At 39.9% G+C, this 60,948-nt stretch overlaps 3 protein-coding genes and 1 non-coding gene across 6 annotated transcripts; 2 read left to right on the top strand and 2 right to left on the bottom strand.

The window, feature by feature from the left end:
* The first annotated feature begins 577 nt into the window (after positions 1 to 577).
* GCLM (glutamate-cysteine ligase modifier subunit) lies at positions 578 to 22,807 on the top strand. 2 transcript variants are annotated; one of them, XM_030936554.1, is made up of 8 exons: positions 584 to 1,130; positions 5,519 to 5,584; positions 8,088 to 8,172; positions 11,848 to 11,907; positions 12,602 to 12,685; positions 12,878 to 13,080; positions 14,961 to 15,075; positions 21,002 to 22,807. In XM_030936554.1, the coding sequence occupies exons 1-8, from the start codon at positions 1,005 to 1,007 to the stop codon at positions 21,169 to 21,171; spliced, it is 909 nt and encodes a 302-aa protein (XP_030792414.1). In that variant the 5' UTR covers positions 584 to 1,004; the 3' UTR covers positions 21,172 to 22,807. The 2 variants fall into 2 exon arrangements, with proteins under 2 accessions (XP_010383428.1, XP_030792414.1); XM_010385126.2 differs by lacking the exon at positions 12,602 to 12,685 and having other exon boundaries at positions 578 to 1,130.
* An 8,222-nt stretch (positions 22,808 to 31,029) lies between these two features.
* DNTTIP2 (deoxynucleotidyltransferase terminal interacting protein 2) lies at positions 31,030 to 43,620 on the top strand. Of its 2 annotated transcripts, none has more exons than XM_030936447.1 (7): positions 31,030 to 32,389; positions 33,318 to 34,915; positions 37,648 to 37,786; positions 40,184 to 40,279; positions 41,169 to 41,333; positions 42,618 to 42,727; positions 43,454 to 43,620. In XM_030936447.1, exons 1-7 carry the CDS (start codon positions 32,348 to 32,350, stop codon positions 43,545 to 43,547), a joined length of 2,244 nt encoding a protein of 747 aa, XP_030792307.1. In that variant the 5' UTR covers positions 31,030 to 32,347; the 3' UTR covers positions 43,548 to 43,620. The 2 variants fall into 2 exon arrangements, with proteins under 2 accessions (XP_030792307.1, XP_010383427.2); XM_010385125.2 differs by having other exon boundaries at positions 31,730 to 31,866.
* A 13,417-nt stretch (positions 43,621 to 57,037) lies between these two features.
* LOC115899233 lies at positions 57,038 to 59,147 on the bottom strand. The gene has a single exon (XM_030936765.1). It carries the CDS (start codon positions 59,063 to 59,065, stop codon positions 58,691 to 58,693), a length of 375 nt encoding a protein of 124 aa, XP_030792625.1. The 5' UTR covers positions 59,066 to 59,147; the 3' UTR covers positions 57,038 to 58,690.
* TRNAR-UCU lies at positions 58,315 to 58,399 on the bottom strand. The gene is given in 2 exon segments: positions 58,315 to 58,350; positions 58,363 to 58,399. It is a non-coding gene; the product is annotated as a tRNA-Arg (tRNA).
* Positions 59,148 to 60,948: the final 1,801 nt, after the last annotated feature.

Below are 60,948 nucleotides of genomic sequence, written 5' to 3'. Positions count from 1 at the left end.
TCTAAAGGGGTGGGTGATAAAAGCTTTCTGTGATCTCACCGGCTCAAGTGTCCTCTTTAATCTGAACTCATCTGGAGAATAACTGCCCTATGATGTTCTTATAAAATTACTTGTTTTCTGTGCTTAGAACTTGTCTCTGGGTAGAGTGTACGCGTCTCAAGGGCAAAGACTCAGTCTTGTTCGTTGACTTCACACACTACCAGCAAATAGCGTGAATCAATAGACCTTTAATTAATGGATGAAGAAATATATTAGCAGTTTGGGAGAAGGTCCTTGAAGGTAGCGAAGCGAAAAGAAGGGGGCGCTTGCGCACAAACAGCTGCTTCTGAGAACGAAAACTACGTAGTATTGCCGAGCCTCGGTGGCCGCTCAGGCTGCCCTTTAAAGAGACGTGTAGGAAGCGGGGCGGCAGCGGGGCGGCAGCTGGCGGAGCCACGACCCGAACGCCCCGAGACTGCACCAGGTGGAGGCGGTGTCTGCCGCGCGCTGTCCTCTGACCACCAGGGGGAGCCCTGCGGCGCACTGCGCTCCGGGCCGCGCCGCCACGCTCTCTCGGTCCGCGCGCCCGCCGCGTACCACCCGTCGCCACGCCCGCCGCAGGCTGAGGGCCAGTCACTCGCGGGCCGGCGTCCCGCAACCGATTCGCGCCCCGCCCCTGCCCCGCCGCAGGACGAGTAACGGTTACGAAGCACTTTCTCGGTCGCGATTTCTGCTTAGTCATTGTCTACCAGGAAGCAGCTCCCTCAGTTTGGAGTCAGCTCTCCCGCTGCGGCCGCAGTAGCCGGGGCGGTAGCCGCAGCCACCGGTGCCTTCCTCTCCCACCGCCGCCCAGCCGCCGGCCTCCCTGGGGCCCGAGCGGAGGCCAGGCTCCAGCCGCGCGGCGCCGGCAGCCTCGCGCTCCCTCTTGGGCCTCTTTCGGGCCTCGGGCACCGCGTCCTGTGGGGTGGCCGCCTGCCTGCCCACCCGCAGCCCCTTCGCCGCTCGGCCCCTGGGCGGCCGCTGCCATGGGTACCGACAGCCGCGCGGCCAAGGCGCTCTTGGCGCGGGCCCGCACCCTGCACCTGCAGACGGGGAACCTGCTGAACTGGGGCCGCCTGCGGAAGAAGTGCCCGTCCACGCACAGCGAGGAGGTGAGCGCGGCGACCGTCGCCGCGGGGCTCCCGGGGCAGGCCTTGGGCCTGGCCAGGCGGTTCCGGGAAGGAAGAAGCACCCGCGGGCGAGGGAGGGTGGCAGGGCCTTGCTCTCACCTGGGCTCCGCCCGCGGGAAGATGCTGGGGCCAGTGTCGGCGCGACCTCGGGTCCAAACCCGCTACTGAGGGCAACGCGTCTAAAAAACTTAGCGGGTGCAGCTGCGCACTGAGTGACGCCTCTCTTGGTGCTGTAAGGCTGGTGGCAAAACTCTCAAACATCCTGGGTCCCTCTTCGGAGGTCACAGAGGGCCAGGACGTCGCTCCGTCCCTCTTCACATCTCTCGCTTCCTTCCCCCACCCTGTCCAGGTAAAGGAATATTTTCGGAGATTGTCCTTTGGTGCATTCGGATGAAGTAGTATTCATAGTACACCTAACTTTTAGAATGTTGACATTAGACTCTCTATTGCCGTGAGGCAAATGAGTAAGCACTCAGTTTTGGCTTTAGAATACCCTAAATACCCTGACTTTAGTCATTACACATTTTATGCATGTATCTGTGCATCTATGTATGCTTTATCATTACACATTCTATGCATGTAACAAAATATCACATATGCCCCATAAATATGTACAAATATAATCTATCAATTAAAAAATAAAAGTTTTGTAAAAACTGGAAAATAAAAAGACTAGTTACTAGTTAGAGGTGACAGAGATTAATCTGGAATTACAAACTTGTTACCTATTTGTTGGTCATTTCTGAGCGAATAGTCATCCACTGCACATTGTGCATATTGGTGGTATGGGACAATTCTAGTATTTAAAAAATAACAAAACCTTTAGATTTAGGAGCTATATGACTTTAGGAAAGTTAAAGTTGGGTAATAAAACCTTCCTCATCAGGTTGTTGTGAGAATTAAGAGGTAATATATGAAAACGCACACCGTACAGGCATCTGTCTCCCTATCATCTGGTTTCATCAGAAAGATAAATCTTAATTAAAGGAAAAACCTTCCTAAACTATGTCGTATTATGGTATCAGCTGTGTTCCTAGGCGGTTTCTGCTCTCTTCTATGAGATGTTGGTAACAGACCATGCAGCAGCACACGCATCCCTCTGAGTTAAGTGCTGGACCTCTGCTCAGGCCTGCTGTTGGGGTCAGTGCCCATCAGGAGATGAGAACTCTTGCTTGTAACTTAAGTAGGAATCTGAGTCTGTACCATATTCTGTGTTTATGTTGCAGCTCAGTGTGTATGTTTTGTTTTATTTAAATCACCTATTTTGGCTGTTTCTCCCAAAGATAAATATTTCTGTATTCGGTACATAGAGTCTTAATTTCTTCCAGTACTGTTGGTGGTACATCAATACAGAATTTTGCACATACATTGATATTATTGGGTGAAATTTTACCTATCTCACAATAGCATACTCTAAAGTAGTGACTCAAAAGAGTTTCTGACTGCAAACACAGTAAGAGGTACATTTTACCTTGCAATCCAGGTAATAGTTGTATAATCAGTATATCTGAAACATTTTTCACAGAAAGATATTAGCCCTTATTTTATACTCTGTATTCTGATTTTTTCTGTCTTATTTTAATTTTTAAAATGTTGATTTCTTGATGCTCGGAGTCACACACCACAGTTTGTAAAACATTGTTCAAAGGACTAATTCTGCTTTCTAGTGTTTTATTTAGGGCGCTTCATAAGAGTAGGATAAAACTAAAGAAACTAGGAAACATTTGAGGAAAACTTGAAGGAATGGCATCATACTGTAGGGAAACTATGACTGCTTGGTAAGAGCAAAAGGGGAGGCACATTTTGTTTCTATGTAAAAAGAACTTTGTAACATCCAGAGCTCCAATTGGGATATACTACTTGGAACAGTTCAGCCTCACTGAAGAGATTAAAGAAACTGAACAAATCACTTATTTTTGAGAAAATGTACATGTTGGGTCGAGAGTTCATTTAAATTTCTTACAAAGTCTTTTCTAGTTCTGATTTTTTAAAAACTGTTATGACCTCTGTCCAGATTTTTTGTTTCACTGGAATTTTATGAAATCAAATAGCTTTTAAGTGGACCATTATAGGACTGTTTTTCCCACTTCTTTGTTGTAAGGCTGTTTGACTGGTTGAATCATGGTATTGAAAAAATTCTTATACAACTCCAGATCTAATGGTAGGCTAAGTTGTGGTGATGCTTATCCTCAGTGATATTGCGTGTGTATTATAAGAATGAAGAGAGCAGAGAACAAACGTAAACATTAATGTTAATGACAAACATTAACCCAAGTACAAGGTTAATGTTTAGTCAAAATAGCGAACATGTAATTTACAAGATTAAAAATCATTAGGCTTGTGATAAAGTCAATGAATTTCCTATGCAATTATAACATTAGACTGTTTTATGATGTGTCCTGACATTTTGCAGAATCCAAGATTAATTAAAGAAATTCTTTCAAGAAGAGGGTGAATACTATGAAAATATACGTACTTTCCTGAATTGAGAAATTCATTGGGAAAGCCTCAAGTGTGCAAATGAGCCATCCTTCCAGAGGGAAATTTCTTAGAATTCTCCCATGTTTTGAGCCAAAGCACTTGCGATAGAATTTTTAACCTCTAGTTGGTTCTGCTCCTTCAATGTTTACTAATTTTTAAGAGAATGTTATGACTTGTAATTCTATCTGGAATGATTATCAACTCATTTTCATCCACTGACTTAAATTTGATTATAAATATGCTTTACATAAAGATCTAGACCTTGTAATTTGAATTCAAGTGAATTGTTGTGAATAGCACTTAAATTATTATTATGGATTTTGAATCTTAACATAGGTAGTTCTGTGCCCTTAAATTGATAAACCAGTTATGTTTTGTAATCATGTATACTAAGATATACGTAGTAAAGTGGTTGTATCAATTTTTATCATAAGCAATCATAGTTCAGATAGTTCAGAAGTTTAGTATCTGCTGTTTCTATTAGGAAAGTGCTTTTGCAATTCAGGGGCTTGCCTCTAGTTACTCATTTGTGTTTTCATTGATTGCCCACAGAAGAATGCAAAACATTATGTCCTTGGTTATCTAATAAGGCAGTGATTTCAGACTCCCAGGTTTGGCCCATTAGTGGTCATAAATCAGTTCAGTGAGTCATGGACCAGTATATTTTTTCTAACTAATATGTTAGAAGCCATTAGAGTGCCTGGCATGTTGTGAAAATAAATATCGTTTTGTGAATGTTTTGTTCCATTATATGTATATAGGTCTTTGCTCACTATGTGAATGTATGTCTTACTTTGGACTACTATCAAATAAGTCTGAAATACACTTTAATAAAGTATGTTTGAATTAATTTACAACATACTAGAATATTTGTATAAAATTTTTTTTGTTTAAGAAAACATGGAAGACAGGTTAGAGGTGCACCTAAATGTTAGGAAATGACTTCTGGACTGTCATACAAGTTGAGTTCTGCAAGATATGTCTATCCTGGTGGTTCTCAGACTTTAGAGTACATAGATAAAGTACTCTCCTTGGGATGCTTGTTAAAACGAAAGTCCAAACTGCTCTTGGAGAGTGATTCAGTGAGTCTAGGATTAGGCTCAGGAGTCTGAACTTTTAATAAACAGCACAGGTGAATCTGAGGTAGGATTTTCCAGCCACACTTATTCTCTAATAATTTAATTTGTTTGTCTTTGAGAAATGTGGCATAATTGTGATATGAATTCCAGTCAGACAGCCTGGGCTTGACTCCAGGTTCCTCTGTTTATAAACCTTATTTTTGTTTCTTTATGAATGCCTTTTTTTTTTTTTTGGAAAGAGTCTTGCTCTGTTGCCCAGGCTGGAATGAAATGGCACCATCTCAGCTCACTGTAACCTCCACCTCCTGGGTTCAAGAAAAATTGTCCTTCCTCAGCCACCTGAGTAGCTATTACAGGCATGCACTACTATGCCCACATGATTTTTGTATTTTTAGTAGAGACAGAGTTTCATCATGTTGGCCAGGCTGGTCTTGAACTCCTCACCTCAAGTGATTTGCCTGCCTCAGCCTCCCAGAGTGCTGGGATTACAGGCATGAGCCACTGTACCTGGCCTGTGAATGCTTTTATGTCTCAACAGTTTGCTTAAATTTTCACTGGTACAAAAAAACACTTTAATTAGACAACTGCTTTAGTTCAAGAACATTTGAGAAACAAGAGTAGGGTGAAAACAGGCCTGAATTTATCTATGTTGAAGGAAACAAAAACCTTGTAGAATTAAAATTGGGGTTTGTATGGTATTTCCTGTTGCTATCTTTTTTTTCCTGCTTATCAAATTAATATATTCTTATTGTAGAAGTACAGAAAAGTACAGAGTTTGATTAACAGTTTCAAAATGCATTCCTTTTGCAGCTTCGTGATTGTATCCAAAAAACCTTGAATGAGTGGAGTTCCCAAATCAACCCAGATTTGGTGAGGGTAAGTGAAATGTGAATGCAAAAATCATGCAGGTCAAAAAGGAAGTAAAGTAAACAGGAAGTTAATTTATTCAGTTTTGTGAGGGAAGTCAAATAGGCAATTAGCCATAAAACTCTCTGTGGTCGATTTGCTGAGACGGCACTCTGATCCAGTAGGCTTATGCATAAAATAGAAAATCTAGACTGTAGGCAACTCTTTAACCAGACAAGATACTAGGATTCTCATGCTTAATTCTCACCCCGGTTTCCTCACTGTGGTTTCCTCACTATTAGTGTTTTATTTCAGTTTATATTTGGTCTAGTAGAGGAATGATTATCAGTTGTGATTGATTGATTGCTTTGGTAGACTCAGTGTCACTAGAAGTAATTTTTCAAATGTCAGTTTCCGATGAAACAGTAAGGAACTGTGTTCCATTAAATGTCAGTATATGGCTACTGTCATAAATGTTAATGTTCAAAACCCTAAACCACTCTTTGAAATCCAACTCAGTCAAAGGCTCATAGCACATTACTTAGGCTACTTTAAAAGTATGGAAAAGGACATGTGCTGGGAATACTGGTTCCTCTGGGCATACCGCAACCATGTAACTCTATAGCTACTATATAGACATTGAGTAATGGTTTTTTTAAATCAATCTCTGTTTCTCTGAAATGACAATTCTATTTATGCTTGACTTGTAAACACTTACTGAACCCCTGATATGTGCTGTGAAAGTGCTCAAGAATCATGGGAAAGCCTTAGCTGTTTACTTTGTATGATATTGTAAATGTAAGTTAATACGTTTCTGATATATATGTACTAATATTTTCTCATTATCCTTGTGCATTATTCATTAAAATACGTTCAAATGGCCTTTGCTTTTTTCTGTTGCACTCAGGAAAACAAAAGTTTTGGTTTACAATGCTTGTGATTACAGGCCGGGCACAGTGGCTCACGCTTATAATCCCAGCACGTTGGGAGGCCGAAGCAGGTAGATCACCTGAGGTCAGGAGTTTGAGACCAGCCTGGCCAACATGGCGAAATCCCATCTCTACTAAAAATACAAAAAAAAAAAAAAAAAAAAAGCCAGGCGTGGTGGTACGTGCCTGTAATCCCAGCTTGGGAGGCTGAGGCAAGAGAATCACTTGAACCTGGGAGGCAGAGGTTGCAGTGAGCTGAGATCACGCCACTGCACTCTAGCCTGGGCAACAGAGTGAGACTGTCTCAAAAAAATAATAATAGTATATAAATAAATAAAAATAAAATGCTTGTGATTATAAAACTAATTGTCATACAATCCAGCAATTATGCTCCTTAGTATCTACCGAAAGGAGCTAATAACTTATTTCCACACACAGACCTGTGCACGGATATTTATAGCAGCTCCATTCATAATTGCTAAAATTGGAAGCAACCAAAATGTTCTTCAGTAGGCAAGTGTATATATAAATTATGAATGCATATATAAACTATCCAGACAATGTAATATTATTCAATGCTTAAAAGAAATGAGCTATCAAGCCATGAAAAGACATAGAGGAAACTTGAATGCATATTTCTAAGTAAAAGAAGCCAATCTGAAAAAGCTACATACTGTATGATATCAACTATTTGATACTCTGGAAAAAACAAAACTATGTAGACTATAGTTTTGCTAGTCTAGTAAAACAAACTAGTAAAAAGATCAGTGGTTGCCAGGGGTTAGCAGGGACGGAGGGATGAATAGGCAGAGCACAGGATATTGTAATGGTGGATATGTGTTATTATACGTTTTTCTAAACCCATAAACTATGCAACACCAAGAGTAAACCCTAAGATAAACTGGACTTGGGTGATTATGACATGTCAGTGTAGGTTCATCAAGTGTAACAAATGTATACCACTGTGGTGGGTATGTTGATAATGGGGGAGGCTGTGTGGATGTGAATGTAGGGAGTGAATGAGAAATCTGTTCAATCTACCTTCTACTTGATATTGTTGTGAACCTAAAACTGCTCTTAAAAAAAGTCTATTTAGAAAAAAACAAAAACTAAATCCGTCTTACAGGTTAAAGTTCAATAACATTAAAACCCAAATAAATTAAAAAGTAAAAGAAAAACCTTGTAATTAATGTAGAAAGTTTTTAATATGTCATCTAGAGTGGATATTATTTTTCATTGGTTCTTTTTAAAGTAAAATTATCGGCTGTGCTAGTGTTTCTAACTCCTCACATATGCCCCCACTGCTTGTTTGTTTTTAATTTTTTTGATCATGCTTCTTTCTAAATACCTGGTCAAAATGAGACAGATTTTCCCAGAAAACAGATACACACACACACACACACACACACACACACACCATTTTACCTTTATTTCAGAGCTTTACAACCCTTGTGAAGCCCACCCAGCCACCCAGACCTCAGGTAAATAGCTCTGTTGTCTTATAGGTTCTCTGCTTCTAAAAGGCATTATGGATAATAGAAAATTTTATAATTAATCAGAAGCATTAAATTTTATATTTATTTTAAATATTGTGTTTATTATAGGAATTTCCAGATGTCTTGGAATGCACTGTATCTCATGCAGTAGAAAAGATAAATCCTGATGAAAGAGAAGAAATGAAAGTTTCTGGTAAAGTCCAATCTTTTCAGTTTATTTTGTTACATAGTGGAAGCAATAGATTTTGTTAGGCATTAGAATAAGCCTTTCTTTGCTCAGACACTAAATGTGGGAAATACAAAAATTATTTTTTAACATAATTTTACTTAAACTCCAAGATGGAGTTCTAAGAGGTCAATGCTGGCTATTATATAAGAGTCAGAATAGAACTTCAACTTGCTGTTCTTCATGATGGTGTCATCATGTCATATAATTTATGTGTCAAACTTCAGAGCAGTAGAAAGATTAAGATGAAGGAGATGGAAAGGATAAAGGGAAGGCTTAGAAGCAGTGTCCACCCAAAGCAAGCATAAGCACCCCCTTCTGGTAAGATACTGGTAAGCAATGTCTGAGGTCACCTGCAAATATAAAAAGAAACCTGGACAAGTTACATGAAGAGAAAGAAAATACTGTAACACCCATTCAGGAAATGTAGTGAGTGACAATTTCCAGAAACTGCTATACTCAAGGAATACAAAAAATGAAAAGATGTGCCGTCTCTGCCCTCACCTTACAGTTAGCATAGCATAATCATTAAAAGCTTGAGCTTTGAAGTTTCTGGGTATGCAGATTACAGGCTAGTATAATGTTGGGCCAACAAAGACTTTAACCTCCCTGAGCCTCAGTTTTCTCATCTATAAAATGGGGATGTATCTGTTTCTCTCGCTTCTTTGTAAACTGGATGAAATAACAAAAGAAGCACTTAGCACAGTGCTTGCCTCAAAGTAAGTTCTAGGTAGCTATTGTTTGCTACCATGTTGTTGTTATTGTGGTTGTTGCTCTTTTATTATTATTGAGATGGTTAATAATAATAAATTGCATGTAAGATGAGATAGGGTATTGTCTTTTTAATCTAATTATAGTAACTACCATTTATTGAGTCTAGCTTTGTGCCAGGCACTGTACTTGGTACTTTATGGTTATATTTTCTCATTTAATTCTCAAAACAATCTTGCAAGGTAAGTCTGTTACCGCATTGCATTAGTGATATTAAATAACTTGAAGGTTATCATACAACCAGTAAGTGGTTGAACCAGGAATCCACTCGGGTATGCCTAACTCCAAAACCCATTTTTTCCTGTCAATTTTACATTGCTGTTTGTGTTGGAAAGGACGTAAACCAACAATTCTTTCTGAGGTTGACTGTAATTCATGATTTAGTTCCATCTTGGGTCTCTTAGAAGTTGTCTTCAGTTCCTACAGGGCTTGAGATTTCTTAATAGGTACCAAAATTCTCCCCATCTAAAGAGCTTTCCTCTTTCTACCTATCCAAAAAAGCCTCATCCTTCAGAGAGAGGAGGCCATTTCAGACGGCACAAATTCATGGACAGAGGAATAGTAGTGGGGAAGGTTTTCATAGAGTTACAGGGATTAAAGTTAGAGCAAAATAGTAAATACTGACTCTCATCTAGTAGAGAAGCTGGGATGGCTGTTCAATAAGGAGTAATCTCAGGGAAGCAGTGTTTTTAGAGAGATCACCTAGCAGTAGGAAGGAAGGGACTCATATAAGAAACATACAAGAAAATGTGTTGCATATATCAAATGTCAGGCACTTTATATAAGGGTATTTCATTAGCCCTATTTTTCTCCATTTCCTCTTTCGATTTTTTTCTTTTCTTGCTCTTCTGCTACTCTACCTGTTTGTCTATTGAGTAAATTTATTTTTTTGAACAGTGAGTTTACATAAAGTAAATATGTACATATAAAGTTGAATTTAAATGAAACCAAAACCTCAATCTTACAAATATAGAAAATGACTCAACTTTCCTAGTAACCAAAGAAATGACAATTAATGTGGTCCTGGGTACGTATGTATCATACCTACTAAGTTTTTAAAAAAAAATTTAGTAATAGCATCCTATGTTGATAGAAGAGCAATTCTTAATTGGTGGTGGTGTGGTAAACTGGCACACATCTTTTAAAATATAACAAGACTGACACAAAACATCACATGCTTTGACTCATAATCACATTTCTAACAATTCATCCCTGGGAAATGATACAGTATAATGCTGAACAACAAGTTACTAAGATGTTTGTTTTGGCATTATATATGTGAAAACAGAAAACTGGAACTACTACTGGAACATTTACTAACCTAAATGTTCAATAAGTAGAACTCATTTAATAAATGACACTCTTCAAAACTACAAAATAATATTCAACCATTAAAAAATGAGCATGTAAAATTGGCTGGGCTCAGTAGCTCACACCTGTAATCCCAGCACTTTGGGAGGCGAGTCGGGTGGATCATTTGAGGCCAGGAGTTCGAGACTAGCCTGGGCAACATGGCAAAACCCCATCTCTACTAAAAATACAAAAATTAGCCAGGCATGGTGGCGCAGGCCTATAAGCCCAGCTACTTGGGTGGCTGAGGCATGAGAATTGTTTGAACCAGGAGGAGGTTGCAGTGAACCAAGATGGCACCACAGTGCGACAGAGTAAGACTCCGTCTCAAAAAAAAAAAAGTATGTAAAATTATACACTAAAAACACAGAATATATTCAAGGCTACCCCTAAGTGGAAAAAAAGCCACAGAATACACAGAAATCTAAACAATAATTTGGGTGATGAGACTGGTAATTCTTTTTAGTCTTTCTACTTTTATAGGTCTTCCTCATTTCCATAGTAAGCACATGACTATTAGGATAAAAAAAAATTTTTCCTGATGTGGTGCTGTAATCCCAGCACCTTGGGAAGATTGCTTGAGGTCAGGAGTTCAAGAGTCCCTGGGCAACATATCGAGACCCTGTCTCTACAAAAAAATGAAAAAAATTAGCCAGGTGTAGGGGTACATGCCTGTAGTCCTAGCTACTTGGGAGGCTAAGGTGAGAGGAACACTTGAGCTCAGAATGTTGATACTGCAGTGAACTGTGATCGCACCACTGCACTCCAGCCTGGATGAGAGTGAGACCCTGTCTCAAAAAAAAATTGTGGTGATTCACACCTGTAATCACAGCACTTTGGGTGGCTGAAGTGGGAGGATCCCTTGAGGTCAAGAGTTCAGGGCCAGCCTGGGCAATATAACGAGACCCTGTCTCTACAAAAAATTTTTTAAATTAAAGAAATTTTAAGATAACTAAATACTACATAGAAATATATTTAAAATATTTATTACATAAAGTTAAACCAAATAGAAGAGGAAATAATGGTATGCCCTACTTCATATGACCAAAAACTGGAAGATAACGTCTGAAAATGAAAATGATTGTATTGGGAAGGTAGAATTGTGGACTTTTTTTTTTTTTCAGTTTTCATCTCATTACATTTTTTATTTAGTCTTTGTATATAGATTTTGGTTTATTGGAGAAAGTATATAATGTGCTCTATTAATGTTTAAGTCATAAAAATATAAATTTCAATTAATTTAAGCTCCAATAGTTATCTAACCTGCTTCTAATAAATGGGAAATAAATATTTACTTTTTGTTTTGATAAACAGATATTTGTTGGCAACTAGCACATGATTTTAAAAGTACAGTGGAACTATACATTTATGTCTTAAAACTATAAAGTTATGTGACTGGGAAAGGAAAAGTAATTCATTCAGGATTATCTGTCATCTTAGTATTATAGTAGTGTTAATGCTAGCATATAGTGAAATGTGTATCCAAATGTAGTAATCAGTTTTGTTTTCTTTGTTACCCAGCAAAACTGTTCATTGTAGGATCAAACTCTTCATCATCAACTAGAAGTGCAGTTGACATGGGTAAGCAAAAACTGAATTTTTTATCTCAATAGTGGACTTTAAGTTAGTGTAGGTGTATTAGTTATAACTTGTGTTTAGGTCCAGGTAAAAAGAAAATGAGTTGATTCCAATTTTACCTTTTAAAGTTCTAGCCTAGTTTCTTATGGCTTCTGTAAAATCATACTGACTTATGTAGGTCATATTTTGATATGCAAGAGGAATGTAAAAGGTGCAATGTAGTTAAATGTTCACTATCTGTTTGGAGATAGAAGTTCTTAATCATATTCTTAGCCCTTTTAGTATTAGAGGCCAAAAAAAAAAATTCAAGTATTTTATATCTATTTTTAGCACTTAGGTTATTGTGATAATAAAAAATTCTTCCAGTATTTACATATATTGAAAACTCAAATAATTGGCTCTTTAATGTAACTTTAGAATGAATACATTTAAAATAAGCTCTTAAATTATTTTTATAGAAATTAAGAAGTTATCTACCTCTATAAATGTGGATTAAGACCAAACATTCAGTTTTTCAGTGTCTCAAGCTTATTCTTTGCTGTGACTACCAGTTACAGAATATTAAGTCATAATTCTTGTGATCATCCATATGCGATAGTAGTGAGCAAGTAGAGCTGGAGAAGAAAATTTTATGAAGATAAGGGAGCTACTAAAAACTTCTGGGACCTAGGAAACAAGAAGAAATATTTTTCCCCAGAAAGAGGAGCATGTAGTAGCTGCAAGCTGCCTAGGAAGAAGGCAGGTCAGAGAAACCCACTTGTCTGCCACACAGAGCAAGTAGGTAAATGGGCACTTACACATTTTTGAAAGATGGAAATGTTCTAAATGAAAAGTAAACTGTGAAATAATCTGTTATTTTGAAAACTAGTGAAGAATATGGACAGAATTCAGTGAGATACTTTGAAAACATTAGAAATATTTGTTTTTATGATGTAACAAGCATTTATTCTCTTTGTGTTTTCCTTCCTATCAGCCTGTTCAGTACTTGGAGTTGCACAGCTGGATTCTGTGATCATTGCTTCGCCTCCTATTGAAGATGGAGTTAATCTTTCCTTGGAGCATTTACAGCCTTACTGGGAGGAATTAGAAAACTTAGTTCAGAGCAAAAAGATTGTTGCCATAGGTACCTCTGATCTAGACAAAACACAGTTGGAACAGCTGTATCAGTGGGCACAGGTAAGGGATGGCAGGATCATGAGTACTCCGGGAAGAACTTGCCCTTTTCAGTCTTTGCTGCACACTGTTGAGAATGATGCACATAGTGACCATCCCTGCAGGGTGACTTTTCCACATGTGGGAGTTTTGTTTTGTTTCTGGAGGAGTTTTGAGGCAGGTTTTATCTAAATCATTTGGAGTTTTTGTTTCTTTTTATTTAACTATATCTCTGATTGAACTGAATGTTAATCCCAGTTAAAATGAGTGACAAAAATACTAGAAAATGTGTGTTAAAACATTTATAGCCAAATGAATTAAGGCCATTTCCTTCAGTTCTACTTATGTGCTGAAAACAATAATACCTAAAGAAAAACCTTACAGCCGGGTGCAGTGGCTCACGTCTGTAATCCCAGCACTTTGGGAGGCCGAAACAAGCAGATCATGAGGTCAGGAGTTCAAGACCAGCCTGACCAATATGGTGAAACCCTATCTCTACTAAAAATAAAAAAATTAACTGGGCGTGGTGGCACATGCCTGTAATCCCAGCTACTCAGGAGGCTGAGGCAGGAGAATCACTTGAACCCCAGAGGCGGAGGTTGCAGTGAGCCAAGATCGCGCCACTGTACTCCAACCTGGGTGACAGAGCAAGACTCTGTCTCAAAAAAAAAAAAAAAAAAAAACCTTCTTTTTCTTTAGGTACTATTAGACCATGACTCTAATTTCCTAAGTAAGGGAACATTATATATAACAAATATTTGCTGTTATTCCAAGATGTGTAAGACTGTCAGTTCATACAACTTGACATGGAGTGAGTGTCATAAATTAATTATTCCCCCTCTCTGGTCTAAGAACCTACATTATTAGGAAAGTCACTTGCTAGCATTTTACCTTTACTCTCAGTATTTTTCTTTATTCCTTTTCCTTCTTCTTCAGCCTTCTCCTTTTCAGAGCTTTCAGAGTTTCTCATGGACAGGAAGACCTAGAGAAAGTATTTCCCCTTCTCCTTGATGATAGCCAGAATGAGGTCAAGAAACTACCGGACAGACTTAGATGATTCAGAATGTAAATTAACCAGTGCAGCTGCTGGAAGCTGTTAGTTCTTCTCTTTCAAAATGTGTCTGATTCATAGCCATATTTTACACTAAATATATTTACTTGTATTTGATCCTCTACCTTTAAGACCTATTCCTTCTGTAGCTGAAACCATCACACTTAACAAACTAACAAAAAGCATGTTTGTTTTCTAGGCAGATGTATTAGATTGTTAAATGGTTCTAGCAGGAGACTTTTTAATAGTGTAGTACCAGGCCAGGCATCGTGGTCACACCTGTAAGCCCAGCACTTTGGGAGGCCGAGGTGGGTAGATCACCTGAGGTCAGGAGTTCAAGACCAGCCTGACCAACACGGTGAAACCCCGTCTCTGCTAAAAACACAAAAAATTAGCTGGGCGTGGTAGCGGGCGGCTGTAATCTCAGCTACTCAGGAGGCTGAGGCAGGAGAATTGCTTGAACCCAGGAGGTGGAGGTTGCAGTGGGCCAAAATCATGCCACTGCACTCCAGCCTGGGCAACAGAGCAAGACTCCATCTCAAAAAAAAAAAAAAAAAAAATGTGTAGTACTGTGTTGGATTTTTCCTCCCCCTAGTGGTACACTGCAAAATACATTTTGCAACATATTACATAGAGAAAAGGTAATAGGGAATTCCTATTCCCCATTACTACTAACCTGGGTTAGAAAAGCATATATTAATAATGATATTAATGTAAAAGTATTTTGTAAGCTTTAAGCACTGTGGATTGTGATTTTTCATATGTTCTAAAATTATGTTATTGCTTATTGCTTTCTATTTTTGGTATTATATTTAATTTAGTAGTGATATCATGATTTTATTTTTACTTCTAGGTAAAACCAAATAGTAACCAAGTTAATCTTGCCTCCTGCTGTGTGATGCCACCAGATTTGACTGCATTTGCTAAACAATTTGACATACAGCTGTTGACTCACAATGATCCAAAAGGTAAAACCGATATTTTCACTATAGAGATTGATCATAAGCTTTGTCTTACAGAAAAGCACTTGTTGATACATAATTTTAAGTGTGGACAGTGATAAAAATACAATGTTATCTGAACTATTCTTAATGGTTAGTTCAAAACGTATATGTCTTTATTTTCAGAAAACTTTATCTCTGTACCAATGGGGGAAAAAAGTGAAGGGATCATTTCCTGAACATCTGGTCTTTCGAGGTTCACAAATATTAAACTACACAGAAAAGATCTTTTGAGACATTCTAAATAGTAATATATATAATACTATCTAGCATAGCAAAGACGGGACCAAAAGGCCACTTGATTTTTTATTTGGTTTTGAGATGGAGTCTTGTTCTGTTGCCCAGGCTGGAGTGTAGTGGCATGATCTCAACTGACTGCAGTCTCCACCTCCCGGACTCAAGCTATCCTCCTGCCTCAGCCTTCCGAGTAGCTGGGACTACAGGCACATACCACCACACTTAGCTAATTTTTGTATTTTTTGTAGAGACAGGGTTTCACCATGTCACCCAGGCTGGGCTTGAATTTCTGAACTCAAGCAATTCCTCCACCTCAGCCTCCCAAGGTGCTGGGATTTTAGGTATAAGCCATTGTGCCTGGCCAAAAGGCTTATATTTTATTCAAGGAGATAAATATCTGGAAAAAGTGGCACATGTAATATAATTCAAAACTTAATAAGCAACTTAGGATACGTAAGTAGATATTTTATTAAGACATGTTTAGTGTTAATCAGAAATATTATTTGATTAATGAGAATGGCTTGTCTGTCTTTTATAGAATAATTTTTTGCAACATTTTATAAGATAACTAGAAAGACTTAGAAGATAATATTGAATATAACTTGCAAAGATAAATGTTTCAGAGAGCCTGTATATTACTAAGTATTTTTGGTATAAATGAGAAATGTTTGTTTATAAGTGAGAAATGTCTTGTGAAAGTTTTAATTCTCGATGACATTTTTATAGAAGTTCTGATTTAATAAATATTAGAGGAAATTATATTTCATACATAATTCCCACCAAAAAAATATTCAGCTTTTACTTCCACACCTAAAAAGATGACACAATATCGGTGGGTTGATTCAGTTTGCTCATTTTAAGAATGCTATGTAATCTATTAAAACTTTATGCTATTTATTAGCAGTCTGCTTCATTCTCATTTCTTTACTGTTTCATCAGAGGAGGGGGAGATCTCCGGAGGAGAAAGAGTTTTAATAGTTATTGTTCCTTGAATGCCAAGCATCATGCCAAATGCCTCAGAGAGGTTATCTATAATCCTCACAACAACTGAAATGATACATTTTTTTAGTCAGGAAATAGAGCCTCAGAGTGAAAGGAACTAGCCAAGGTCACCCAGCTGGCTGTGGGCAAAGTTTGAACTTGGCCTAAGTCTTGGATTATTTTGGAGCCTTTTCCACTATACAGTCTCTCTGATTTGAAACGTTAGTATTATAATATTACAGTCTGAAAACTTTATCCATTTTCATTTAAATCATACCAGAATAAAATACAGTGACTTTTGCCTTCCCAGTAGAGCTTTCACAATCAAGTAAATTGATTTTTTAAGCCATTTTAGTGAAAAATCTAACAAATTGTTATGCTGATTTATTCTGAACTGTAAGTCATTTAAATTTTAACTTTCCATATGTTGGCAGATGTCATGTGTCTGTTCACTTTTTGGAGGCTCTTCTAACAGTAATTGTTACCAACAGCTGATGATCCAGCCTGTACCCTCTTCTAGCTTCACTTGAAAAAAACTCAATCCTTTTTCTAGTAGGAAAGGAAATAGGAAGAGATTAAGGTGTCTAGTGTTTTATTTTCACATCTCTAAATGTTGACATTTAGAATGTGTGCTAATATGGCAAAATATATTGCATATGTATATGAGGAGAGAGATTTAATCCTTTTTATATTTTTTGTATTACTGACGTAATTTGATACTTGATTGTCTTTTTTAATTCTAAGACTTTTGGTGAAAATGTATAGGCTTATCCTGCATTTATCATTAATGAACCGTCAGACACTTTAATCTATAATGAAGTGACTGTTGATTTAATTTGTCATGTTTACTGACTAAAGAGTTCAACCATAGTTAAATTTTAAAAGTATGTAGTTAATGAATAGCATAGTCTCTGATTTTGTGTCATATATATATTTTTGTTTTTTGAGATGGGAGTCTTTCTCTGTCACCCAGGCTGGGGTGCAGTGGCCGGATCTCAGCTCACTGCAAGCTCCGCCTGCCGGGTTTACACCATTCTCCTGCCTCAGCCTCCCGAGTAGCTGGGACTACAGGTGCCCGCCACCCGCCACCTCACCCGGCTAGTTTGTTTTTTTTTTGTATTTTTTAGTAGAGACGGGGTTTCACCATGTTAGCCAGGATGGTCTCGATCTCCTGACCTCGTGATCTGCCTGTCTCGGCCTCCCAAAGTGCTGGGATTACAGGCTTGAGCCACTGCGCCCGGCCTTGTGTCATATTTTTAATTTTTTTAAGGAACCAAACTGTAAAACATTTAACTCTGCTTGTCATCTAAAATAGAATTTTGTTTATAAATTCCCTGAAGGTCTACCCCTGTTCTAAAAATTACCCTTACTCCCCATAATGGGTTTATTTTCCATTACCCTTTGTACTAGAAGTGTAATAACAATTTAACTAGAGAGTAAAATTGTAAAGTAGATGATCCTGAATTTAGAACTTTCCCTTTTTGTTTGTTCCCTGCCCCCCATTTCGATTAAATCCAATCTGTATTATATCTCTTTCCCTCAGGGTCCTCTTTGTTAGAAAATCTGATAAACAAATCCATATTAATGTTAATTTTCCAAGGAGACATTTGCATTCTATTTATGAAAACTATCATTTACTAGTGATGTGACTTTGGCCAAGTTACCCAACCTCTCTGCCTCAGTTTCCCCCCATAAAGGAGATAATAGTATCTATCTCATAGGGTTAGCATGTGGATTAACTGAGTTAATACATGTAAAGTACGCAGAAAAGTACCTGGCACATGAAAATAGCTAACACTGATTGAGCGTTTACTATTAATGCTATTCAGGTATCACAGCAGTTTATTTGGGAGTAGGTGGGTCCTTTAGCACTCTGAAATCAAACTGTGAAGATGCTCACTTAATCCCTATCTGTAGGTTGCTTCTGACCCCAGTGGAATCTTTCCATTTTGATTGATGCATATAATAGACGTTTGAGCACCATTTGCCAGCCATTGTTCTGGATACTAGAGATAAAGGACCAAGTCAGACAAAAATAAACCCTCATGGAATTTATATTCTAATGGGAGGAGACAGACAGTAAAATAAATGTTACATATGATAAGTGGTAGTATATGCTATGGAGATAATTTGGCTGAAGCAGAAAGAGTATCCAAGTTAATTGTTGTTTTATATGGTACAGTCAGAGAGGCCTCTCTACTAAGGCAATATTAATCAGAGACCTGCAGGAAGGGAGTGAGCCATGTGAATATCTGGAAAAAGTGTGTTCAAGGAAAAGGGAGAAGCTAATTCAGAGGCCCCAAGGTGTGAATGTGCTTGAAGTTTTCAGGATACAGCAAGGAGGCGAGGCCAGTGTGGCCAGAGAAGAGGCAGTGAGGAGAGGAGTGGTGGGATATATATGGCATCAGAGCAGTCATAGAGAGCTTGGATATAAACTTGGAATTTGCTGGGCATGGTGGCTCACACCTGTAATCCCAGCACTTTGGAAGGCCAAGGCAGGGGATCACTTGAGTCCAGGAGTTTGAGACCAGCCTAGGCAACATAGTAAGACCTCATATCTACAAAAATAATAATAATTAAATTAGCTGGCTGTGGTGACGCACACCTCTAGTCCTAGCTACTCAGGAGAATGCGGTGGAAGGATGCATTGAGCCCAGGAGTTTGAGGCTGCAGTGAGCTGTGATGATGCCACTGCACTCCAGCCTGGGCAACAGAGTAAGACATTGCCTCAAAAAAAAAAAAAAAAAAAAAGAAAGAAAGAAAGAAAGAAATGGCACTGCAGCATTCTCAAGTTATCAACTGCTGGTAGAAGTGTAAAGCATAGCCTTTCTGTAAAGCAGCTGGCAATATGGCGTGTATCTAGCTTTAAGAATGTACTTGTACTTTGGCCCTTCATTCCACAGCCAGGCATGCATTTTTAAATGTTCGTCATCTGTATTATTGTGACGGTTTGTTTCTTCCATATTTGGAGATAAATTTACGTGTAGACTTTTTTGGTAAGATATAGTTGATAACGAAAATTTATTTAAATGGTCTTGCAATGATTTGTATTCAAATGCTTAAAGAAAGCATTGCTGGTACAAATATTTCTATTTTTAGAAAGGGTTTTTATGGATCAATGCCCCAGGTGTCATCAGAGCCATTGGTGTTTTCATTGTTTAAAATGTCACCTGTAAAATGGGCATTATTTATGTGTATATGGCTTTTTTTGGCATTCCTGATAAATGTATTATATAAAGTCTATACATTGGATAACACTAATATATTTAAACTTACAGAGTTATTTGTAATGCAAACCACCATTTTAATATACTGTAATTAATATGGTTATAATACATATAGTCCTTCTGTCCTCCCATCCACACAACTTTGTGTATGTAATAAACCGATTTTTGTTTGAAAATATTTTTGTGACCGGGCACAGTGGCTCACACCTGCACTTTGGGAGGCCAAGTTGGGTGGATCACCTGAGGTCAGGAGTTCGAGACCAGCCTCACCAACATGGTGAAACCCCCATCTCTACTAAAATACAAAAATTGGTTGGGTGTGATGGCACCTGCCTGTAATCCCAGCTACTCGGGAGGCTGAGGCAAGAGAATCTCTTGAACCCGGGAGGCAGAGGTTACAGTGAGCCGAGATCACGCCACTGCACTCCAGCCTGGGTGACAGAGCGAGAAAAAAAAAAATCTCTTGTATCTCAATATTTTTAAACCATGGGCCTAAATAAAACTAATTTTGCTCAAGTTTTCTCAACCTAGGGAAAAAGAACTATGGTTCCATATTCAAAATAAATATAATAGACCCTTTTCCTAAGTAAGATTTTGTGGTTTACTGATCACACCATTGCACTCCAGCCTGGGCAACAGAGTGAGATGCCATCTCAAAAAAAAAAAAAAAAAAAAAAAAAAAAATATATATATATATATATATATATATATATATATTTTAAAGAATGTTTATCCTGGCATTATTTTTATTAGCAAAATATTAGGAAAAACAAATGTTTTGACCAATAATAAGGAAATATATGAATTATGATAGCTATATAATATAGTAGTGGGGAAATTATTAAAAATGATCTTTTCACAGACTATTACATGGGAAAATATTCACAATATAAGTGGAAAAAGATAAGTAAATAAGGCTGTAATTACAGTATGATTTATAGTTTTGTAAGATACAGGTATACCCACACAGATACAGATATAAGATATAGAGATATATACAGATTCAAGATATGGATGGAGATATATATATGAAGATATATACACATATACACCAAAAAAGTTGTAAGAAAGTACATGACAATGGTGTATCATCTCCAATTGATAGGATTATCAGTTACTTTTTTTTTCCTTTAGACTTTCCTGTATTTTCCTGACTATACATTAGAATCACCTGGAGATCTTTAATAAACTGCGGATGTCTAGGCTCCACTCACCAAAAGTTATGAATTAAATAGGCTGGGGTATAGTTGTAGTTACTTTTTTAAATAACTGCCTGGAGTTTCTAATACTCTGGTTCAGATTCATAGCACACACATGAATGATAAGCATATTATATATTAAATTTTGAGGGTTTCTTTTGTTATGTTAAATGCTTACCTACATAGTAAAGTGCTTTTTTGTTTTCCAATTTAACACACTGGAGTTTTGTTTGTTGTTGTTTCTTTTAGAACTGCTTTCTGAAGCAAGTTTCCAAGAAGCTCTTCAGGAAAGCATTCCTGACATTCAAGCGCACGAGTGGGTGCCACTGTGGCTACTGCGATACTCGGTCATTGTGAAAAGTAGAGGAATTATCAAATCAAAAGGCTACATTTTACAAGCTAAAAGAAGGGGTTCTTAACTGACTTAGGAGCATAACTTACCTGTAATTTCCTTCAACATGAGAGAAAATGGAGATGTGTAAAAATCTAGTTACTGCCTGTAAATGGTGTCATTGAGGCAGATATTCTTTCGTCATATTTGACAGTATGTTGTCTGTCAAGTTTTAAATACTTATCTTGCCTCCATATCAATCCATTCTCATGAACCACTTTATTGCTTTCCTTAAACTATTGTTTTCTAATTGAAATTGTCTATAAAGAAAATACTTGCAATATATTTTTCCTTTATTTTTATGACTAATATAAATCAAGGAAATTTGTTGTTAGATATATTTTGGCCTAGGTATCAGGGTAATGTATATACATATTTTTTATTTCCAAAACAAATTCATTAATTGCTTCTTAACTCTTATTATAACTAAGCAATTTAATTACAATTGTTAAAACTGAAATACTGGAAGAAGATATTTTTCCTGTTATTGATGAGATATAACAGAATAACTGGAGTAGCTGGGATTTACTAGTAGTGTAAATAAAATTCACTCTTCAATACATGAATGGAAACTTAAATTTTTTAACGTGTCCTTGCTTATAGTTTAGCTGTAATGATGTAACCATGTATTCTTGTACCGTATTATCTCTTTTTATTACTTATAAAGACAAACCAAAGTAAATCTGAAAAGGAGACTAGAAGCTTTGAAATTATTGTTTGGGGGGTTTATAAAAGCAACTACTATCACCTCCAGATTCTTTTAAATTATTGATCCATCCTTAGTATATATTGCTACTCATTCAAGAATCCTCAGTATTGAGTACTTACCATATGTTAGGATACTGTGGGCTCTGGAGAGAGGAGGGGGCATAGAGCCGGGAATTAAGAATGACTTGAGTAAAATGTGTGATATTTATTCCCCATTAATAACTGACTAGGAAGGACTAAAAGCCAGAAAGGGGATGAAAAAAAAATCCTTAATTCAGGGCCAACATTATCTACTTAAACAACTTTGAGATATAGTCTTAACTATTTTAAAGCAGAATAATATAATTGAAAGTTTATTGCTTAAAGAGACTATATAGGTCATTTAGTATAATTCTTCATTAGTTTCAGAACCACAAAATTACAAATAAATAAGCTGTGAATGTTGATGTACACAATAAATCTCTTTAATTCTATAAATTTGTGTCTGTAACCTGAATAGTTTGAAAACTTCTTTTAAAATCTCTTGTATCTCAGCTGGGCGCAGTGGCTCACACCTGTAATCCCAGCATTTTGGGAGGCCGAGGTGGGCGGATCACGAGGTCAGGAGTTTGAGACCAGCCTGACCAACATGGTGAAACCCCATCTCTACTAAAATACAAAAATTGGTTGGGTGTGATGGCACTTGCCTGTAATCCCAGCTACTCAGGAGGCTGAGGCAAGAGAATCTCTTGAACCCGAGAGTCGGAGGTTACAGTGAGCCGAGATTGTGCCACTGCGCTCCAGCCTGGGTGACAGAGCGAGACTCCATCTCAAAAAAAAAAAAAAAAAAAATCTTGTATCTCAATATTTTTAAACCATGGGCCTAAGTAAAACTAATTTTGCTCAAGTTTTCTCAACCTAGGGAAAAAGAACTATAGTTCCATATTCAAAATAAATATAACAGACCCTTTTCCTAAGTAAGATTTTGTGGTTTACTGATTGGCTAATTTGATCATTAAAATTATATAAAATCTGACCAGGCACAGCTCATGCCTGTAATCCCAGCACTCTGGGAGGCCGAGGTGGGTCGATCACCTGAGGTCGGGAGTTTGAGACCAGTCTGGCTAACATGGTGAAACCCTGTCTCTACTAAAAATACAAAAATTAGCCAGGCGTGGTGGCGGGCACCTGTAATCCCAGCTACTTTGGAGGCAAGGCACGAGAATCCCTTGAACCCGGGAGGGGGAGGTTACAGTGAGTCCTCTCCTGCCTGGGCAACAGAGCGAGACTGCATCTCAAAAATAAAGAAACAAACATCTCTTCTGTCTCAATATTTTTAAACCATGGGCCCAAATAAAACTAATTTCGCTCAAGTTTTCTCAACCTAGGGAAAAAGAACTATGGTTCCATATTCAAAATAAATATAATAGACCCTTTTCCTAAGATTTTGTGGTTTACTGATTGGGTAATTTCATCATTAAAATTATGTGAAATCTATCTGGACACAGCTCCTGCCTGTAATCCCAGCACTTTGGGAGGCCGAGGCTGGTGGATCACCTGAGGTCAGGAGTTTGAGCTCAGCCTGGCTAATATGGTGAAACCCTGTCTCTACTAAAAATACAAAAATTAGCCAGGTGTGGTGGCAGGCGCCTGTAATCCCAGCTACTTTGGAGGCAAGGCACGAAAATTGCTTGAACCCAGGAGGTAGAGGTTGCGGTGAGCTGAGATCACGTCATTGCACTCCAGCCTAGGCAACAGAGCGAGACTGTGTCTCAAAAGAAAAAGAAGAAATTATGTGAAATCATGTGATTTGCCTGGTAAAACTTGTTTAGTTATTGAGCTACTTAAGCCTTCTAGCCTTTATATTAATCGTAATGTTATTAAGTATATATATAGTTCATCTTTACCTTTGGAAATGCCCATTTTTTTCATATAAGTCCTGAAACAAGTGTTCATTTTATTTTAAATCTATACAGTGAACTGGCCAAGATATTTTAAGAGGGAACTTTAATATCCCATTTATTATTTTTATAACCCTGGACTTATAAAAATTGATTGTTTGAAGGGTTATTTTGAAAGTGGGGGGAAAAAACTTAGTTGCTAATGTGTCTGAACTTCAGCAGAGCTTTTTGGTGATCTCCTACACGCACCCTCAACTCTTCACAAAGAAGCAAGGTTATAGATTCATTTTCTGAAGGGGATCGTGTATGGAATTTTTTAATAAGTTTTTAATTTTACCTCTGTACTCTTGATTTTCTATTATTGAATAATCTTTTAAAACACTGATTTTTAAGGCTTTATATATAAGCTTTCTAAGCTGATGTTCACATCTTTTTTTCATGAACTATCAGAATATAGTGAACACTTTTCAAATATTTAAGGACTTAATGTTTAAAAAGCCATAAAATAGAGTGGTAATACTACCAAATAATTACTTAAAACTGAAAGCTAAGTCATCAATAGTTTATATAACAGATGTTTTCTGAGGAGATGTGAATCCAGTGTGACCAAGGTAGAAAAAGTTTATATAATTTTTTTTTCCAGTAAATATGAAAAAAAAAAAAAAAGCTGTAGCTTGTTTATTACATTTCCAAAATACACTGGAGCCTTACTTTAACACAATGTACTGTAATTTGGAATTTGTTCTATTATGAGTCTATCTTGAATTCCCATCCATGAAACTGTAGTCACCAAAAGCAGCAAGTATTTTCACATGATGTAAAAGACCATATTGTGCTAGTACGTTAATAGAATATCCATTTAGGGATGGCCATTGCTAGAACTTGAATCACAAATAATAGCTAATAATTATTCATTTTTCAAAAAAGATCATTTGGATAGCAGCTATGTATAAAATGGAAAATAAAAAATTATTCTGTTTTGCATGAATAGTTCAGACTTTCCCATACCAGAACCAAGTAGTAACTAAAATTAGGATCTTAATTTTCAATGATAAAAGGTTTAAGGCTTATTTAATTATGCTCCTTTAACATTGTCTTTCTAGATTTTTCAGCCAGTATTTTCAATATTTGGGAATGTAAACAATTGATATATTTATTGTATGTTGGCTAGCAGTTCATCCTTCTGCAAAATATGCATTCGAAGAAATGTGAAGCTTGTTTTAATGAGGATTTAAACCATTTGTGTCATTTATGTTTTCATATTCAAATATACCAACTTAAAATTCTGAACCTATTTTTTTCATCATTAACTTCCTATTATACCAGAATGTATACCTTTTTCCTGTAAAGTTGGCAATGGGATATGGCAGTTTTATTTTTGAAAAATATGTAACATGACTTTAATATTTTTATAGTTTTCAGAATTAGAAACATAGGAAGGGAAAATGTTTTAATTAGATAAGTCAACTTTTTATGTGTCAGTAGTGGTGTACTATAATGGCAAATTATAAAGCATTATTAAATATTTATAATAATTTTTAATATTACCTACATTATGAATTTAACCAAAATAAAGTATGAGTTGTATATTTTTAATTGGGTTTTTTCAATAACTGGAAGCATCCTGAAGCATTATATTGATTTTTGAACTATCTGAACTCTAAGTATGATTTGAAAATAAATTAATAATTTTAAAACATCCAAATCATAAAGCTATTTATGCATTCATTCATTCCACAAAGATTTATTGAATGCCTGCTATGTGTTAGGCACTGTGCTACAGATAGACACAGATGAAAAATAACTCCTATCTTCAAGGAACATACGGGATATTTGGGGGGAAAGGGAGGAATCTGTATATGAATAACAGCAATAAAAGGCGGCTTCTGTTGGCAGTGACTCACACCTATAATTCCGGCATTTTAGGAAGCTGAGGTGGGCAGATTACTTGACGCCAGAAGTTCAAGACCGGCCTGGCCAACATGGTGAACCCTGTCTCTACTAAAAATACAAAAATTATTCGGGCATGGTGGTACATGCCTGTAATCCCAGCTACTTGGGAGGCTGAAGGACAAGAATCACTTGAACCTAGGAGGTGGAGGTTGCAGTGAGCCAAGATCGCACCACTGCATTCCAGCCTGGGTGACAGAGCCAGACTCTGTCCCAAAAAGAAAAGAAAAGAAAAAAAAAAGGCCAGGCACGGTGGCTTACACCTGTAATCCCAGCACTTTGGGAGGCCGAGGCAGGTGGATCAAGAGGTCAGGGGATTGAGACCATCCTGACCAACATGGTGAAACCCCCTCTCTACTAAAAATACAAAAATTAGCTAGGCATAGTGGCGTGTGCCTGTAGTCCCAGCTACTCAGGAGGCTGAGGCAGGAGAATCACTTGAACCAGGGAGTCAGAGGTTGCAGTGAGCCAAGATCGCACCACTGCACTACAGCCTGGCGACAGAGCAAGACTCCGTCTCAAAAAAAAAAAAAAAAAAAAGCTGTATCTGTTGATAGAAGTAGTGAAAAGGATTGGGGCATGTGGAAGGAAGTGGGACTGAGTAGCAGGTTAAGGATAAGAAAGACTTTCCTGAAGAAATTAGCTTTAGAGTAGGGTCAGATGACAAGGTGTGGTGGGCATTCTGGGCAGAAACCCTTGTTTGCCTGGTTTGTAAATATGCCCTTATTGAATGATGGAGCAGTTAATATGTAAACTTTAGAAGTTCAAGGAAAACACCTTCAAAAGCTTATTCTTATAGAAAGGAATGGCTTCTGTTGAGACAAAAGTAGGTTAAGTTTGGAAAAGTCACATGTTACAAAAAGATGAAAACTTGCTATCTCCTCTGACTATATCAGGATATGGTCATATGCAGTTCCGCTACCAGAGAAGTCAACAAAAGCTTTAACATGTTTCCTCAGCAATGACTAAATGTGTAAAATGTCATGTAAGATTTTGATGTGTCTGCTGGTCCATTATTTTAAGGTTCATGTTTTACAATGAATATTACTTACTTTCATTCTTTTCCCTCTTTGCTCACTGTTGATTCTTGCATTCTATTCCTTTTAAGTTCACTTTTTTTTTTTGAGACAGGGATCTCACTCTGTTTCTTAGGCTGGTGTACTGTGGCATGATCATGGCTCACTGCAGCCTCAACCTCCCAGGCTTAAGCCATCCTCCCACCTCAGCCTCCCAAGTAGCTGGGACTACAGACATGCACCACCACACCTGGCTAATTTTTATTTTTGTAGAGACAGGATCTCGCTATGTTGCCCAGGCTGGTCTTGAACTCTTGGACTCAAGCGGTCCTCTCACCTCAGCCTCCCAAAGTGCTGGGATTACAGGCATGAGACACAGCACCTAGCCTCCTTAGTAATTCTTTACCAAAGATCTTTAGGGACAGTAAACTTTCTAGATCCTGTTTGTCTGAAATGTCTGTATTTGCATTCAATCTTTGTTCTTTTGTTTTTGTTTTTGTTTTTTATAGAGATCAGTTTTCATTATGTTACCCAGGTTGGAGTACAGCGGTTATTCACAGGTGGGATCATTGCATACTACAGCACAGAACTCCAGAACTAAACAATCCTTCTGCTCCAGCCTCCCAAGTTGCTGGGACTACAGGCACATGCCACCACACCCAGCTTAGTTTGCACTCACTCTTAAATGATCATTTGACATTACAGAATTCTAAAAGTCCCCAAACACAATATTGAAAACCAGATACAACCCAAATGTCTATCAACAGCTGAATGGATAAATCCATTGTTGTATAGTCATACAACGAAATACCACTCAGCAATAAAAAAGAATGAACTACTGGCGTACACAGTAACATGGATGAATTACAGAAACACTATGCTGAGTGAAAGAAGCTAGACATGAGTATATACTGTATTATTTCTTTTTTCAAGATGAGGTCTCACTCTGTCACCCAGGCTGGAGTGCAGTGGCATGATCATGGCTCACTGCAGCCTCAACCTCTTGGGCTCAAGTGATCCTCCCACCTCAGCCTCCCAAGTACCTGGGACTACTGGTGCATGCCACCATACCTGGCTAATTTATATATATTTTGTAGAGATGGGCTTTTGTTATGTTGCCCAGGCTGGTCTCAAACTCCTGGGCACAAGTGATCCTGCCTCCTCAACCTCCCAAAGTGCTGGGATTACAGGTATGAGCCTCTGTACCCGGCCTGTATTATTTATTTTACTTGAAATTTCAGGAGAGACGAAGTTAATCTATAACTACTGGTTATCTATTGATAACCAGTAGATAAGTCAGGACTGCAGTCTCACCTGAAGGCTGGATTGAGGGTCTGTTTCCAAGCTCACCGTGTAGTTGTTGGCAGGACTCAGTGCCTCACACATTGTCAGACTGAGTTCCTTAATTCTTCACTGGGTGTAGGCCAGAGGCCTCCTTCACTCAGTTCCTTGCCACAGTGTTCTCTCCAAAGGACAGTTTACAACATACAGCTAGCTTCCTACAGAGTGAATGATTGAGAGAGAGCAAGATAGAAGCCAGCCTTTTGTTAACCTAATCCTGAAAGTGACATCCATCATTTTTGTCATATTGGTTTCATTAGAAGTCACTAAGTCCAGCCCACCTTCAAAGGTTTGAAGACCAGAAAATGGGATCACTGGACCATCTTACAGGTCAAACTTAATTTAATAGTAATGTTTTACATGTAACAATGCAGAATGACCATGAATAGTATGTATTTTTAGAAGGCTCATGCACTAAAACTGTCATCTTTTGGTTAATGCCTAAAATTCCAGGGAGCTTTGACCTTTCAGTTTAAGGCTTTAATTAATAAAATATAGATTATTTAAGGTAAATTTCCTTTTGGGCCTGAGTAATAGTATTGGTTACCATTAAAAAATGTGGGAGTTGGGGCATTGACCCCCCTGCACAGTTGAAAATCCACAGATGGCCGGGCGCGGTGGCTCAAACCTGTAATCCCAGCACTTGGGGAGGCCGAGACGGGCGGATCACGAGGTCAGGAGATCGAGACCATCCTGGCTAACACGGTGAAACCCCGTCTCTACTAAAAATACAAAAAACTAGCTGGGCAAGGTGGCGGGCGCCTGTAGTCCCAGCTACTCGGGAGGCTGAGGCAGGAGAATGGCGTCAACCCGGGAGGCGGAGCTTGCAGTGAGCTGAGATCCGGCCACTGCACTCCAGCCCGAGCGACAGAGCGAGACTCTGTCTCAAAAAAAAAAAAAAAAGAAAATCCACAGATAACTTTTGACTCCCCCAAAACTTAACTACTAATAGCCTACTATTGACCAGAAGCCTTGCAGATAACTAGTTGATTAGTATATGTTTTATATGTTGTATATATTATATATTGCATTCTTACAATAAACTAGAGAAAAGAAAATTTTAAGAGAATCATAAGGAAAATATATTTACTATTCAGTGGAAGTGGATCATCATAAAGGTCTTCATCCTTGTCTTCATGGTAAGTGTGTTGAGGAGGAAGAGGAGGGGTTGGTCTTTCTGTCCAGTGGTGGTGGAGGCAGAAGAAAATCACTGCATAAGTGGAACCTCCCAGTTCAAACCCGTGTTGTTCAAGGGTCAACTGTACTGTATATACTATATTTACCTAAAATTAGATATACTGTATTGCCCTAAATCCACTTCAGATAAAGAAGATAGGCAAAGAATAGGGCAAACCTGGTAAGCCCACGTAAAAACACTTTTTTTTGCCTATGGTAGATTTGTTGATAGACCAGCTCAATCTTCTCATATTATGAATATGTACTGAAAATTTTCATATCTTATGTTTGTTTCTTGACCTTAGATTATATATGAGTTTGTTTTTTCCTTTTTCTTTTTCTTTACTTGAAAGGGCCATACTTGCAAGTGAATATTAGACATTGAATGATTTTCTAATATTCTCTCCAATTTTCTACACCTACTTCTGTCATCTTAATTTCTATTTCCATGCATTTGCTCACATTAAAGTTGTGGAGATTAAATGAGTGAATACATGTAAAGCATGTAACTAGTATCCAGCAGATATTAAGTGGCCAGTACTATTATGATTGATGCTGTTGTTCTTTGATGCTTTGATCTCCGCAGCCTACATCCAATTGGTTCACTTTCCTTCTACACAATTTGTCTCCTCTTCAAATCTAGCCTTTCTCTTCTGTTCATCTTCTTACATAATCTCACTGCTACTTGGCCCTACTAAAATTTATTTTTGCTCTTCACCACGTTTGCCACAAAAGTTGATCTAAACCATTTCCATTCTTCTGAGATGTATCATCTACTTCTTTTGGATAGATAATAACAGAGGCTATTATCTATCCAAAATCTTCTCTTCTTCACTGCACTTGAACATACTTGCATTCACATTCTCCTCTCTGTTTGAAATATCAACTCTTCCCTCCTGCCTCAAAGGAAGGTGCATTCTTTTCTGGCTACAGCCACATCTCTGTTTATTATCCAGTCCTTCAGTTAGCATTAGGCTGGGCTGCAAATAGAAAAATCTGTAAGTAACAGTGGCTTTTAACAAGGTGTTTTCCTCAGGTGAAAAATCTAGAAGGCTCTTGAGGGCTCATAGGGCAGCTCCACAAGTTGATTTTTCCATCTCACTGCTATGCCATCTCTAAAGCATGCCTTCATCCTTATGGCACAAACTTGCTGCCTGAAAACCAGTGAACCCAACTTTCCAGGAAGTAAAATGCACTTTAAAAGGTCACGAGGGCCTGGCGAGGTGGTTTACGCCTGTAATCCCAGCACTGTAATCCCAGCACTTTGAGAGGCCGAGGCGGGCGAATAACCTGAGGCCAGGAGTTCAAGACCAGGCTGCCCAACATGGTGAAACCCCGTCTCTACTAAAACTACCAAAAAAAATTAGCCGGGAATGGTGGCGGGCGCCTGTAATCTCAGCTACTCGGGAGGCTGAAGCAGGAGAATCGCTTGAACCCGGGAGGCGGAGGTTGCAGTGACCCAAGATTGCGCCACTGCACTCCAGCCTGGGCGACAGAGCAGGACTGTGTCTCCAAAAAAAAAAAAAAAAAAAAAGCCAGGGACGGCCTCCTCTCTTTTAGATGCCGTCCCTAAAGACATGCACACAATTTATACCTAATTGGCTAAAACGTAGTCACGTAGCCACATTTGGCTGCAAGGGAGACTATAAAATAAGCAATTTAAGCTGAGAAGGAGTGTGTCCACCAAAGTCTGTGTTCTGCGACTTTAAATAAAAAATTGATTTTCTGTTATAAATAAGTAGAGACTAGGTTTGGTGAGGCACTCATCCATCCTTTCTCACCTCCAACAATAATTTGCGTTTACTTATTTTTTCAATCCTCCATCCCCTCAAACGTAGTTCTCTACCTTTTATCCCAAAAGATAACCAAAAAAAAAACCTCTTGATTCTGGTCATTCTCTTCCTTTCACTGCAACAATAACAACAACAAAACCTTATTCCTCTCCTTTACAATTTCTTTAACGTTTTTTTCTTTTCTGCTATTCCCAATCCCTAAACATCATCTCACGTTTAGATTAGCTTTCTACTTTGTCTCCGAGTTCCTGCGGGCACCTTATATCCCTTTTACCCCAACCAAGTCCTTAAATTTTATTTTATTTATATTTAGCGTCACAAACAATACACGAGTAAATATTGCCTTTTTAAAAAAAAGTACAAATGCCTCAAACGTCTCCCTTGGACACGCCAAGGGCTACATTAAGCTCTTTAGAACATAGAAATGAAAGAACGCCTCCCGGGTTCAAACGATTCTACTGAACAAATGAACGGATGGCCTGTAGGTGCGTTTTTACAATTCATGTGAACCGTACGCTAAGGCCCTCTGTCACTGCGGGCTTCGCTGCCCCCCTGAAGGTCTTTGTCAGCAAAAATCTGGCTTGTCTTCTACAGCTCTGAAGCGCACACTTAAACCCACTCCCTCGGTCTCTGACCGCCCTAGCCTGAACTGGCTGGGGGAAGGCAGGTATGAGATTCTCGCGAGCTCTCGGATCTGCGCGGAAAACGCGCTCGAGGCAGTTCTCTGACGCATTTCCGGAGCGCCAGGGAAGAGGGAAGTAGTGGTGGTCGCGGGGGAGCCGGAAAGATGGTGGTTACCAGATCGGCACGGGCTAAGGCCAGCATCCAAGCCGCGTCGGCTGAAAGTTCCGGGCAGAAGGTAGGAAATCCAGTCTTTCCTACTTCTCCCCGCTTCGCAGAGCGGCGCTCAGGCAGGCGGGGCGGCGCAAGGGTCCGCTTAAGGGTGAGGACTGCCGACAGAGGACCCCAGCTTGCCGCGCGCTTGGGTTTCCCAGGCCCCGTGCTAAGACCGTCACGAAAACTAGCCCTCACCACTGTCTTTTAAGGCAGTTTTTAGTATGGAAGAGAGGTTAGATAACTTTCTTTGGGTCGTTCAACTCCTTAATGCAGAAGCATAGTTCAAGCTTTTTAAACCATACTGTTAACACGGTACCAAGGAGGGTTAATTTCGGCCACCATGCACAAGCCCCATTTAGGGGAACTGGAAAAAAAAGCTTCGTTTTCACGTGGGGAGGCTGGCAGCTGTCCAGCGTCACCTCCTTAAGGCGTGAGGAGGGTTGTGGTGTCGTCACCTGGTGACTCTTAGTGGCGTCAGTGGGCTGTCTCATTCTGACTCTGCGATGCAGGGAACGGAGCGGCGGCGATTTTTTCCTTACGTAAAGGTAAGGGCGGCTGATTCCATTAGTGTGTTCCTAAACACATCGTTGTTCAGAGTTTATTCCTTTTCTCCCCCTCTTATCCTATAGGTGGGTCAGAATGTTCCTCTACCCATTATATTTGACTTTAAACAGAAAAAGTTTAATTGTTTTGCTTCTGAAGTTACATCTAGGAAGGATGAGGCAAGTGAAATAAATGCAGGGTTGGATCCAGTGTTTAAATTTTGATTTTTTTTTTTTTTTTTTTTTTTTTTGAGACGGAGTCTCGCTCTGTCTCCCCGGCTGAGTGCAGTGGCCGGATCTCAGCTCACTGCAAGCTCCGCCTCCCGGGTTTACGCCATTCTCCTGCCTCAGCCTCCCGAGTAGCTGGGACTACAGGCGCCCGCCACCTCGCCCGGCTAGTTTTTTGTATTTTTTAGTAGAGACGGGGTTTCACCGGGTTAGCCAGGATGGTCTTGATCTCCTGACCTTTTTTTTTGATTCGGAGTCTTGCTCTGTTGCCCAGGCTAGAGTGCAGTGCCCAGGCTAGAGCCGCGACCTCATCTCACTGCAACTTCTGCCTCCCGGGTTCCAACAATTCTCCTGCTCCAGGCTCCCAAGTAGCTAGGATTACAGGTGCGCACCAACACACCCGGCTAATTTTTTTACTTTTAGTAGAGATGGGGTTTCACCATATTGGCCCAGCTGTCTCGAACTCCTGACTTCGTGATCCACCCGCCTCGGCCTCCCGAAGTGCTGGGATTACAGGCGTGAGGCACCGCGCCCTGCCAAATTTTGATTTTTCAAAAATCATGAGTTGGGCGGGGGTTTTGTTTGTTTTTTGTTTTAAAGGTAATTTTGTTTACTGGGTTTTAGCTTTTGGGGTCAGTACTTCATTTGCTTTGCCCTTGTTCCAGCCCTACCTAATTTACAGTGTGTTTTCTCTGGTTTGCAGAGTTCTGCTGCTAATGGGATTCAAGCGCATCCAGAAAGTAGTACTGGATCTGATGCCCGAACTACTGCTGAATCACAGACCACTGGGAAACAAAGTTCAATCCCTAGAACTCCTAAAGCTAGAAAGAGGAAGAGCAGAACTATAGGCTCACTACCAAAGGGTACTGAACCATCTACAGATGGAGAGACCTCTGAGGCAGAGTCAAATTATTCTTCTGGGTCTGAGCACCATGATACCATTGTAAGGGTAACTAGGAGAAGGCAGATCTTAATTGTATGCTCCCCAGTGTCTAGTGTTAGGAAAAAGCCGAAAGTAACTCCAACAAAGGAGTCTTACACTGAAGAAATAGTCTCTGAAGCAGAATCTCATGTTTCAGGTATTTCTAGAATTATGCTTCCCACAGAAAAAACGACAGGAACCAGAAGAAGTAAGGCTAAATCTCTGATAGATCCAAGCCAAGAATCTCATACAGAAGCTATATCTGTTGCTGAGACATCAAGCTCAGACATTTCATTCTCTGAAATTGCAACTAGAAAAACCAGGAGTATGCAGAGGAAATTAAAGGCACAAACAGAAAAGAAAGATAGTAAGATGGTACCAGGAAATGAGAAACAGATCGTGGGCACACCTGGGAATTCAGAGGATTCAGATACCAGACCAACTTCCCATTTACAAGCAAGATCTCTTTCTGAGATAAATAAGCCAAATTTCTATAATAATGACTTCGATGATGATTTCTCCCACAGAAGTTCAGAAAATATATTAACAGTGCAAGAACAGGCCAATGTTGAATCTCTTAAAGAAACAAAACAGAATTGTAAGGATTTGAATGAAGATGCCAATGGAATAACAGATGAGGGGAAAGAAATTAATGAGAAAAGTTCTCAGCTGAAGAATCTTTCTGAACTTCAGGACATTAGCCTTCAACAGTTACTTTCTCAGCGACATTCAACCCCCCAAAATAAAAATGCTGTATCAGTGCACTCTAATCTGAACTCTGAGGCTATAATGAAATCATTAACTCAAACATTTGCAACTGTGGAAGTAGGCAGATGGAATGACAAGAAAAAGAGCCCCATAAAAGCAAGTGACCTGACAGAGTTTGGTGATTGTGGTTGTAGTGATGATGAAGAAGAGTCCACAGTTATAAGTGTCAGTGAAGACATGAACAGTGAAGGGAATGTAGATTTTGAATGTGATACCAAACTATACACATCTGCGCCCAACACATCTCAGGGTAAAGATAATTCTGTCTTATTAGTTCTCAGCAGTGATGAAAGCCAACAGTCTGAAAACAGTGAGAATGAAGAGGATACTTTATGTTTTGTTGAAAATAGTGGCCAAAGGGAGTCATTAAGTGGAGATACAGAAAGTCTGTCATGTGACAATGCATTGTTTGTAATTGACACAACTCCTGGAATGAGTGCTGATAAAAATTTTTACTTGGAAGAGGAAGACAAGGCAAGTGAGGTTGCCACTGAGGAAGAAAAAGAAGAGGAAGAGGGTGAAAAAAGTGAAGAAGATTCATCAGACCATGACGAAAATGAAGATGAGTTTAGTGATGAAGAAGACCTACTAAATAGCACAAAGGCTAAACTGTAAGTTTTTCCTTTATAAGTTTTTGATACATGTATTTCAAGTGGTTACCATAAAAATATGAAATAGCCTGGGGAATGAGAAAATCACTGCCTTGGGTTCTTCATGGAATAACTCTTCTATCCAGCATTTCCCTTGTCTTTTTGGATACCTATTTTAGTCATTTTTTTCCCAGCAGTCATAACTAAAAGTGCTTCTTTTGGTGACATTAGAAATCTGTTGGATGCAGTGACTCATGCCTGTAATCCTAGCACTTTGTGAGGCTGAGGCAGGAGGATCACTTGAGCCCAAGTAGGTGTTTGAGATCAGCGTGGGCAATATAGGGAGACCCCATCTCTACACAAAAAAAAATTTTTTTAATTAGCCATGTGTGGTGCCCTGTGCGCCTGTGGTCCCAGCTACTTGGGAAGCTGAGGTGGGAGGATTGCTTGAGCCCTGGAGATTGAGGCTGCAGTGAGCCATGGTTGTCCCACTGCACTTCAGCCTGGGCAATAGAGGGAGATGTCTCAAAAAAAAAAAACGGACATCATATGTTAATATTTTTGTATGTGATAAGAGCAGTAAGTGACTCATGCCTGTAATCTCAGCACCTTGGGAGGCCAAGGCAGGTGGATCGCTTGAGCCCTGGAGTTCAAGACTGGCTTGGGCAACATGGGAAAAACCCATCTCTACAAAAAAAAATAAAAATAAAAAAGCTGGGCATGGTGGAAAGCACCTGTGGTCCCAGCTACTGGGGAGGCTGAGGTGGGAGGATCACTTACTTGAGCTCAGGAGGCAGAGGTTGCAGTGAGCTGAGATCATACCACAGCACTCCAGCATGGGTGACAGTGAGACCCTGTCTCAAAAAAAAAAAAAAAAGAATATGTACTCTCTTATCCCTGCATTCTTTCACTCAGAATATTATTTCTGTAATTCATCCATGTTACTGTATATACCAGTAGTTCATTCTTTTTTATTGCTGAGTGGTATTCCATTGTATGACTATACAACAATGAATTTATCCATTCAAGTAATGATAGACATTCAGGTTGTATCCTGAATGTCTATCAATATTGTGAGTATTTTTCAATATTGTGAGTATTTGAGAACTTAGAGTTCCATAATGTCAAATGATCATTTAAGATTGAGTGCAAACTTACTTTGGGAGGCTGAGGTGGGTGTATCACCTGAGGTCAGGAGTTCGAGACTATCCCCTGCTGGGCATGGTGGCGGGCACCTGTAATCCAGCTGCTTAGGAGGCTGAGGCAGGAGAATTGCTTGAACCCAGGAGGTGGAGGTTGCAGTGAGCCGAGGTCACGCCTTTGCACTCCAGCCCGGGCAACAGAGCAAAACTTGGTCTCAAAAAAAAAAAAAAAAAGATTGAGTGCAAACTAAGCTGGATATGGTGTCATGTGCCTGTAGTTCCAGCCAGGGGACTACATACATACATTCAGGGTTGAGAATTACTGCACAAGAATGATTTCACTTTCCAGTAGAGGTTGATTATGCTTTCACCTACTCAGTGTGTATGGATAATTAGGGAGGAAAGTTACTGTCAGTCCAAGTGTACTTGCTTAAAAAGGACCCTTCCATAATATAAAGTAGAAATTATTACATAAATATAGCAGGAGCCCGGGTCAACTCTAGAAGATCCCAATTCAGTAGGTCTAGGGTATGACATTTGTATTTTTAAAACACTCCTGTGGGATGGATGCTCATTGCTGTTCGAGACTCACTTTAGAGATACTAGCAAATGCCCTTAGTCACCCAGAAAAAAACATTTATGTTTTGATAACTTGGAAGTTCAAGAACCTGCCTTTCTCATTAGTTTTAGAAATGAAGATGTGTACATTTATTAACTCACTACCTATATATGAAGTTGAATCATCAGGTATATTGTTTTCTGTAATTTATAAAATCTCTTTATGAAATCTATTGGTATTTTATATGACCTTAATCTTCTTCTTTTGTTGTTGAGACCGAGTCTTGCTTTGTCACCCAGGCTGGAATGCAGTGATGCAATCTCGGCTTACTGCAAGCTCACCCTCCCTAGTAGCTGGGATTACAGGCGTGTACCACCACACCTGGCTAATTTTTTTTGTATTTTTAGTAGAGACGGGGTTTCACCATTTTGGCCAGGCTGGTCTTGAACTCTTGACCTCAAGTGATCCTCCCGCCTCGGCCTCTCAAAGTGCTGGGATTACAGGCATGAGCCACCGCGCCCGGCCTGCCTTAATCTTATCTAAGAAAATCTGGAGAATAAATTTGGATATGTTCCTCCAACACCTTTTTGGTTTAATTCATTGTGCATCCAGAGTTTCTTCTAAATGACTTTACTAGATTGAAAATATCTATTTACAGGAGTTTAAGACCAGTTTGGGCAACATATTGAGACTCTGTCTCTACAAAAAAAAAAGAAAAGAAAAAATGAGCCAGGTGTGGGGTGCGTACCTGTAGTCCCAGCCACCCAGGGAGGCTGAGGCGGGAGGATCACTTGAGTCCCAAGAGTTCAAGGCTGCAGTGGTCACCACTGCACTCCATCCTGGGCAACAGTGAGACCCTGTCTCAAAAAATAAAATAAAATGATGAAAAATTTATTTATTTAGAGTTTTTTCAGGAATTCCTTGTAAAAATAATATGCTTTTTTTCCTTTATCGTAGACAATACAAGAGAAGAATAAGTGATTTTTTAAAATGCAGTCTTGTTTCCATTTTGATTTAATTGCTTGATCTTTAAGTCATGATTTCTTTTTCAGTCTAAAGTTGACAAGCAGCAGCATAGACCCTGGTCTGAGTATCAAGCAGTTGGGTGGTTTGTATATTAATTTCAATGCAGATAAACTACAGTCTAACAAGAGAACCCTAACACAGATCAAGGAGAAAAAGAAAAATGAGGTAAGTTAATTGTGCTGTTAGGTTTTCACAGAACTAACCAATCGCTTTTAGAAATTAGTCCTTGGTAAAAGATTTAATTTTCCTACAGTGAAACCACATTGGCGTGATGTTAGTTTTTTCCTTCTCTAAAAGAGTCATTTCTTTTTACGATAAAATCCTATCTATGAATGATAATGCTTTAAAATAAATCAATACGGGGTCAGTGTTCCTCATCTTACACCCACCAATTATGATCCCAGGGGTTTTGTTTTCTTCCCTTTTCTTGCTATACTTTTAGTTCTTAAGTTCTTAACTAATGTATACTCTGTTGAGAATCTGAAAGCTGTGAATGCCTTCCTCTTCCACCAGGAAAAAAATACACATGTGCATATAAACATTTTACATATAATTTCAGAAGGAATTACTGTTAGGGTAACCTTACCCAAACCCTTAGCTTTATCCAACACCTTGCACTGCTTTCTCCTAAATCTGTATTTTCTAGCTTTGATGCCTCTCACTTTCACTTTCAGACCTTTAAATCCAAGTGTCTATTTGTTCATTGAGATGTCCTCAGGCACTTGACCTCACTAATTCCCCTTTCCCTGCCTGAACCAGGAATCCTCTTTTTGTATTCTCTCTTCTGGCTAATGAAACCAAAATCTCTTTTCCTTTTGTAGTCAGTCACCAAGCCTCTAGGGGAAGATTTTTTCTCCGCCTCCTCCTTTTTAAGTGACTGTCACCAGCTAGTACAGGCCTTTGTTTCTCATCTAGACTACCCCAGTGGCTTCCTTTTTGATCTTGTTTTCATCATCATCTTCAAGCCATCCTCTGTACGTCTAGATTTCTCTGTCTAAAAACACAAATTCAGCTGGGCAAGGTAACTCACATCTATAATCCCTGCACTTTAGGAGGCTGAGGCAGGAGAATTGCTTAAGCCCAGGAGTTTGAGACCAACCTGGGCAATATATCGAGACCACATGTCTCCTCCCTGCCCCAAAAAACACACCACACACAGATGTGACATAGTATTATCTTAAATCCTTCAAGGTACCTTTCTACCCCACCCAACTGTCATCTGCTCTATTCTTGCCACTGAAGACTACTGTAGTTGCCTGAACTTACCCTGCTTTTCCCCAAGCAAGTGCAAAAATAATTGATCGTTGCCCTTGGAGAACATTTTACCTCCAGTCCTTCCTCACAGCCCCTCTGTGTTTCCATAACTTCTAGCATAGATCTGATTCATTATTGATCATGTGATATGTTAACTTACCATCTTTTCTTTATATTCCTAAAACAGGGTTTTTCAGTCTCAGCACTACTGATGTTTTAGGCTGCATAATTTTGTTGTGAAATGTTCTGTGCATTGTCGGATGTTTAATGGCATCCCTATCTTTTGCCCACTAGATGTCAGTAGTATTCTTCCTTGTCACCACCACCAAAAATGTCTCCAGACATTGCCAAATGCTCCCAATTGAGAATCACTGTCCTTGAGCCTAGTACAGCACTTGACACCCAGCAAACTCTTAATCATTTGTTAAGTAAATATCATGTCCCCTTTTATGAGGGATAGGAAAGCCTAGACGACTACCTGTACCACACAGAAACTTCTAGGCCTGAACCTGAATTGGGTAGCTGACAGTTAATTTCTGAGTTGATCATTTCAAATGTCAGTCCCAAATTAATGCTTGTAGTATATTCCTGTAAACTATTTTGAGGGCTACAGAGCAGTCTTATTTGGTTCTTGTACTGAGAAAAATACTAATTAAGCTGAGGTCCTTTAATCACACAGTTTTAGGAGAATATAATCATACTAGTCAAGTAACAGAAGTACAGAAATCATTTAGGAAAAGATAAACAGATTTGACTGCACAAATTTATTTATTTATTTTGGAGAAATGGGGTTTTCCTATGTTACCCAGGCTAGTCTTGAACTCTTGGCTTCAAGTGATTGTCCTACTTTGGCCTCCTAAAGAGTTGGGATTATAGGCGTGAGCCACCGTGCCTGGCCTTTTTTTTCTTCTTTTTTCTTTTTTTTGGGGGCTGGGTGGGGGGAGACAAGGTCTCACTCTGTCACCCAGGCTGGAGTGAGTGGCAGAGTCATAGCTTGCTGCAGCCTCAAGCTCCTGGACTCAAGTGATCCTTCTGCCTTAGCGTCCTGAGTAGCTGGGACTACAGGTGTGTGCCACTATGCCCAACTAATTTTTTTACAGTCAGCGTCTTGCTATGTTGACTAAGATGGTCTAAAACTCCTGGCCTCAAGTGATCCTCCTCCCTTGGCCTCCTCAGAGCACTGGGATTATAGGTGTGGGCCACTTTGCCAGGCTGACTAAAAGTTTTAAAACTTACATAAGTTTAAACTGTTGAAAAACTTATATAACATTCTGACATTACGTTAAAACCAATTTTATGTTTTTATAGCTTCTGCAGAAAGCTGTCATTACACCTGAGTTTGAAAAAAACCACTGTGTTCCACCATATAGTGAATCAAAGTATCAACTTCAGAAAAAACGCAGAGTAAGTACAGTGACTTAATTAAAATGCTTGGATATGTTTGACTATATATTTTCAACTTATACAACATAACTGCACAATTAAACTGTATCTGTTGGTCTATATATCAGTCCAAAGAAAATAATTACAGATTTCTAAGGGCTGTAAAATGTAGTACCATGAACACATTATGTATAGATTTTCACATCTTTGCAGCCACAATGGTGCATATATAAGTAGAGTTTTTTTTTTTTTAAATATATATAGATAGATAGATTGCTTCTATCTGCCATTTCAACTAGTTATCCAGAGAGCTTGGAGGAAAGTTGAGGATGGTACTCTAGTAATGTTACTAATATATGGAGCACCCGGGCACATGGTAGGCACTAACTAAATATTTGTTGTATGAATGAAACAAAATTAAGTAACTTGCTAGGAGTTTTCAAAAGAATAGTAGTTTTTTGTTTTATTGTAGAAACAACACAAGTTTCTGGATCCTTGTATGAGTGGTTTTCTGAGACTCCTGGGTGACTGAACAAAAATGTTTACATATAAGCTCTAGAAATGAAGGTGTTTTTGTACATTCTCTTACTGCATATAGTCTGTTTAGACAATAAAAATTGAAGTTGTGTGTTATTCTCCCAGCAAGTCAGCAGTTACTCTTTGAGACAGAAAATAGATTTTATGGAGCCCTCATTTATGAAACTGATAATCCTGTGCCTAATTTAGCAGAGAAGTCACTTTTTGTGATTTAATTCCTTTTATTTCTATGATTCTGGACATAAGTGCTTTCAGTAAAGCAACCATTTGTTTTTAATTCACAAAATTTTCTGTATGTGTTACTTCAGGGGAAATGAATTATAATGTATACTCTTAGTTGTTAGAATGTTTATTTTTGAAATCATAATTTCAGGAAGAACGACAAAAAACAGCAGGGGATGGCTGGTTTGGTATGAAAGCTCCAGAAATGACAAATGAACTGAAAAATGATCTCAAAGCACTGAAGATGAGAGCCAGCATGGACCCAAAAAGATTTTACAAGAAAAATGATAGAGATGGCTTCCCCAAGTACTTCCAGGTATGAAGCAAACAGAATAGTGATGATGATCTGTGAATTTCAGTTTGGAAAGCGCTATAGTGATCTTTAAAATTTACTCCTGAAATAGAGGATATTTCCATTGTGCATGCCTAATGTATGAACCATATCTGCATAGGCCATATAATAATGGCCATAACCCAATTCAGCCACTAACTTTTAATTTGATCACATTAGGGAGATCGTGTTACAAATGGTTTCCAGGTCAGCTAAAACTTGCTGAACCTATAAAGTTGCGTATGTGAATATATGAATAGTACTAGCCTAACAGCAAGAGTCCATACAGGATGGAGGGGTAAAGAGGGTATCGGGTACTAATTCAAGGTGGTTTTTAAAATGTTTTCATTTTTTCATGTTACACCTCTGCTCAGAAACATTCATTGATGAATTATGACATAGGATTGAGTCTGTATCCCTTCATTTAGCCATTAATAATCCATACCCAACACCTGCCTTTTGTCATATAGCCCAACAAATTCCAACACACTCAGCTACTCAGTCTTGTCAGAATGTGTACATACCAGTCCCTGCATTATTTGACTTTGCATATCCATGGTTCTCGTTTACTTGGTGAAATTTTACCCATATAAATTCAAGCTAAATTGTCATTCTTTGTTAAATCTTCCTTACCTCTCTTAGGTACAGTTCATCACTTTGTCTTCAGAGCATCTGTAGTGTTTTGTTTCGCACATGTTATGCTTTAATATTTTAGTTACTTTTTTGTGGCGCTTCCTTAAGACTGTGGGCTCCTCACTGCAGGAACCAGATGTTGTCTTTGTTTCCCTAACATGTAAGACAGTGCCTGCTGCATAGTAATCACTGTAAATTTTATTTAGTTGAGTGTATGAACAGATACAGAATGATCACTAAGTAGGCTAAGCTGGCAACCTTTGTGATGACCTAGGAAACAATAGGTATGTAGTAGAATTTATGTGTCTAATTCATTGATTTGGGAAATTAGAACAAAAAGTATATATTATCTGTTCCACTTTTCTCCTTTAGTTACACTATGTATCATGAATTTAGTGTTTAGCAAAGAAATTTTGGATCTACTATAAACTACTGAAGAAACATAATTAGTAGCACCAGTGTGTTTTTTTGTTTGTTTTTTTGCTTTAAATAAGTGGCAAATTTTACATTACTATTAGTGTAATGTAAGCTTGTTCTTTCCATTCCTTTCTCTAAATATAATTAGAGCTACACTGAAGTGTGAAAGCATCTTGGCACTCAGGTAGTACATGACTTATTTCAATCAATTGTTCACAGATTGGAACCATTGTTGACAATCCAGCTGATTTCTACCATTCACGAATTCCCAAGAAGCAAAGGAAAAGAACTATTGTGGAAGAACTGCTGGCTGATTCTGAGTTCAGAAGGTAGAGGAATTTATATTTATTTTATAATATGTATACTTTGCTTTAAAATATGTATAAACTTATAAAATTTCAGATAATTTAACTCATTTAAAATAATCCATAACGTATTAACATATGTATTTTTATGAAAAATAATTTAGTGCAAATCTCTCTAATGTGTGGCTTAACTAAAGACAGAGGCTCATACCTGCTTCTGCAGATACCACACATCACATAGCCCCTGGAAAACACTACACTCATGAGAGAATGAGGGTGAAAAAAGCAATTAATGCCTTAGTATTCTTGAGAAAATAGTTTTTACCTAATGAATTCCTTGAAAGGGTCTACTCCACAGACCACACTTTGAAAACCATTGGTCGGTTCTAAGAAATATATCATACTGTGGATTTTCAGGTTAAGTGTGTTTTGCTCTAGTCCTGATTTTTGCATTTTTATCCATCAAAAATGTTTAAAGCATTTGATACAGCCTGGTAGATGGATATAGTGCATATATAGATGATATATGGATATAGATGATATATGGATAGATAGATGGATATAGTGCATATAGTAGGAAAGTCTTCCAACCACAGTTGCCATTTTTTCTCCCTAGATTGCAAGCAAGCGCTATGAGGTCAGAGACTACACTTGTCTTGTCCACCACTCCATTCCCAACTTTTACCCCAAGATTATATTAACTTCTAATGTCTGATATATCAAACATAAAGTTCTGATTTTTCTTTTCAGATACAACCGAAGGAAGTACTTAGAGATCATGGCTGAAAAAGCAGCAAATGCAGCAGGAAAAAAGTTCCGAAAGAAGAAGAAATTTCGCAATTAAGATTTACCAAGCAAACTGCCACATTTTACATCGCCCCTTTATTTGCTTATTAAAGGTGTTTTGAAAACTAACACCATCATCTAAATTAATTTACCGTAGACTGGCCCTGTTGGTACAGGAATTTCTATTTGGAAAAAGTTGATTTGAGAATCGATTACATGCCCTTAGAAAATAGGGGTGTCTAAAAGACCCACCCTGGTGTAGACTCTTTAAGGGAAAAAAGGAAAAAGAATCTCAACCATTTTAAGATAACTGATGGTTTGTAAAGTTTTCAATGCTTAAAGAAAATTTAAAAGGTAGGATAAAGTTTGCTAACATGTTCAAAGAACTTTAAAAAAATGGTCAAAGATATATAAACATTATTGTAATTAAGAGTTTTATGTGTGTGTGTGTGTGTCTGTGTAGGGGACAGGAGATGGTAGAGAGGCAGTGCCCTATTGTTAGCTATAAAATTCAGATCCAGAAAGTTGGGATACAAAGATATGAAGTATGACCTAGAAAGCTTGGGCAGAAGAGCTGTTTTCCTTGCTTGGCAACTGAAACAGAAAGGAATAATTGGTTTTTATCCAGATTCAGTGTTGTGGTCCAAGTAAAAGAGGATTAAACAATATAATTTTAAGTTGGCCAGGGGGTCTTTGAAGTTAACCCAGCTTACCTATTCTCCAGTGATACAAGTATGCACCCTGGCTAAGCTGGTTTCTGGCACCCAAGGAGTGTTGATCATTTCTGTTGATACTTGGTGAGTTGTAGCTTCCTTTATGTTACTATTCACTTCACCTCTATTTTTCCAGCATACTGCTTCCTTGAGATATCAGCAAATATGAAATCTTTTTTTAATAATAGTTTTGGGGTACATGTGTAGAACGTGCAGGTTACCTAGGTATACATGTGCCATGGTGGTTTGCTGCACCCATCAGCCTATCATCTACATTAGGTATTTCTCCTAGTACTATCCCTCCCCTAGGTCCCCACCAACAACACACCTCAGTGTGTGATGTTCCCCTCCCTATGTCCTTGTGTTCTCATTATTGAACTCCCACTTATGAGTGAGAACATGTGGTGTTTGGTTTTCTGTTCTTGTGTTAGGTTGCTGAGATACTTTCCAGCTTCATCCATGTCCCTGCAAAGGACATGAACTCATCCTTTTTTATGGCTACATAGTATTCCATGGTGTATATGTGCCACATGTTCTTTATCATTCATGGGCATTTGGGTTGGTTCCAAGTCTTTGCTCTTGTGAATAGTGCCACAGTAAACATACGTGTGCATGTGTCTTTATAGTAGAATGATTTATAATCCTTCGGGTATATACCCAGTAATGGGATTGCTAGGTCAAATGGTATTTCTGGTTCTAGATCCTTGCGGAATCGCCACACTGTCTTCCACAATGGTTGAACTAATTTACACTCCCGCCAACCGTGTAAAAGCATTCCTATTTCTCCACATCCTCTCCAACATCTATTGTTTCCTGACTTTTTAATGATCACCATTCTAACTGGTGTGAGATGGTATCTCATTGTGGTTTTGATTTGCATTTCTCTAATGACCAGTGATGATGAGTGTTTTTTCATGTTTGTTGGCTGCATAAATATCTTCTTTTGAGAAGTGTCGTTTCATATCCTTTACCCACTTTTTGATGGGGTTGTTTTCTTCTTGTAAATTTGTTTAAGTTCTTTGTAGATTTCTGGAAATTAGCCCTTTAAGTCACATGGATAGATTGCAAATTTTTTCTCCCATTTTGTAGGTTGCCTGTTCACTCTGATAATAGTGTCTTTTGCTGTGCAGAAGCACTTTAATTAGATCCCATTTGTCAATTTTGGCTTTTGTTGCCATTGCTTTTGGTGTTTTAGTCATGAAGTCTGCCCACACCTATGTCCGAAATCTCATATTTACTGCTTGGAGTCACAACCTAGTAATAGCAGAACTGACAGTAATATTCATAGGTGGAGTTAGGGAAGCATCTATGTCTGTTCTCTTTTATAAAAAACTACTTTTGTTTCTGGAGTATTATGTTTTGCCTTCTACTGGATAAAATAAGGACCTAGTATGAGAGAATTGTCTCCTTTAGTGCTTCTGGCCTTCTACAAATATCTGGATATTTAAATAATGGATGAAGTTATGTTTTGCTTTTTAATAAGCAAGTCTTTTGAGAAATAGGTTTTACTGACTTTGGCCTGTGTCACTAAACTCAGTTCACCTACTGGAACTGTTTTTTTTTTTTTTTTTTTTTTTTTTGAGACAGTCTCACTCCATCACCCAGTGCCATCTCAGCTCACTGCAACCTCCACCTCCCAAGTTCAAGTGATTATCGTGCCTCAGCCTCCCAAGTAGCTGCGACTACTGGGTATGCCATTATGCCCAGCTAACTTTTATATTTTTAGTACAGATGGGGTTTTGCCATCCTTACCTCCAGTGATCCACCCACCTTGGCCTCCCAAAGTGCTGGGATTACAGGTGTGAGCCACCGTGCCCGGCCAACTGGAACTATTTGAAGGCTTTATACCAGAAAAATGTAAAGAATATAAAGTGCTGCCACAGTCAGGTGTGCTGGTGAAAGAGACCTTCAAAATACCCCTGAGAAGATATTGAAAGATTTCTAAAAGAATGCTGTATTTATACATCATCTGGTTTCAAAATCCTTTTTTTTTTTTTTTTTGAGATGGAGTGTCGCTCTGTCGTCCAGGTTGGAGTGCAGTGGCATGATCTCGGCTCACTCCAACCTCTGCCTCTTGGGTTCAAGCAATTCTCCTGCCTCAGCCTCCTGAGTAACTGGGATTACAGGCACCCACCACCACACCACGCTAATTTTTGTACTTTTAGTAGAGACGGGGTTTCACCATGTTGGCCAGGCTGGTCTTGAACTTCTGACATCAGGTGATCCACCTGCCTCAGCCTCCCAAAGTGCTGGGATTACAGGTGGGAGCCACCATGCCCAGCCCAAAATGTTCTTAAGACAAAGTAGATGCTGTAAGACTACAGTTGATAAAGGTGGGCTCTGGGCTAGGTTCTTAGCATCTAACACAATGAGTCCTGTGTTCAGTGTTCTGCTGTATGATAAACCAACTGCTCTAGAGGAACACCAATATTCCTCTTACTGAAACCTGGGAAAATGTCTAGTTTGGGTCCCATAAGTAGGATGTCACAAAAGGAGTCGGGAGCGTGGAGGCTATATAAAAAAGTTCAACAAAACCTTAGTAACTAGTATACACATTAATAGGTTCCCATTCTTAGAAACAGCAAGTTAAAGAAAATATCATAATGGGAAAAAAAAGTTAACATGTACCAGGTATTCAGTCTTTCAGGTAAAGTGCAATTATTCTCATTGTCACATAGTTTTTGAAGTGAAGAAATGCTTCCAAGAAGTAGGGTCAATACCATGACCTATAATTAAATGTCATAAGCAGATCAGTGTTCTAGAGACATCTCAAATGAACAATGAAATGTAAAATTAGGTAAGTTTGTGCATAGAGGATTTCTAGGACAATATACAAGATATACCTTCAAATCAAGATGGCCCTGTAGTTCCTCAAGCTCAATTTTATCAATTCCAGTTACCCTCAATTCCAGTTCACTTTAGTGAATCACTATCATGGCCTTAGACTCATTGTTTCAGAATTCAGTGGTCAAGATTCTTAACTCAGACTACCCCAATCTGTTATCCTGTTAGCCTTTACTTCAGTTCTCTCCAACTTAGCCTTGGCTGCAATTTGGAATTACCTATGGTGACTTCAAAATGGCTGATGCCTGGGTCTCCCCCTCCAAACATTGTGAAATCATGATTTCAAGCCTTTCAGCCACTCATTCTCTGAATCCTCTATCCCCATGAAGATACATTTTTCTTCCTAACCAATCTAGACCCAATTTATCTGTTTCTGTTACTCTCACCTCACCAATCCCAGTCAGGGAAACACTATTCTTACCAGTCTAGATTATTGAGATTCAGGAAAGTATAATAAAGCTAGTGACTCTCAGCTGGGTTTTCACTGCTACTCCACAATCTATTTATTAAATTTTAAATATTTTCCACCAAATTCATTCATTCATCCTGCAAGTCAGCTAACACAAATAATTGAGTCCTGTGCATTATATAAGCACTTGGGTACAGCAGGGAAGCTAATGCAGCCTCTACACCCAAAGAGCATGCAGGAGATACCAGACACTTCCATTCTCCCAGAACCCAACTTCCATGCGTAGCCTCAGCAAACTACTTACTCCTTCACTAAACCAGCCACGGCCATCTGATGAAGCCTGCCTTACCACCTCATGGCCCCACCAGTCTAGAGAAACTGTTCCTACATACCTCCTTACTGCTATATTCAATTTTTTTCTCAGTCTTCATCCCTTCTAACCAGACAATGTCTTCTGACACTACTGATCTTCCCCTTCTTGAAGTTTGAGCTGCTCTGCTTTGGTAGCAAGATCAGCTTTTCTGCTTCTCCTACCTAGTCTTTATTTTCTTACTCTACTCTGTCCATCACTTAAATTGTTGGTTTCCCTAATGCCTGCGTTCATCTTCTTTCTCTATACTGTTTGACTTGAGTATCTTGTCCTCCCTGTCCTTCAACTTATGCTCTCACCTCTTTAGATGACTCCAGATTCTCCATCCTTACATCTCTATCCCCCACCCTCTGTTGCAGACTCACATTTCCAATTAACTGTGCAAATAAATTAACCATATGAAGTACTAGGAAGTTATCTCAAATTGAACATATCCGGAACCAGACACATCATCTTTCTGAGATGATTAAATAAAAACTAGCACCATGCCTTGCAAATAACAAGTACTCAAAGGGAAGCTACTGTTTCAGTTTTCTCCCGCAACCTCCCCATTGAACAGTTTTAATGAGGCCATACTGCATTTTACTCTCTATGGCTCACCTCTGCCTAATGACATACAGAAACCCTACATTCAAGACCCAACATTCAAGCCCCTCCACAAAATGACGCTACCACAGGTTTATATTCACTGCTTTCCTACTCATGCCCTGAACTTTACTTGTGCAACTTACTTGCCTATTTCTCAGCTCTTTTCACAGCCCTTTCTCTGGTTTGCAGGAAACTACATTTCCCAGATTGCCTTGCCAACTGGCTTCACAGTAAGACACTGACAAAAGACAAGAGGGGCAGGGAGAGGAGAGAAACCAGGGTATTTCTCTCTGCCTTGGTTTGGGTTGCGGCCCCACCATGCTCCCAGCCCCCACCAGCCAGATGACTCAGGCTTCCAGGTTCTGGTAACACCATCTCCCACTGTCCCTCTGGCACTAGAGGTAGTAGAGGTTTCCTACTGTTGCAGTATCTGAGTTGCCAACACTTTCAGCATTTCTGTCACCTGTGGAACAATTCCCTATATTAAATTATCTACAACAATGTGTTTTTCTGTCCAAACCTGACTGATAACATTTCAGCCAAACCAAACTACTTGATACTGAGCATTCAGTCAACATATACTGAGTTCCATGCACACCAAGTACCATGACAGGTTCAGCTTTTATGTCTTTGTTCATATGGTTAATTCCACCTAACATATATTTCCTGCCTCCATTTCACCTAACTAGTACTGACCTGAAGCCTATTCAGCAACCAATATTTTGAGCATCACCTCTGTGCAAGGCACACTAGGTGCTAGGGGTGCACAGGAAAGGAGGTCATCCTAGTCATCACAGAGCTGACAGTCTACATGCTTCAGAACGCCTTTTTCAGATTCTCTCCACTGATGTATATACTCCTATTTGCCTGTGCTTATCTTTACTCCACTTATTTCTATTTAACAAATGTCTATATAGCACTTATCGTCAGGGACTGTTCTAAGGACTTACACATACAACTTATTTTTATGTTACCCTTATGTACCTAAGTTTGTATGTACATATGTAACATTATATTTGTATGTAATAACTTAGGCATTTGGTAAACCTATGAGGTAGGTGCTATTATCCCATTTTATAAGTGAGAAACTGAGGCACAGAGGTTAACCTATGGTCACAGAACTAGTAAGTGTAAATCTCTGTCACACTTTTATTCTTGTCTTGCACTACAGCTATCTGCACACCTATTTCAGCATCACTGGCAGAAATTGCTGGACTTTTACTTTCTTCTGTAGTTACGGGACACTTGATTTTTGGCTGAGAATGCGGCCACCTGGGGGAAAAAAGCTGTAATTCCCACCTTCCTATGGGATGTGAGTAGAAAGAAGTAGTATGTGCAGCTTTTAGGAAGTGTCCTTCAAAGATGGATGAGGTTGGAGTAGGGCCCTTCTCTGTCCTTTCATCTCCTTCCCACAAGCTAGTATGTTGACCTGATGGCTCCTGTTACGTTGACCAGAAGCAGCCATCTTGGAGCAGGAAGTGGAAGCTGCATTTTGAGGATGGAAGAATAAGAAAGAACCTGGATCTCTCATGAATAAGTAGCTGCTATTCCCTGGTAGCTGTCATTTTTACATGAGAGAGAAAAAGCCTTTATCTTGTAAAGTCCACTGTTATTGTGGGTGTCCTGTCACACTCATAGCTGAAACTGATCCTAATTAATGAAATCACCAATCCATGCTCTCTGTCCCTCACTAGGCTCAACTTTTAAGAAAATTCACTCTATCTCACTCATGTTTCTATTTCCTTTGTGCATAGTTCCTTGCACAAACTACTACTCAAAAGCTACATGCTGAGGGTGAGTGGGTTATAAAATATAAACGGATAGATGCAGAAGGTCCCAGATAAGGAGGAAATTGGTATGAAACCGTTCCTGACCTCTGGTCTTTTAGAATCTGTATTGGTCATAGGCGACAAAAAGGTGGGAGTGTCTCATCCTTTAAGGCAGCTTCTGCTTTGTCAATACCTTCCCTGGGTCCTAGGTATGAGGTAGGGCTGTAAAAGAGAGCACAAAGAAACTAGGTCTTCCAACATGAACACCTTCAGTTGTCCCCTGTCTACCTTCATGCTTTTTTTTTTATCCCTGCCCCCCTCCCACTTGCCTCAGAAGGACAGGCATTTTTCTACCATTCCTAGGCTGATCCTTTCACACCTGACTCCCAAAACATCTTTGCATCTTAACTTTCTCATCTGTAAAATGGGGATAATTCACACTTTTAGAATTAGGGGATAATTAAATGGTAAGGGTTAAATAAATTTTCTGGCATAAAGCAGGTGTTCAAAAAATGTTAGGTGATTCTCTTTTCCTCTTAACCCCCTTCTCCTCCAGAGGAAACGTGCTCCATTGGTTCTTGGGGAAACACCTTTTCCCTGCATCTCTTCCTATCTCTCTAGACACCCTCTCCTGGTCTCTTTGAAGGACTCATTATTTGCCTATACCTCAAATGTCTGTGCTGGGTTTCTGTCCTCTATACTCAGTCCTCTTTTTTTTTTTTTTTTTTTTTTTTTTTTTTTTTTTTTTTTTTGAGAGATAGTTAGTTTTGCTCTTGTTGCCCAGGCTGGACTGCAATGGCACAATCTCAGCTCACCGCAACCTCCACCTCCCGGGTTCAAGCAATTCTCTTGCCTCAGCCTCCCAAGTAGCTGGGATTACAGGCATGTGCCACCACGCCCAGCTAATTTTGTATTTTTAGTAGAGACAGGGTTTCTCCATGTAGGTCAGGCTGGTCTTGAACTTCTGACCTCACGTGATCCACCCACCCCAGCCTCCCAAAGTGTTGAGATTACAGGCATGAGCCACCACGCCTGGCCCATCTTTTCTTACCGTACACTGTCCCTACACGATCTCATCTATGTCCAGAGCTTCAAGTGCCATCTGTACCATAATGAATTTTAAATCCCAAGCATAGATCTGTCTCCTGAGCTCCAGACCTTCTCTTCTTTTCCTTCCCTCTCCCTATACATTTCCCTTCCTATAATTCTCCTCTTTCTGATATTCTTTCATTCTATAAATACTTATTGAGAGCTTGCTATGTGTTTGGCATTGTATATCCAGCTGCCAGGATGCTCCACAGACCTCAAACTCAACATCTGCAAATCTGAACTCATTTCCATCCTCCATTCCCAAACCCACTTCTTGCTACTTTGTTTGTGGTCCCAGTGACTACTTCAGCACCCACCCATCTGCCTAATTAGAAATGGGAGTCATTCTGACTGCTCCCTCTCTCCTTGACATCCCTTAATTCATCAAGGCCCATCAATTTGGCCTCCCCTGAAACATCTCCAGTTTGTATACTTAACCTTCTCTCCAAACCACCTCCCTGGTTCTAGTCCTCATCATTTTCTTAACTAGATATCTCCGATTGCCTCAGACTGGTCTTCCAACTTCCAGTTTTGTGTTATTCCAGCCCGTGATCCACACTGCAGTCAGTTGGTACAAAACACACATCTAATCCTACTGCTTCTCAACTAAAAACTATTCAATGGTTTCCCATTGCCTTTAGGGTAAAGTCCACACTCTTCAACGCAGTGTACAAGACTTCCAAGATACGATCCCTGCTGGAATCACTCTGAAAAGACATATTTATATGTTTCTCCAATAGTATCAGGAGGAGTTCCTAGAGATGCTTAACAGATGGGCTCCTAATGGGCTTATTAATCACTGAGATTGGGCATATAGTAGAGCATAAGGGGTCAATAAATGTTTTTTTAAAAACCAAATTTGAGAAATATTTAATGGATAAGCAGTATTACAGCTACCTGTCTGAAAGTGATCCAGGAACAGGTAGGTATTCTTTTTTCCTTCCTCTTTAGCATTTTTTTTTTTTTTTTTTTGAGACAGAGTTTTGCTCTCGTTGCCCAAGCTGAAGTGCAACTTCCACCTCCTGGGTTCAAACAATTCTCCAACCTCAGCCTCCTGAGTAGCTGGGATTACAGGTATGCACTACCACACCTGGCTAATTTTGTATTTTTAGTAGAGACGGGGTTTCTCCATGTTGGTCAGGCTGGTCTCGAACTCCCGACCTCAGGTGATCCACCCACCTCGGCCTCCCAAAGTGCTGGGATTACAGGCATGAGCCACCATGCCTGGCCTACCTTTAACTTTTTAAAAATTAACTTTTTATTATAAAGGTAAGATGGGCTTATTAAGAAAAAACTTGAAACATTACATACAGGTATACAGTAAAAGGGAAGGCTCTCTCCCTTCATACCACTGCTTCCCCCAACCCAGCACTACCCTAAAGTAACCACTGCTAATTGTTTGAATATCTTTCTAGAAATCATCTATGCATGCACAATGATAGGAATAAACATACATAATTTCTACTGTTACTATGGGCATTATTTAACACAAATGGAATCTCATTTAAAATATTCATCTGCATATCTTATTTTTTCACATAATCTTGGATATTCTTGGATATAGCAGTATATACAGATCTTTCTCATTTTTTAAATGTCTTCGTTGTATTTAATTCTATACATGTACCACACTTTCTTTAAACAGACTATTACTGACGAACATTTAGGTTATTTCCAGTTTGGGAGCCATTACAAACAATGCTGTACTTGCTATTCATTTTATGAGAGAGAGATAATTAAATACCAATCTTTCTAACTATGCAAAAATTATAAAATATTAAAATAAGTATACACCACAACCAGGTACATCATTTCAAGAATGTAAAATGAGTTAAATATTAGAAAATCTGTTAATATATCATGGAATATTAGATCAAAGAAAAATCTCCATAGATTATAGACAAATAGGGATAAGTATTTTCTTAATGTGATAAAACATGTGTGTGCTCATGCCACACCAACCCCAAAAGCTAGCGTCATGCTTAGTGGAGAAGCATTTCTATTTCTATAATGACCAGGAACAAATCAAAGAAGTCCACTATCACCATTATCATGAAAAATTATTTAACATTTTCTGGATATACTGTACTAGCTGATGCTATTACAAGAAAAATAATATTAAGCATAAAAATTAGAAAGGAAAAAGTAAACTTATAATTTGAGTATATTTCCAGGTAACACAACTTAGTCTAACTGAAAAACTATTTTTCCTTTTTTAAATTGAGATATAACTCACTTATCATAAAATTCACCCATTTGAAAAGTGCATAATACAATGGATTTTTGTATATTCATAATTGTGCAACTATCACCACTACTTCCAGAACATTTTCGTCATCCCAAAAAGAAACCCCATATCCATTAGCAGTCAGTCACATCACATTCTCCCCACTCCCAATGCCTGGCAACCACTAATTTACTTTCTGTCTCTATGGATTTGCCTATTTTAGACATTTCATATAAATGGAATCATACGATATGTGGTCTTTTGTGACTGGCTTCTTTCACTTAGCACGCTTTCAAGGCTCATTAATATTGTAACATGAATCACTACTTCATTCCTTTTTTTTGCTGAATAATATTTCATCAATAGGTATACCAGATCTTGTGTATCCAATCATCATTTGATGGACATCTGGATTGTTTTTACTTTCTGGTTATTAAAAACAATGCTAGCCAGGCATGGTGGTTCACACCTGTAATCCCAGCACTTTGGAAGGCTGAGGCAGGCAGATCACTCAAGCCCAGGAGTTTGAGACCAGCCTGGGGCAACATGGCGAAACCCCATCTCTACAAAAAATACAAAAATTAGCAGAGCGTGGTGGTGCACGCCTGTAGTCCCAGCCACTTGGGAGGCTGAGATGGGAGGCTCCCTTCAGCTCAAGAGGTCGAGGCTGCAGTGAGCCGTGATCATGCCGCTGCACTCCACTGCACTCCAGCCTGGACAACACAGCGAGACCCTGTCTCAATCACCACCACAAAAATAATGCTGCTATGGATATTCCTGTACATATTTTTGTGTGGACATATGTTTTTAGTTCTCTTGGGGATATACCCAGAAGTGGAATTGCTGGGTCCTAACTCTAATATTTAATTTTTTGAGGAATTGCCAAACTGTTTTCCAAAGAGGCCACACATTTTACATCCCCACTGGCAATGTATGAGGGTTCCAATCCTTGCCAATGCTTGTATTGTCTGTCTTTTTTATTACAGCCATCCTACTGGGTGTGAAGTGGTATCTCATTGTGATTTAGAACTGAAAAATTATTTTAAATAGTAAGATAATTTAATGAGATACAAAATTATTATTTAAAATATCAAAAGCCTTCTTATATATAAATAATAACGAGTTACAAAATACAGTGGAGGAAAGGATTCCAACAAAAAAAGATAAACTATCTGGGAATAAACTTTTAAAAAAAAAGTCAAGATTTATATTTAACACACTCCAGAAGAGCACAGAAGGACTGAAAATGAAAAGGCATACTTGTTCTTTATTTCCTCCTGCTGCTCTTACACAGGAAGATTCAACATCCTAATTAGTTCAATTCTTCTCTCTCTCTCTCTCTCTCTCTCTCTCTCTCTCTCTCTCTCTCTCTCTCTCTCCCTCCCTCCCTCCCTCTCTCCCTCTCCCTCTCCCTCTCCCTCTCCCTCTCTCTCTCTCCCTCCCTCCCTCCCTCCCTCCTCTCTCTCTCTCTCTCTCTCTCTCTCTCTCTCTCGACAGAGTCTGGCTCTGTCACCCAGGCCGGAGTGTAGTCACGCGATCTCACCTCACTGCAACCTCCACCTCCCAGGTTCAAGTGATTCTCATGCCTCAGCCTCCCAAGCAGCTGGGATTACAGGCATGTGCCAACATGCCCAGCTAATCTTTATATTTTTTGGAGAGACGGGGTTTCGCCATGTTGGCCAGACTCATCTCAAATTCCTGGCCTCAAGTAATCCACCTGCCTTGGCCTCCCAAAATGCTGGGATTACAGACATGAGCCACAGCACCTGGCCCAGTTCTATTTTAATCTATAAATATAACATGACTCCAACAAAAATACCTCCTAAAATTAGAGCCAGACTAGCTGTAGCTAAAGCTCATGTGAAAAGATGATAAGGAATTGTGGTTTTACCCACAGACCCAGCCTTTCTGGGTTCTCATCCAGGCTTGTTGCTTATTAACTGCATATCCTTGCACAAGTTACTTAACCTCGCTGTCTAAGATGCCTCTCCCATGAAAGGGGATAATAGTATCTGCCTGGTAGGGCTGTCAGGAGGATTAAATGAAGATACATAGAGCACTGAGAATAGTACCTGGCATATAACAAGTGCCAAATAAGTGCTAACTAGTATTATTCGCTGAGGAAAAGTAATAATTCAAGAACGGGTAGAAAAATCTTTAAAAAAAAAAACAAAAGAGTAATGAGGACTGACCCTACTAAATGGTAACACAGCACAGTTCTGGTGAATCAAAATTAAGACAGAAAAGTCAGTAGAATAGAGCAGATAATCCAGAAACCCATATGCAGAAGAGAATCCAGAAACCCGTATGCATGTGGGAATTTAGAAAATTATAAATGTGGGGCGGACGTGGTGGCTCACACCTGTAATCCCAGCACTTTAGGAGCCCAAGGCAGGTGGATCGCCTGAGCTCAGGAGTTCAAGACCAGCCTGGCCAACATGGCGAAACCCCGTCGTCTCCACTAAAAATACAAAAATTAGCCAGGTGTGGTGGTCTGCGCCTGTAATCCCAGCTACTTGGGAGGCTGAGGCAAGAGAATCGCTTGAACCTGGGAGGTGGAGGTTGCAGTGAGCTGAGATTGTACCACTGCACTCCAGCCTGGGCAACAGAGCAAGACTCTGCTTAAAAAATATATATATATATTTATATATATATATATATTTATATATATAAATGTGGCATTTCAAATGACATCGTGTAGATAAGGAGTGTTCATTAAAAGTGATTTTGGGACAAAACTCCCACTGCACTCCTTACACAAAAACACATTCCAGATGAAGCAAAGATAAATAAAACCATAAAAATAAAGCCATTAAAGAAATAAGAATCTGAGTGTAGTATGGCTCCAAACCCAGAAGCCATAAAAGACTGATAAATCCCAATACATGAATTTCTGTCAGACAGAAAAAAACAAAATACCATAAACAAATCAAATGACAAAAAGACTGAAAAAGAATAATTGTAACATATATCACAAAGGGCTGTTTTCCATGATACCACAGAAAAATGAACACAACTGAAGAACAGATAAATCACAAGAAAAAAATTCCAAATTATTCTCTGTATGGAAAGATATTCATCTTGATTCATAATAAAAGACATAGGCCAGGCATAGTAGCTCCTGTCTGTCATCCCAGCACTTAGGGAGATCAAGATGGGAGGATCACTTGAGTCCAGGAGTTCAACACCAGCCTAGACAACATAGAGTGACCCCCATCTCTACAAAATATTTTAAAATTAGCCGGGTATGTCAGCATGTACCTGTAGTTCCAACTACCTGGAAGGCTGAGGTGGAGGCACTGCTTGAGCCCAGGAGGTTGAGGGTGCAATGAGCTGTGATAGTGCCACTGCACTCCAATCTGGGCAACAGAACAAGACCCTGTCTCAAATAATAGTAATAATATAAATACAAATTTTAAAAAATCAATATAAGAGACATGAATTAAAATCACAGCTAGAAACCACCTTTTGAGAACATGTGGGTTGTGGGGAAACAGGCACTCTCACACATTGCTAGGGAGAGAAAAATGGATACGATCTCTAAGGGGCAATTTGCCAATATATATTTAAAAAGTACAGATTAAGAACGCACAAAACTTTGAACCAGCAATTCAACTTTCTAGGAATCTATCCTACAGATACATGTACCTGTACTTGTATACAATAATATAAGAACAAGGATGTTCACTGATGCATTGTTTGTAATAGGAAAATACTGGAAATCTAAATGTCCAGCTATTACGGACTGTTAAATCATATGTACAATGGAACAAGGCAGCTCTACATGTATTCATAAGTAAAACAAGCAAGTATAGCATACTACAATTTGTGTTTTTAAAAGGATACATATCACATACATCAATAACACTGTTATTTATGACATATTTATGACAAAAGATGTTAAAAATGCTGCTATGGGCATAAAATAAATCTGAAAATATTTCCAAGAAACCATTACCACTAATGGCTTGTGGAGAGAATTGCGAGGCTGGCCTATAGGAATAACAAGGATGCTTACTTTTCCCTGTACCTTTTTTGACAATTTTCGATTTTGTATCTTTTGTGTGAATTATCTTTCATTGTTTTTTACGAGTTTAAGATTCCATTCATTCCTGGATTTATTTGCTAATCTTGTGCAAAGCTAACAGTTGTCAGAAAAAGATATAGTAACTCCTGTCTTGAGGAGCTGATGGGTAGTGGGCCTAGGACCTCTTTGCACTGGAATAATAGGGGAGGGGAGCAGGTGACCTTATCAGAAATGCAGATTCCTGGGCTCCACCCCAGACGGACCGAATTAAGAGTCCCAGAGTGACGGCAGAAATCCCCATTTTTGACGGGCTCCCGCTGGGATTCGGGTGCCTGCTCATCTGGAAGCCTCCATGCTGGAGAGGTAGTCAGCACAGCGCACGCAGGGTGTAGGCGCGTTTTCTCGTACCTCCCTCGCAGCCACAATCCCGCTAGAGGCGTGGGGGTGTCACCCGAGACCCGGGCCTCCCCTACACTTTCCTTTAGGCCGAAACCGCGAGCCCTCGCTTCGCTGTCGCTTTTCCTTCGCCGCTGCAGCCATCGCTCTTCTCAGGACCTAGATCGACTGCAGAGTCGGCTGACCCGGCCCTGAGCCACCGAGGCCCCGGGAGCTGAGGGGCTCGGCACCCTTCGAGCCGCTTAAGAGCAAAGGACCGCAAGAGCCGAATGCAGTGAACTGCGAGAGCAGGGAATGAGAGACAAGTTAAACCGTTCAGCCAAAAAACAAGAAAGAAATAGGAGACATGACGGGAAGAAAATAGATTGTGAGGGGGAGGGATAAAAAGCGCTACGACTCCGCCGGGACTCGAACCCGGAACCTTTGAATGCCTTCAGCCTCTAGAAGTCCAATGCGCTATCCATTGCGCCACGGAGCCACCTGTTGGAGTTTCGGCGCATCTGCCATGTTAAGCCAGAGGCGACGGCCCCGCGCTCTTCCGACCGCCCCTCCAGTCGTCAGTGTCACCGAGACCCAGCCGCCGCACTCAGGGCACTGCCATTCACCTCAAACTCGGGCCGCAGGCTCCCGGCCTCCCGCAGTGGTCGCCCCTCAACAAGGTCGGCGACCCAGTTGAGCGAAGAGCGGCCGCAGTCAGCCGGTCCCAGGTGGTCGGTGTGAGGGCAGCCGCAACCCGGTCTCCTTCACGGTCCGGGCCCAGCCGTACAAATCACAGTCGCGCTTTTCCCTCCCCGGCTCCCTTCCTGCCCCAAGCGCCCCGCCTACCAGGTCTCTCCGGCGGCCGCTCCAGCCCGACCGGGACCCCAGAGTTGCAGGCCCAGGCCGGCCGTTGCACCGTTAAGCCGGGCCGGTGACGCCGGGCACTTACATCGCGCCTGTGAGCGGCCGAGGCCGAGCGGCCACCCCTCAGGCTGCGAGACGTAGACGGCGACCCCTCTCGGGCCTGGGCTCTTCCCTCGCGGCCCGGGCCGGCCGGCGGCCCGCCTAGACCTGAGGCGGCGAGCGCCAGCCGCGGCGACGTCTGTGTGCGTGCTTGTGCGTGTTTATTTGCGCGGGGTTCGGAAAAATGGGGTTTGGGTTGCATTTCGCTCCCCACAGACCCAGAGCCGAATTTCTGAGGTATCCGGGCTCTGGTGGACTGAGGGGGGCGACGCGCCCCGCGCCGCAGCATCCTCCGACAGCTCGTCTTGCAGCCAGCACCTGCCTCCAAGGACGCCGCGCAGCCGCCCTGAGTCCGCGCGCCCGGGGCCCGCGACTGCGTGGGCGGAAGCTGAGAGGGTGCCAGCACGCGTGGGAGCGCTGGGAGCATGCGTGTGCGGGTGCATGTGGCCGGAGGGCGCGCGCTCGAGCGCGGCCGCCAGGTTTTCCCAGTGGCTGGGACTGCAGAGGGTCTGGCACCGCTGCCCGGAAGGGTGCGGTCGCCACAAATCTGAGAGGCGGATGGGTGGGGGCCTGCAGGTCTCCAGTGCCCGCAGTGATCCCCATCCGCAAGACCCCGAAGTCCTTTGAAATACTTTCAAAGCCGCGTGGTTGCTCTGCTACTGCCGCGGCGAGACCGAACGCCCGGCTCCCGCTCCTATTAGCTCGGCGCAGCCCCAGCCCCCGCCTACGGAAGATTCGCAGGGTGGCCGCTGGGCGCGCTCTCCCAGCTTGGCCACAGCTTGCTTCTGCACCAAACCCGCCAGCCGCGGCCCACTCTGTGCTCCACCCGTACCCGACCCTGCCCAGCATCGCCAGGCCTCAATGCGGAATAGTTTCTGGCAGAGTTCAAAGAGGGAGAGGGAACACCCGGGAAAAGTCTAGTGTGGTAGGGATTTTACGGTCTTATTTAACTTAACCCCAAGACAAAGCTATGAGGCGGGTACATACCACTGTCCCCTTTACAATATGAAAAAGGGAAACTGCAGCTAAGAGAGGTTGAAAAACTTGTGTAAGGACACCCAGCTAGTGAGGGTGGAGAACTGTGATGAATCTGATACTTTGTTATGCTTGCAAACTAACGTGGTAGCTTTCACGGTTTCGTGAATGCTGACAGAACACACCAGACTTCCGGGTCAGAGATAAAAGACTATTACAGCAAAAGCAATAGCCAGAGTGTCACCATGTTTGAGTTGGCTCTCTGGACCCCAATTCTCACAGGAACGAAGCACACGGACCCAGATGCATGCTTACACACAAGATGGGTTGCATTACAGAAGAGGAATGCTGAGTTTGGGGAACCCACCATGTTATAGTGAGCAGTAAGCAAGCCTGCTCTTTATTCCATAGGGAGACATTACCTCATCCCTCAAGATTGCTCGCTGCAAACACAACGCCGAGAAATGGCCCAAGAAATGGCCCAAGTAAAGCGTGATCAGGGTCTTGCATTCTTGGCACATCTAGCAGGAACGTGCAAGGATGCCGATTGTGAATCGCTTCTCCAAACAGTAAGTGGCAGAGCCCTGACTGGTGCCAGGCCTATTTAATTCTACTCTAATGTAAACAAAGTTTCTTGACAACATGGTAGATGTGTGTATATATATATACACACATACACATATATATATAATTGTTATGCCCCTTTAATGAAATAAATGTCTTCACATTGCATGCAGGGAGAATTCTCACATGGATACAATTAGCCCTTAAAATGGAATATGGTTTTAAATTGTATTTATTTAAACAAATCTTTTTTGAATTCTGAAATATGCCAGGCACTGGTGGCATCTCAGGGTCTCCACTGGTCCTAGGAGTTGCTCACAGCCCAAATGGGAGAAGAGATGCTCTGTATGCCTGTGGGAAAACCATACGGAGGAATTCTGCCTGGGGTATTGGAGCCAGATCTCAAATGATGAGGAGCCATTGATGCGATTAAATGACAATTGAGTCATATACATAAAAATTCTGGAAAGGGAGAATTGGGAAAGAAACAATGTGCTAAGGAAAGATGTGTATGTGTTTATTTCCACTTAATGTATCGAACGAATA

This window comes from Rhinopithecus roxellana, chromosome 8 (genome assembly GCF_007565055.1).
Source record: "Rhinopithecus roxellana isolate Shanxi Qingling chromosome 8, ASM756505v1, whole genome shotgun sequence".
Classification (NCBI taxonomy): Eukaryota; Metazoa; Chordata; class Mammalia; order Primates; family Cercopithecidae; genus Rhinopithecus; species Rhinopithecus roxellana.
This window is presented reverse-complemented; position numbering and strand designations above follow the sequence as displayed.

Excerpts from the sequence above, each read along its gene's own strand:
- DNTTIP2 (XM_010385125.2), top strand. The coding sequence starts at position 31,795 with ATGGTGGTTACCAGATCGGCACGGGCTAAGGCCAGCATCCAAGCCGCG. Across the intron at positions 31,867-33,317 it reads CTGAAAGTTCCGGGCAGAAG|AGTTCTGCTGCTAATGGGAT; the intron begins GTAGGAAATCCA and ends TCTGGTTTGCAG. Across the intron at positions 34,916-37,647 it reads AATAGCACAAAGGCTAAACT|TCTAAAGTTGACAAGCAGCA; the intron begins GTAAGTTTTTCC and ends TTTCTTTTTCAG.
- LOC115899233 (XM_030936765.1), bottom strand. The coding sequence starts at position 59,065 with ATGCAACCCAAACCCCATTTTTCCGAACCCCGCGCAAATAAACACGCA.
- GCLM (XM_030936554.1), top strand. The coding sequence starts at position 1,005 with ATGGGTACCGACAGCCGCGCGGCCAAGGCGCTCTTGGCGCGGGCCCGC. Across the intron at positions 5,585-8,087 it reads TCAACCCAGATTTGGTGAGG|GAATTTCCAGATGTCTTGGA; the intron begins GTAAGTGAAATG and ends TGTTTATTATAG. Across the intron at positions 13,081-14,960 it reads AGCTGTATCAGTGGGCACAG|GTAAAACCAAATAGTAACCA; the intron begins GTAAGGGATGGC and ends TTTTACTTCTAG.